At 35.4% G+C, this 72,089-nt stretch overlaps 1 protein-coding gene across 1 annotated transcript; it reads left to right on the forward strand.

Annotated features, from left to right (window-relative positions):
- The first annotated feature begins 4,180 nt into the window (after positions 1 to 4,180).
- On the forward strand, positions 4,181 to 52,050 carry LOC101408585 (ovostatin homolog 2-like). Its single transcript, XM_087442775.1, has 36 exons — positions 4,181 to 4,263; positions 4,586 to 4,769; positions 5,299 to 5,455; positions 6,758 to 6,810; positions 7,260 to 7,280; positions 9,086 to 9,254; positions 9,761 to 9,845; positions 13,416 to 13,533; positions 16,488 to 16,599; positions 18,165 to 18,274; positions 18,610 to 18,768; positions 19,435 to 19,662; positions 21,294 to 21,348; positions 21,781 to 21,926; positions 22,292 to 22,441; positions 30,195 to 30,365; positions 31,184 to 31,328; positions 34,004 to 34,109; positions 34,521 to 34,749; positions 35,127 to 35,256; positions 36,765 to 36,883; positions 37,601 to 37,652; positions 38,455 to 38,538; positions 39,269 to 39,445; positions 40,198 to 40,279; positions 40,904 to 41,060; positions 43,372 to 43,446; positions 44,283 to 44,448; positions 45,253 to 45,464; positions 46,441 to 46,650; positions 47,094 to 47,218; positions 48,341 to 48,431; positions 49,030 to 49,098; positions 49,753 to 49,855; positions 50,557 to 50,632; positions 51,082 to 52,050. Exons 1-35 carry the CDS (start codon positions 4,199 to 4,201, stop codon positions 50,604 to 50,606), a joined length of 4,365 nt encoding a protein of 1,454 aa, XP_087298901.1. The 5' UTR covers positions 4,181 to 4,198; the 3' UTR covers positions 50,607 to 50,632; positions 51,082 to 52,050.
- Positions 52,051 to 72,089: the final 20,039 nt, after the last annotated feature.

Genomic DNA, 72,089 nt, shown 5'->3' on the forward strand with positions numbered 1-72,089 from the left:
ACATCAGGAACTGAATGGTTTTGTTTATTTTAAAACATTAACTGCTTATACGTTATTGGTCTTGGGCAGTACTCTTATTTGTAGTATAAACATTTCATAAAGGTCAACTAGAATTTCAAGATGTTCTCAGGAACTCTGAAATAAATTTTAAATTTCTGACACTTAAAATAAACTATCATTAATTATGCAGCTGGAAATATCAAGAAAATGTTTTCTTATTGCTTAAAGAATTTGCAAAACAAGTAATGTCAAAACAACATTTCAACATTGCCTCAGATTCAACTCAGTGGTGCTAGGGAAATAAAGCAATATTGCCTCATGTCACCCAGCTGGAGTAGCAGAGGAGCCAGATCTTCACCACTCTTTCTCTTACTATAGGCTATCTTCTTTCCCTTTGTAAATGGTTTTCCTGTACAATTTTAGCAATGTCCATGATATTAAATATTAACATGGTGTAATGATTCCCAAATCTATTATCCACATCTTTAACTTTTTTCAGAGCACCAGATTTATTAAACTGTCTACTGGGCATCACTTCTTTGTTGTACTGCAGTCACCTCACATTTAATACATGCCAAACTTTAATTATTACTTCGTTTATTTTGTCTTTCCTGTCTTGCCTAATTGCAACAGCATTCATCATCAGTGTCAGTCTCACCTTCTCTCTCTTCTTCGTCAGCATATCAAAACTGCCTCGAGTTCTAACAATTAGAGTAAAAAAGAAGTGTTTCTTGAAGAGATATTGCCATTGTTCAGCCCTTACCTCTGTAACCTAGGATATCTTTAAGTAGACTCATATACGGTTCTCTTACCCTTATTTTACTCTCACTCCTTTCTGTTTTCCATGGAGTAGAGTTATGATGTTTATTGCTCTTCAAAACAACTTTCAAATTCCTTAGCACAAGAAAAAGACTTTTCAGAAGCCAACCACAACCTTTTTCAATAGGCTTATTGAATGTCATTTCACACCACACTTGTTTCTCAACCAAAACTGAACCTACTGTTATTTTTAAAACACACAATATTTGATTATAATTTTATAAGTTTCTTCAAAAAGCTGTTACTTCAGGAACAGTTTCTTCAGTTTCCACTCTGCCTGGAAATGTCATAACCATGTTAACATTTCCAACTCAAAACCTCCTTATTAAATTCTTTTCCAACTTTTCCATTTATCACTTTAATGTGATTCCATTGAGTGTTGCTCATAGTTTCATTATAGTATGGTCTTTGTATCACATGGCGTTGCAATTTATGTTTACATATCCTGCTGAGTGAGCTATGGTAGGGAAAGAAGTGGTCTTACTCTTCTGTTTATCACCAGGACCTGGTCCAGTACTAAGTCCCCTGCAACATACATTCTCATGGAGCCCTATAGTTCTTTCTCCTCTATAACACTTATCATGAAATTGATGAAATAATTAATTGGGAAAGTAATTATTTAGCCTCTACATTTCCTGAAAGAATGATAACTCCAACAACTGATATTTATCTCTTCATCTCCACAATTTACCATACTTCTAGCAGATAGTAGGTACTTAATAAATATGTACTGAATGAATGAGTGAGTAGAGGTATTTCCATAGCAGTGAACACCAGTAAGCTAGATAGTATTGAATCTGTCTAGTGATGATGATGTAATATCTATTTTCTGTTATATATCCCCTTGCTCAGCAGAAACCTATTGAGAATTTAGAACATAGTACATTAATCCATGTCCTTCTGTATTCATACATATGACTATACCCCTTGATCTTATTTAATTTATGATTGTTAAAAGAAATTCTTCCTAACGACTTACTGCCTGGCTGATCCTATAAAAATTAATGACTTTTTCTGATATTGTGTTTTTCTTGTCTATAAAATGAGAATAAATAATACATTTAAAATTGTATTTTCTGAGGCTTAAATGAGATATTGTCAATATCAGCACCTAGCACACTGCCTGCTACATATTAAGTATTCAGTAAATATCCTCCTTCTTCTGCAGTTCCTCCTTTCCTTCATCTTCACTCTCTTTCTTCCTCCCTTTCTCCCATCTTCCATACCTCCTTTCCTCTCTTCCTTCCTTTCTTCCTTCCTACCTACCTTCCTTCCTTCCTTCATTTCTTTCTTCCTCCCCTCCTTTCTTCCCTGTCTACTAAAAGGTAAACTTCTTTAGAGAATTGTGTCTTATTCATCTTCTTATCTCTAGAACCTAGAACTAATGCCGATACATAGCAAGTACTCAATGGATATTGTTAGATTCATATCTGAATGTTCTGGGATAACAGCCCGTTAATCTGAAGACTATGTAAATCAGATAAAATTATTTGGGGGTATGTTAGTCAACTAAAATATTTAGGGGAAGAGATATCATGAAAACATGCTAGTTTCCGAGATGATTTAAAAGATTAGTGCATAACGTATATTTTTGTTAACAGTAAATTGCCTTGATTAAAGTTAAGGCAAATAGAGTCCTTTATTCAGCATAAAATTTTACATTTGGAAAATGCAAATATTTTAGAGAAGTTTCTTTACTTTAGGTTTATTGGCCTTGGGAATAAAGAATCAATTGCTTTGATTTTATAAACAATCTGCCTTTTGGTGCTGTTTGCCTTGAACGCTGATGAGTGAAAGCTGGTGAGCTTCAGTTGTTTTGGAAGCTAGTGATTTCATTTATCTTATGAGTATAGAAAGTGGAGAGTAGAGAGCGTTTCTAATAATAAGCCTGAGGGGCTATCAGAGGAATGAGTATTAGTCAAAAATAGAGACTACCAACTTGAGATTCCAAAGGAAAGAAATTAAATCATAAAACTGAGTGGGCAGGTCAACAATTGAGGATTAGCTCTGTACCAGAGATTTTAAGAGAATTGGCCTCCAATGCAGGCTTAGAGGAGGTGGAAACAAAAGTCCTAAATATAGGAATGGGGAATGAGCAATGTCTCAATTCTACTGAGAGAACACCATGGTCAGAGTTCTCATGAACACAATTCTGCACTGCAATACAAAATGTGGTCAACAAGGAATCCTTGTTCTCACACTCCCTGGGCCTCATAGCCGCCTGTATTTTCCTACTTCCGTTACACCTCCTCATCTATTATAGTTGGTTTTGTTGTCCTTTCCTTTGTACACGCTGTTGCAATGTTGCAAGCCTATTTCTAGAAGACTGAAACCAATTCCTGTCTTTCATTGCCCAATGTAACATTTTTCAAGCCAGACTTGTTAACTTCATCAATACTTGAAATGGAAAGGAGGTTAAAAAGACCAAAAAAACACAAAAAACAAGACAAATGGGAGAATTAACACACTGGAGACTGCCAAGAGATTACCCATTTCTTAGGTATGGATCATTTTCCTTGTAGAAGTGTTTTGCAATCAAAATGATAGTAAAGCTTTTTTTTTTTTTTTTTGCCAAGAAGTGACTAGTATGAGTATACACTCACACATTTATTACCTTTTCTTTCATTTTTTCTTGTTATATTTAGTGTCAAAAAGGATATTGAACATTGTGAAGAAACCTCACTAAGAATATAATAGTAAACGTTGAACACATACCAACATTTTAAATGTTATATTCTGTATGAAATTATAAAAGAATACCTTAGTTTCAATTATATTTAAAATGAGCTCATGTTGAGATTTTTTTATTTTTGCATCTGAGTTTTAGCAACATCAGATATGCTACTTCTCTCAGAAGCCTGGAAAATTTACCTTGGGAATTGGAATGATAGCTCTTTGGAGAGGTATTTTTCTTCCAACTGCTAATTCCTATGTATTAATGCTTTTGATACTGAGGTCAGCCCTGTGAGTGAGGTAATAAATTAGACTGATAAACTCCTAAGGGTTACACAACTGCTTTCTTTGTTTTTGTCTTTCTTCCTGTCCAACCTGTCATGCTGATTCTAAAAACAGCAGCATCCAGTGAACTTAGGAAGGAAGCTGTATGTAAAGTGGCACCCCAGGGGAAGTAATGGAAGAGATTATCTAAATGTGATTGGTGGCCCCATGATACTTGCTCCAAAAAGTAGTTGATCCTTCATTGTGTGTGACTATAAAAGCAACAATATACAGAGAGAGGCAGAGTGGAAGGAAGCAAAGAAAATGGAGTGTTGAGGCAGCTGATTTTGAATAAGAGAGAGAGAGACCGGGACGGAGACAGAGAGACAGAGAGAGAAAGACTATTTATCTTGAAGTCTTTATTGTTCAGGCATTGGATAAAATGGTGCCCACCATTTTTCTGAGCACCTTTTTGCTTCATTTTACTGTTGCTGTGGCTTCAAAACCGTAAGAGAATATTATACTCTCTATTAATATTAAAGTACTAGCAAAGTGACCTTATTAAATACGTCCTGTGTTAAAATTTGATTATATTTTACCATTTTAACTTCTGAGACTGCTGGCTTGCATTACACATTTTAAACAAGTGTGTGAAGGGAATTGACACCTTTTTCTTAAGATATCTCTCTCCACATACTCGTTTATTGTAATACTGTCTATGAAAAATGTGTATGTTTCAGGAATATCTCAATAAGCTAAAATTGCTTTTTATGCATGCTCTGTATTTCTGCTACACTTGTTTAGAGTGTTGGTTACTTTCTTTGCATAGGCAATATATCCTATGGATCTCCTCTGTGATACAGAGTCATTCTACAGAAAAGGCTTGTCTCCACCTTATAAATCTTAATGAATCTCTATCCTTGAGCGTTGTCTTAGAATATGATGGATTCAATACCACCATTTTTGACCAGTCAGTGGAAGAGGATAACTTCTATGCTTGTGCAAATTTCAAGGTGAGGTAATGAATTTGCCATTTCAGAGCTTAAGATGAGAAGATAAAATTATTACTCAAAAATTATCTTTAGAGAGATAACAAATCTTGATTTTGGATGAATTGTGGAAGCTAGGGAGGAAAATTGGAGAATTCCTCAGAGGCAAGAAATAAAAGGAAATTTTACATATGCAACAAAACTTGTGAAATATTGCCACTTCATTATATGGAGTGATGATAGGACATAGGTACTGTGTTTTAGGTAGTAGAACTGTTTAACAATATGAGGACAGAGAATCTAGGTAAAGGGTTGCAGGATTGGAACTCAGGGCAACCAAAAAAGAAAATAGAAGGCAAGAAGACATAAAAATAAGTTTATTAGAAACGGTCTTCCTGCTAAATAAAGGAATTGTAATAAGTGATCACTAAGTCTCTTGTAAAGAAATAAGGGGATTACAAGGCTCTCAGCCTGAGAAGCCAAATTAAGAGATTATTTACAATCTTAATGCCTAAAAATAATTTTCCCATCCTCTGTTCTTTAACATAAACAGGTTTCTCAGAAGTCCTCGGAACAGTTGGCTTTTGTGACATTGTTGGCTAAGGGAGATACTCTTAAAATTTATGAGAGGAGATCTGTAGCACTTACTTCAGAAGAGACGGTAACCTTTGTGCAGACAGATAAACCCATCTATAAACCTGGAGAGAAAGGTAAGTCAATATTCATGTTTCCTTTGTATCGTTTGTTGACCTTAGGAACACAGTCTTCAAATTTAAAGCAATCCAAACACATCAATTTTAGTCTTAAATATATTCTTACTATTATGGCATCATGGATTTCTAGAATTTTTACTGACTGTCTAGGTCAATTATGAAATAGTGCCCTCTAAGTCCAGTAATTGAATGTGTTGCTTTTTAAAATTTTGCATGCCACTTTCACAGTTTATGAATTTTAGTGACAGGCTTACATTATACAATGGTTATAAGCATGGGATATGGAGCAAAATTATTTGTTTTGAATTGTTGCTCCATAATTTACCAGTTGGGCAAGCTAATAAAACTTCTATTTAGACTCAGTTTCTTCATCCGTAGAATGGAGATAATAAGTGTCTCACTTGAAGAAACATTGTGAGAATAAAATAAGATAGTCAATGTAAAACAGTACCCAGCACACAGTAAGGACTCCAAAAATGATATTTATTATCATTATTATTATTATTAATACCAATAGAAGTAATCATAAATCTGATAACCTAAGCAGAGCCCTTCTATTTTCTTTATTATTGTTGTAAGTAGAAGGTAGCAGAAAGAACACCAAACTAGGATTCAGAAGGGTATGGTTTTTGTCTTGGCTCTGTTAATACATTATCAGCTTTGCCAAGTAAATTATGTTCTTCGAGATCTTTGGGTTTTTCATTTGTAAAATTAGAGAGTTGGAGGGCAGCATCTATACATTTGTTCTAATATTATATATTTGTATGATTTATTGAAAAGAATCAAAACAATTCATATAGTGAGTTTTTGCTGCATTATATCATCTCTTCTAGACTTATTAAAATGCTGTGATGACAAGTATGTATACAAAAGTAGCTAAAATGTTTTTTCTGGAAATCTGCTAAAATTAATTTAATGTTTAAAACATCAATATATTTTTCCAGGAAAATTATTTTTGACTCCTATCATACATGTTCCACATTTGTCTTTCTATGACTAATTCTTTCACCAATTTTTAAGATAGCTCTATGGGCTTGTTAGGGTAAAAGTTTCTGGTGGTGGCATCAGCTAATGTTAGGTTTGGTAACAACAGAGCATCGTCAACAAAGGAAACTACAGATAGGTAATAAGAGATGTTTCCAAATGGAACCCAGATCTCAAAAGGTCAAATCAGAGAGGGGAGAAGGGAGTGCAATATTCTATAAGAGCAAAGCAATTAATTTCTATGTCTTTTTACAAGAAATCATACCTGAGAGAGAAATAAGAAAAAAAATATTGTCCTCTCTTTCTCTTTTTTAGTTCGAGTTCGCATTGTGACACTGGATACCAAGTTCATACCTATTGAGGATCTGGTGAGTTCAATAATTTCTAATGGTACAATGAAATTTAAACAAATTAAACAAATCCATTGCTACATAAAGTGTCATCAGGAAGCTTTCCATAAGTATGGAGATAGGTTCCAACAAGGAATACCATATAAGTATAGTTTCAATGCTAAACATCAAATTTAAACATAAAACTTTCCTTTATAGTGAGTTGATTTATCCATCTTTGGATCTTTTCATCATATAAAGAAAAAATGGGTTGCATGGAACCTGCTTTCCACTTCCCAGAAGAGGTTTGGGATCTCTTTGACATTTGGGGTTTTCTTGGCATCTTTAGCTACAGAAATTTTGTCCTCTGGGAAAGAAAGGGCTAAGTCTCAACACTTAAAAAGTCATATAATTTTGTAATGAAATATCTGCAAAGAATACAAAGAACACATTATTACAAAATTAACCTGCATTTTTTCCCTTTTCAGTTTCCTTTGATCACACTTCAGGTAAGAGATCTGCTTTTTCACACCCATTATTTTAAATATTCAGATAAACAGTGATGTGTGTCTAGTTTTCATTATGCATAGTCAGAAATTAAGATATCTGAAATAAGGGAAAGAGAAATCTTTATATGCACACACAAGGAAAGGCATCAGATGAAAATCTAAATAAAGGGCTGCCACTTGAAGTGTGCTCTGTGGCAAAGGCAGTCACATAGGTTTTTCATGGAAAATAAAGATTGTGCTCTTTCTAAGGAAGGTTTATGTTTAAAATTGCTTATTTTGGGCTGCTGGTCCTTCTCAATGGTAATTTAGCCACATCTTAAGGAAACAGAAAACATAAAACACCTAAAAATTTAGAAAGAAGCTAGAAGGTGATACTATTATAAAATAGACTCTTTGTTTTCAGAAAATAGTTACTAGAGTCTCCTTCTACCAGTTAAAATCTCTAGTGTAGTGTAGGGGCTTTCAAATTTATTTGAAATCTTATGCCTGTCACTAAATAATTTGTATCAGTCAACTCCAACTTATGTATTTTAATCTTTACATACAATATGTACCGTTATTATTAACTAATTCTAAAGGTTAATACACTGAGATATAGGTTCATCATTAATGATTATGTGTGTAAATACATACTTCAAATAGTCTTCATAATTTGAATGTTTTTTACTTTGTTATATGAGTGACAAATAGCTCATCTTTCTAGCGGGATAAATAGCAGGTCAACCATTTTCATATTTTCTGCATTATTAGTAATCCATAAGTAGGGTTATCTTCACTTTGTAATTCAGTTAGTGCTGTGTTTCACTGAAAGCAACAGAAAGCTTAACTAACATTGGTTTAAATGAGTAAAAGGTTTATTGTTTTCACAAACCACTACATGTGAGTGTAAGTACTTCAGAGTTAGGACAATAACAGCATAACGTTACCAAGGACCCAGGCTTCTTCTACTTAACCTCCCTGCTATCTTCAATGTGTTGTTTTGTTTTCAATGCTAGCTAAGTCTGATTCTTTTAGAAAGAATTTCTACCCAGTACTTATGCTTAAATTTAATTGGCCAGAACTTGGTAACATGGGCTATCCTTACTTAAAGGAAATCTAGAAAATTAATTTAGCTTTGTAGACTTTATTGTAGAGGAAAACAAAAAAAATCAAGTCAGTAGTGAATAAAGTTTTTGGTTCTTTGTAGAAAACTTTTTATGAAGATTTCTTTAATCACAACTGGAAGATATCAGTAAATTTATTGATCCAGACTCATATAAGCTGAAATATGCTAAAAGCAAATAAATGAGAAAGGGTGGCATTACCAATCCTTTTTCATTGTAGAACTTCCACTTAACAGCTCTTGCACGCAGTGTGTAACTCACGACTAACTTACTTACAGCCCAAATGTTTATTTTACAGATGTTTATTTACCAAATGTCAGTACCAGTGACAATCTTTATAAGCATGTGTTAGGATAAATATCTCCTTGTGCACCTGTTGCTATGGGTCCACTCTACTTTGGAGAGCACTACTCTGGAGTGTGAACATTGAGTTTAAATTCTATATGCAGCTCTGGTTCAGAAAGATCAAAAGCATTAGTTATAGATTGTTTTTTCTTATCCTTTTTGGGCTTAAGAGAGATACACCTTAAGGTTAAATTTGAACACCTGAGGAAGTTATGTAGTTTTTACAATTTGAAATGTTATTTCGATAAAATGGTAGAGCTTTTTTACCTCCAATAACTACAGAAAGTACCCAAAATAGGGAAGGAAAGGATAATACTCTCATATGACGTCTGTTTTTATTTCTTCTTTATTTTCTAGGATCCTCAAGACAATAGGATTTTTCAATGGCAAAATGTGACTTCTTTTCAAAATATTACCCAACTCTCGTTCCAGTTGATTTCAGAACCAATGTTTGGAGATTACTCTTTTGTTGTGAAAAGAAAATCAGGAAAGATGGTGACACACCAATTTACTGTTGATAGATATGGTAACCAACTGCTACTTATGGCTGTCCTATATAAATGAAGAGTTCAAAGGACTACAAAACAGCCTTATGTTAGAATTAGGCAAAAGTAGGTGAAGCTTGATTTGGTTTTCTGCCAGCTTCCTTTCTCGGCCTTTTCTGCTTTATCGTCTCTCCTTTCTTGCTCCTCACTCCTTACCCTGTATCCTTATTCTGACACCTGCCTTTTCTCCCTAGAAAATATCTTGTTTTCTAGAATCCAGACAATCTTCTAGGAAGAATCTAAAGGATTACAATAAATAAAATATGAAGTTCTGAGAATAGGGAAGAGAAAAGAAAGGGGAATAATTACTCATTAATGAGACATCATCACTCACTGGTGCCCCACAGAATCTGGGGCAATTGAAAAGCAGTCTATACAGAAGCACGCATAGGAAAATGTGCATGGAAGCATATTTAGTTACATGATGGCAAAAAGTTTTGCTTACCGGTCATTGTGGGGCCTGAAATATATTTCTCTTTGTTTCCAGTGTTGCCGAAGTTTGAAGTTAAGGTCAGTGCGCCACAAACAGTAACTATTTCAGATGATGAATTTCAAGTGGATGCATGTGCTGAGTAAGTATTTATTCAGGAGATTTGACTCCACAGGTTAGTACAAGGCTCAGAGACAGAATCAGAAACGAGATTAACCATGTAACTTTAATTATTTATACGCTTACAGTAAAATTATTAGAGAAGTAATGAATTCTCATTGTAGAATATTTGAAAAATATAAAGAAAAACATAAGAAATTACCTATAATTAATTATACCAACTGCCATTAACATTGTGATTTATTTTCCTCTAATCTTTTATGAATATTTTCTACAACTGCAATCATACTTTTCTACCCACTATAATTAAGAAAACACGTCTCCATATTACGCCAATCTGTTCATGAATTCCGATTGCTTGCTGCATAGACATTATCTCTATGAGGTTATACCACATTCACTTAATGATTCTTTTACTATATAACGTGTAGGCTGTTCTACTTTATTTTCCCAGTAATAAATAATATTACAGTCTATGTCTTTGTGTATAAGTGTATAAGAAGTAGATTTTGAATTAAAAATTATTTACGTAAGAAAGATTTCCAAAACTGAAATTACCAAATTAGACAGAATGTGTAACACTCTTTTAGTCTTTTGATTGCCAAATTGCTCACTAAATATGTTGTGCCAATGTACTATTTCAGCAGCTGGTACAAGAGTACCTGCCTCATTGAATCTTCACCATCATTGGGTGTTTTCATTAAAAAAAAAAAATGAAAGAAAGAAAAGAAACTTTTGAGAATGTTGTAGTGGGAAAAAAAGGCATTTTATTAATTTAATTTGAATTAATCTGAATCCTCTTTAATGTAAAAAAATTCCTACATGATTTGAGAAATTTTGATTTTCTTTTTGGGAAATTATTTCTAATGTTTTTTATCTTTTTTTTAAAGTGTGATGCCTTTTCTCAAATCTCTAATAATAAAAAAAAATAGCTAATATTTATTGCGTGCCAATTACTGTGCTAAGCATTACATTTATTATATTCTCACCACAATGCTATGAGATAGGAGCTATTATCATCTCTATTTTACAAAGAAAAATAATAAGACACAGAGTATTGAAATATCTTATCAACATTAATGGAGCTTTCTGATGGCAGAACTAGGATTTAAACCTAGGCTACTTGGCTTCAGAGCTACTCTCCTAACCAAGACCTCTGTTTATATAAACAATTAAAAATATTAATATTGGCATATTTGTTAAACACCGTTTATTTAATTTATGATATGAAAATTACTTGCTTTGAATATTTTCAGCAGGATATTAAAGATACATTGGGTAGAGGGCCGTTAAATAAACATGCGTGGGTAGTGCTTGAGGATGCTACAAAGAATCTTGGAAAACAGTTTTTAGTCTTCTTTTTTTTTGATAGTAGTTAAAATGTTCTTTGGACTCTAGGAAAATAATAGTAATATTTTTCTGAGTTTCAACGAAGAATAGCTGAATGCCACAATTTCGTAAATATAATACAAGAGAGATTGTAAATTGTCTGTGTTAAAAATAATGGGAGAATCAATATAAGCTTGAAGAAATCCAGAATCCTAAACTGGCTTCACTAGAAAAACCCTACACAAAGCCAAAATCGTCTGTGGGATTAACATCTGCCCAATGGTATCCTGCCCAATGGTATGCCAAAAAAGTCCAATACATATATGGGAAAAACAAAATATTTATCAAGTATCACCTTCATAAAAGACTGGCTAAGCTAAATGCTGATATGATATTGGGACTTCTTGAAACATCTTTAACGTTATATTCTACTTAGATTTGACATCAAATAGTATCTCAATATCAGCAATAATAATATTCTGCAACAGGACCATGCGGTTGAGACAGGAGCTATGCTCCCTAGCTGGTTATTTCTGGGCCGGCCATGAGAACACAATGAATGAAATCAGTATGTCTAGAAGTTAACATCGATGAATGAACTGCCTACCTCAAGTTGTATAATACTGTGTCTGTGCATTGTTTCTTTTTTTTTTTTTTAAAGATTTTATTTATTTTATTTTTCCCCCAAAGCCCCAGTACATAGTTGTCTGTCATAGCTGCACATCCTTCTAGTTGCTGCATGTGGGACACGGCCCCAGCATGGCTGGAGGAGTGGTGCCTCGGTGCGCACCCGGGATCCGAACCCGGGGCGCCGGCAGCGGAGCGCACGCACTTAACCGCTAAGCCACGGGGCCGGCCCTGTGCATTGTTTCTTTAATATTCCCTGGGACTTAGCTTGGAACACCTAGAGAAAACAGCAGCAAGTTAGATTATTTTAGCAATCTACCTCAGAGATGAATTAAGCTTTTAAGAGGGAAGAAAACTGGCCTACAGGCAAAGACATTTTAATAAACTGCATTAGTAGCCACAAAAGCTTTTCAAGTCACAAACGAAGGGAGAATGTTTATTCTGACCTGTATGAAAATTTAAGCTACGTATTTCACAAACATATGTTAACCTGCAGATAATACTACGATAAGAGTTTTATTTTGTGAATAAAAGACAGTAAGAAGAAGCAATAAGATAATATGTTCAGTTATAACATTTGTGGCCTTATCTTAGTCTTGCCTCTATTTTACATGTAATTGATTTTTAGAGCTGACCAATGATTTAGTGTTTTGAGTTGAGTCAAAATCTCAGAAGCATTAAGAATTTTCAAATAGAGACACTAGTTGAGTGGAAACAGCATGGACTATGGAGTGAGGAAGATCTGAGTTTGAATTTCAGTTCCATCAGTTAGAAAGTGGAGAAGTGAGTTAATTGATCTCAGTTTACTAATCTGTAAAATGAGATAACATACCTACATCTCATGGTCACTGGGAAAAATAAATGAGATAATGTATGTAAACACTGGATATATACTTATGTCCAACAATTAGAAAAAATGTATTATAATCAATAAATTTAACTATATTCAGTTTTACTATATACTAATTTCACATTTGTTATCTGTCTTTCTAAGTCTTAGTGGAAGGAGTCCTCAAATAACGAAAAAATTCAAATCAACTTTGTTTGCCTTTGATTGAAACTTTTAAAAACTTGTGGTTTTTTTGTGTTTTAGGAGAAAATGAGATATTTATTTAACCCCACCCCATTAGACATTATACTTTTGGTCAAAGCATGTCAGGCTTATGCCAATCTCCATACCTTTTATATTTATTGAGAAGTAAAACAAGATTTTTGTTTAAAACATTAATCTAGAAGTACTTCAAGGTCCTGAATAATCCAAGTTTTATTTATATACCTATATATTTTCTGCTAAAGGAGAAAAGCCCTGCAAATAATTTTTATAATATTTCTATCAGATTACATATAATTTTAAAAACTCAATTTAATCATTAACTCCTATTCACTGAGATTTTAGATTCTACATTACCTTGAATTTGACTTTTAAAAAAGGAGCTGAATCCTTCTAATAGATCAAATGCCTAATTTAACTTAAATTCTGTGGGGAAGACAGCACCAATAGATGATGATTCCTAATTGAATTTGGTCATTGGGATAGTCATAGTTTAGAGATTTCATACATAATTTCTGAAGAAGACCATAAAATATTACCATGATGTTGTTCATCTGTAATTACCAGTACACCTTCTCCCCCTAGGTACACCTATGGCCAACCTGTGCAAGGGAAAGCCCAAATCCGAGTGTGCAGAGAATTTTCTTCCTCTAGGAATTGTGAGAATGACAACAATGAAATATGTGAACAATTTATTGCACAGGTATGGATCACGATCTTTACTCCAAAAAAAAAGTCTTGTTCATTTTCATTATTATTTTCTCTTTGGTTCCATTTATAAAAGGGACTTACTATTTTCATTTTGTGGATAATGGAGATTACAGCTAGATAAGGTGAAGAATGAGGAGAAAATACAACGTTTAACAACAGTCTCTTGTCCTCTAGGCCACGTAAATTGTTTTTTACCTATATGGTCATAGAATTTTTAGAATTTGAAAGATCTTATTGACTTCCTCGTTTCATATACTGTCTAGGTGACCTCCCCGACCTTTCTTTGGAGAATCATTAATCATCCTTTAAATAAATGAATCCCTAATAGTGCTCACCATACAACCTAGAATTGTCCTTATGAAAGAAGTTCATGAAAACATCTGCAATTTACTTTTGTTTAGATTTGAAGTTTATTTTTGAAGCCACCATTTGCTTTCTTGATCTGTAGCATCTTAACCTTAAGTGAACAGCTCTGCCTAACTCTTTGAGGATCGTCTTTGGAATTAAAAGTGAAATTTGTATACACCACACAGTTTATATTTTAAGTCTGATTGTACTGAAGTTATTCACCACCAAATTTGGTGAATATCCTTTAGGTAAATATCAATATTTGGTAAAGATGGGCAAAAACCTGTCTTATAGATAGGAATTGCAGGCTAAGAAAGGTTAAGTGGAATTCTTCCACATCAGCAGTACATTATCCCGTGGTGTGGTTATAATGTAATTTAGTTAACCATTTTACCAAGTGATGGGTGTTCATTCAGCTAATGTTTTATTGATTTCCCCAGTGTAAAAAAATAAACAATCTGCTGAAAGTATCTTTATATAGGTTTTATTTAAACGAAATAGATTCCTTTGAGTGGGTTTTCTGAAGCAAAGTAGACAGATAGATAGATAGATAGATAGATAGATAGATAGAATCATAAATCATTTTAATTTAGAAAATATTAGCATATTGTTGTCCAAAAAAATTTTAAACATTCAAATTTCCGTCAGCAATATATGAGAATACTGTATTTCCCGAATTACTGCCAGCAATATATATAGGAGTTTAAAATTTTTGCCATTTCAATTGATGCAAATTTATTTTGTTTCAATTTGCATTATTAGTGAGTTTCAGCATATTGTCATATTTTAGTTATCAATTTGGGTTTTTTCTTTTGAGAACTCGATTATCGCAGTTTTTCTTGTTCATGTGAAATTGGAACTTTCTTTTATTATAAATATTACCCTCTCTCCTCTAAACAAATTTTTTTTACAAATATGTTACTTAAATATTGACTTTGTGGTATTTTTGGAATAATAAAGTTCCTAATGTATATGGGTTCTTAGCCTTAGAAAAAGCACTCAGCTGGCACTGTGTTGTATATGTAGCTATCTAACTATGCTTTTAAGATTTTTAAAAATTCTCTAATCAACATAAAATGTTTTTGATTATGTTCTAAAATAAGGAATTTTGTTTTCTTCCAGATGGACGTTCAGTTGTGTTAGCACCTAATCTTGTACAATATTGCTTTCTCTCTCTTTATTCTAAATCATGCTCATAAAAGTTTCATCTATTTTATTACCCTTACTCTGACTTTTGTTTTATTGTTTTCTTTCTAATATTACTTTTGTGTTCCTAAAAATTTGTTTTAGTTTTCATCTTATTAATTCTTTTCCCTAAAATTTAGGTAATTTTGTTGGTTTTAAAAAATATGTTAGTTGCTTCTTTTTGTTAAAAACACATTCAGTGTTGTACATTTTCCTTTAACCAGGGCTTAACACCATAGATTTTGATGCAAAGCATTTTTTCATTGACACTAATATTTAGATTCTTATTGACTTACCTCATATTTTCTCGTTGACTCGAGGATTACTGAAAAATGTTTTTCTCTTAATTTCAAAGCAGTTAAGGTTCTTCTGATTACTTTTTATTATCTCACTTTAATTTGATTGTGTTATAATTAGACAAAGTAAAATTACCTTTTTTGTCATTTTCGTTAGTATAGTTGATAATTCAGAGGAGCATATACTCTGGAACCAGAATGCCTAGTTATCTACACCACCTTCTACCTGTGTGACCTTGGGCAGATTATGGAACCTACCTGTGCTTCAGTTTATTCATTCATATAATGGAGATAATGATAATGTCTAGCTCATATGGTAGGTTTTTTTTTTTTGGTGAGGAAGATCTGCCCTGTGCTAACATCTGTTGCCCATCTTCTTCTTTTTGCTTAAGAAAGATTGTCCCTGAGCTAAAATCTGTGCCAATCTTCCTCTACTTTGTATATGGGATGCCGCCACAGCATAGCTTGATGAGCAGAGTGTAGTTCCATGCCCAGGATCCAAACCCGCGAACCCCAGGCTGCCAAAGTGGAGCTCGCAAATTTAACCACTACGCTACTGGGCCGGCCCCTCATATGGTACTTTTGAGGAACAAATGAACGGATATATCCCTCTAACATTTTAAATTTGGAATTAATAAACACTTTTTATTTTAAAATATAACTAAATCTATATATCTCTAATTACTGACATCACCAATGAAACATTATCTATAGACTTTTCCTTATTTTGAATGAACAATTTTCCTTAAAAAGTGTTTCAATGTTACACATTTGAAGAGTGCTTCTGTTCCATCGGTCTTAGTGCCTCTGAAGATAATTTCTTATTCTTAAACTATCATTCAGTTCCATTTTCATCCTTTAGTTTGTTCCCATCTACATTGTTTCCTGGAGAATATCCCTGAAATTTGTAAAGTATGCATTCCCTCCTTACCTTGTTTTAATTGCTGAGGAAAACTCCCCCTCCTTTTCCTTTGTAATTCTTTAGTAATTTCAACAAGTTTGTGAGATGGAGCCATTGGGTGGTGGGGGGAAGTTATATATCTGTGCTAAAACTCCATATTCTTTTAAGACTTGAATCCCTAACTTTTTTTTGTTATACCTTCCCTTTGTTTTTCAGTTGACTAATGGTTGTGTTTCTCAAATTGTAAATACAAAAGTCTTCCAACTCTACCGTTCTGGACTTTTCATGTCATTTTATGTCACTGTAACTGTTACGGAATTCGGGACAGGTAATGATGGTGTTTTATGCACAGCCTGGGGATATATGCAGCTCACTGGGGAGAAGTTAGCAATACTCGCTAACTACATATCAGAAATTGCTCAAGACGATAAAGTGGAGTACATTTGCCAATAGGTCAACATGAGGGTTGCTTTTGAATAAGATTTTCCTAATAATATTTAAAATAAAATTGTTATGTAAATGCTACATGTTTATGCTTTTGTGCTTGCATTAATCAGACAGAGGATCTTCCCTCTGAATTAGTAGACCAAACCAATAAGTTAGGTATTTCTTTTTAACTTTATGTATATCAGTTGATAATCAATTGCCAGGGTCTAGTATTTGATTTAATACAAGAATTCACAAACTATAGCTAGAAGGTCAAATCCCGCTCCCTGCCTATTTGTGTAAATAATGTTTTATTGGAACACAACCACATTCGTTTACCTTGCTTAAGAGCTACAACAACAAGCGTGAGTAATTGGGCCAGAGACCGTGTGGTCCACAAGCTTAGAATAATAGCTATCAGATCCTTTACAGAAGAATTGTGTCAACCTCTGATTTAATACAACCTGGGACATTTACAAGTACAAATATTATTAGTGAGAAATTTACAAGATTGCACACAGTGAGTGCTCAATAAATATTTGTTAAAAGAATGAAAAAGAGGAAAGTGAAATTTAACTTGGGATGGGGAAAACCAGATTCAATTACTAACTATTTCTTGTTACTTAAAAATGATTAGGATAATACTATTTATAAAGTATTTTATATAAATATATTGATCAAGGGCCGGCCCCGTGGCTTAGCGGTTAAGTGCGTGCGCTCCGCTGCCGGCGGCCTGGGTTCAGATCCCGGGTGGGCACCGAGGCACCACTCCTCCAGCCATGCTGAGGCCGCATCCCACATACAGCAACTAGAAGGATGTGCAGCTATGACAGACAACTATGTACTGGGGCTTTGGGGGAAAAATAAATAAATAAAATCTTAAAAAAAAAAAAAAAAGAGTAGCCCCTTTAAATATATTGATCAATATTGTGATGGCATTCATAATAGATAAGTTTGTCACATTTATGTTGGTACTTAGCTAGATGTGTTTGCCTCTGCTTATTACATGCTTTGTTGATATCACAATGCATTTCTATTTGTTTTGATATCAGATATTTTTCAAATCTGGTAAAAGTCTAAAAACATAGGTATCTTGCAGGCTAAAGAAAGGTTTCAGGAAGTGAAAGCCTTCTTCTTGAGATGTCTATCACATTCTTGGTCATAAAGAAAGTTACAAGCCAGAACTGAGTAGAATGGGAAGAGGAAGGAAATTAAGAACGCTTTTTCTTGCTTCTGATGCAAATATTTTCATATTAATTATATTATTCAGTTTGATGTATACTATAACCACATTCATACAGAGTAATCTGGAACATGCTCCAAAGCACCCATATGTCCCTTTCAATGTAGGACAAGAATATAATTCTGTGTATAGAAGTTTGCACATGTACCCTAAGCTGTTTGTTCTTTTGAAATTCTTGATCAAATGATTCATCCTCTCTGACACTGTTTTTTCTTTTCTTACAGGTGTGCAGATCAGTGAAAAGACTTCCATTTCTATCACTCAATTGCTTGGGAGTGTGAACTTTGAGAACATGGACCCTTTCTATAGAAGAGGAATTTCTTATTTTGGAACTGTAGGTTTGGCTAAAAAAATACATGTTCTCATTTCATTTTCTTGGATCATAGATTGCCTTTTGAAAATTTCTGGACACTTTTTTCCGACTTTCATAACACATTTGCAGCATTACTGCATCTCATATACTGGAAAAAGTCCTAGGTTGAAAGAAAGTGATAGATAAAATTATAGCTGTTTCCATATTATATATTTATTTATAGAACATCTTTCTGTCTTCTTGGAATTTAGGAAAATTCCAAATATATGATCACATTTATGAATAGAAAATTCTTTCTCTGTAGAAATGTGACATTTTGTATTTTAAGAATTAATGCTTCTTTTGTTTTTGGACAGCTTAAATTTACTGGTCCTAATAATGTACCGATGGTGAACAAGTTATTGCAATTGGAGCTTGCTGACAAACTTATAGGAAATTACACCACAGACGAGAACGGTGAAGCTCAATTTTCCATTGACACTTCAGATATATTCGATCCACAGCTCAACCTGAAAGTAAGACATCAAAGAGCAGATGTGATTCCACAGAGGATTTGAATGTCAGGAATTTTGAACATTAGCAATCTCTTAAAAGACAACTTGTATTGAGAATATATTTTAACAAAGTTTTAAAGTTGAGAGTATTTTATATGTTTGCTGTTCATTAAATAATACATGAGAATACTTATATGAGAGGATGAGATAATAGCCTATTATAATTGTTATAAATTCTCTAACACAATATTTTCCTCTGAGAAACTAGAAATAGCTCATGAAGATGATTTGGCTTTTTTCCGTTGATAATTGCATGCATAGATAGGGGAGATATGATGATTTCTCTTTCTCTGCATCTTAAACAGAATTTTGCAGTTAATTTGTCAGTGTTCAAATGTAGCTGAAAGACACAAGGCCTAAGGCCTTCTGACTTCAATTACGAAGTAAAAATAAACAATTCATTGTAGGCCTAATGAAATATACATACAATTATGGTCATGTTTTGTATACAAAAAGAGGAGAGTGCTATTATTATTTTACTTCCGATAACTTAATGTTGAAATGTCAGCTACAAGCTAAGATTCCCCTTTACTTTGAAGAGATAAGAAGCCTTCCATTCTGTGATAATTACTGTGCTTGGAAGGTCTTTATAGCTCTAAAATCCTTTGCCTTCTTTTATCATATCAGGCCACATATATTCGACCTCAAACCTGTTATCTTCCCAGCTGGTTGACACCTGAGTATGTGGATGCTTATTTCACAGTTCCACGCTTTTACTCCCGAACCAACAGCTTCCTGAAGATTGTACCTGAACCAAAGCAGCTTGGATGCAATCAACAGAAGATTGTGACTGTGCATTACTTGCTGAACAGTGAAGCATATGGGGATGATTCCAGTATAAATTTCTTTTATTTGGTAGGTCTCAGTTGGTGGATTCTTGGATCTTGTCTAATTGTCTGCTTAGCACAGTCTAGCTTAAAATGTGTACATCAGTCATGCCATGTTAATCTGAGTGAGCCAACCTTCTCACTTTGCTGGTGAATACGATTGGATCCATTGAAAACAAACACAAAAACAAATAAACAAACACATAAAATGATCCAAGGCAATTTCAGTTTCCCTAAGGTTAACAAACTTACTATTCAGAATCTGCCATTTTAAGCATTCAATGGTAACCCATATCAAGTATTTATGACCCTTTGTGGGAGTAAAATATTAGGCAGATGCCAGGAAGTAAAGTGGAAAGCAGATTTTGATAAGCAATAAAAGGATTTAGCCCTTTTGGTTCTGTCCCCATATTTATCCATTTTTTCTCTATTAGGCACATTGTCTGGGGAAGAGAGAGACTCTCCCTCTGCCCTTTTCCTTAAGGTTCTTATGGCTGGCCAAATAATCAACAAGACAGGTTAGCAGGAGAAAATAATACCAAGTTTAATAACATGTATACATGGGAGAAAGCAGGGACACTGCGTTTCTCAACACAATAGCAGAAATTCTCATCTTAAATACCATGTTCAGCCAATGACAAAGGAGGATTTTGGGGGTGGGGGGAGTCAGTTACAGGAGATTACCACTAAAGCACAGTAAACAAGAGTAAGGTTATTATGCAGATTTAAGGCCTCACCTTCCACATTGATAAGCCTCTAGAAATGAGGCCATCCCCCCCTCTTCCCAAAACAGAGAGGGAGATACCTTTACAAATGGAGATTTCCCTTATAAATGTAAATGTTTCTCTGGCAACTCCTTGCAGGGCCATCCAGAGATTGTGGCCAGAGAAACAGAACTTCCGATAAGATGGGCTTTTGGTGCCTTTCCTATTGTAACATTTATCCTACGTTATCTTTACAGCCATCATGATAGAAGATCTGTTCCAGGAAGGAACCACCATGTCAAATTCTTTAGGCAGTTAGTGGGGGAGGTCAAATGTCCCTCAGAGAAAACAATCAAGGTAAAGAGATAGATTTCAGGGTGACCAAAACTTGATCTCCCACAACATTGAAAGATGAAAAGCTACAGACTTGTAACTTAAGACTCCTAATTAGAATCCTCTTCTCTCTCATTTATCATGTAAGCTAGTTTATCTTGGACGTATTGTTTAAATTCTCTAAGCCTTAGCTTCCTCAGCTGTATATTTGTAATTGGAAATAATCAGACTTAGCTCCTAGGGTGAGAAATATGTGTTGACTCATTAATCAGCCCCATGGATATCTCCATTTACAAGTAGAGGGACAGAGGCAAAGAAGTGAAATGACTTGGCTTATTCAAAGCCAAACTGTCTAAACAATTTTAGAGCTTTATGGACCCCCTTGGACAGTGCATTGCATATTATTCAACAAGTTTCTAGTACATAATAGGCTCTCCATCAATTGTAGTCACTTTCTCTGTTCTTTTCCAAGTTGTGCAAAGTCCATTTTTAATATTTGTTTTTTGAAGTTACCTTATCTTATGGAATAGAATTATCGTTAGATCATTCATTATGTAATAATGACATGATATCATGTTAAATAATATAGCATCACTTATTGTGTTTTTTTCGTTCTGCACAGATAATGGTAAAAGGAGCTGTCTTCCTCAGTGGACAAAAAGAAATCAGAAACAAAGGTGTATATAATACATGCACTTTGTAATATGTACTCTCCTTCCATTTTTCTTTCTTTTTAAGGAAATGTTACAGTGATAGAGTCAAGAAGTTAGGAAGAGTGCTTAACATTATGATTTGTGGAGGGCAATAGTTAGCATGGCCCAGGATAACCTAATAAATATTTTGGTGAAGGAGATTTCAACCTGTTTCTATTATTGCCAGGTTATCAATACATTATAGAAAAGTGATGTCCAAAACCCAAATACTGTTATTGCCTAAATTATGCTATCTTCTTTATTTGTACATATAGTTCTCATCATTTAATTTATTTACCTTTAAAGTAAGCCCAATTTGCTCTTTCTATTCATATTATTCTCTTTTATCTAAGTGAACCCAGTGAGCCAGGAAACTTTTGTCACTGTATCTGTTGATGACATCTCCTATTTACACAGCCTGGAATGGAAACTTCTCGTTCCCTATCAACATCAGTGCTGATCTGGCTCCTGTGGCTGTCGTGCTGGTCTACACCATTCACCCCAGCGGGGAAATTGTGGCTGACAGTGTCAGATTCCAGGTTGACAAGTGCTTTAAAAACAAGGTGAGGTTTCTTCTATGTCTTGCCTGTCCTAATTGAGAAGGGTGACCAGTTTTCTCCCTGTTACCTCCTTCTTATCTGACTACTATAACCTTTACACGGTAATCTCACAAGAAATTTCAGTATAATTAAATTATTAGGGAATCAAAGATTCACCAAATGGAATGAATAACTTTTGGCAGCAATGCTAATCCGGGGATGATAGGATGTTGAAGGAGTTGTTCCTGAAGGAGAGTTGAGGGTGAGAGTGGGCAGGAGAAATATAGGCACAGAAATCTATGAAGATTTATTTGGAAAAGTTTGAATACATTCAAATTATTTTCATATAAAATTATCTTACTCTCATTCCTTTTCTTTCTCTACTTCAGGTTAGCATAAAGTTCTCTAAGGAGCAGGGCCTACCTGGCTCTGATATTGGTCTCTGTCTTCAAGCAGCCCCTGACTCATTCTGTGCGCTCCGGGCTGTGGACAAAAGTGTTCTTCTCCTGAAATCGGAAAAGCAGCTGTCAGCTGAAAGTGTAAGCTCTCTGCTGCCCTCATCGTCTTCATTTATATCTGGACTCCTCTAAGTCTTACCTTTCAGATGATGTTTTTCCTTGAGATGGAACATGTTGACAATATCAAATATTTTCTTCCTTTGTTCCTTCACGGGTTATAATACTTTTCTTGGCTGACCCAGTGCTCATAACAATGTATAAAATTCTGTAGATAATTATCAAGTTAGGGATTATATAACAATGTGATTTTAAAAAAAAATCATAGATGTAATCATATATATGGAAACAGAGTTAAAATATCTGTGCTGAAGAATATGCTTCGATACAGTCTAAAGTTATTATCTGCTAATGGATCTTATATTTTCGTAAGCATTTCCAGACCAGCAATTCCAGAATTTCACGTCAAAATTATTTTAGTTAATAACTGTTGGATATTTTCCCTTTATTTTTAACACAAGTATATATAAATATTGAAATGTATGATCTATTTAAAACTAATTTAATAATTTAAAATTTTTCTTATTATTAAAATTATACCTATTGTCTTAATCCGTTTTGGCTGCTATGATAAAATACCACAGACTGGGTAGCCTTTAAACAATAGAAATTTAATTTCTCACAGTTCTGGAGGCTAGAAGTCCGAGATCAGGGTGCCAGCACAATCGGGTGAGGTCCCTCTTCCGGGCTGCAGATTTCTTGTATCCTCACATGGTGGAAGGGACAAGGGAGCCCTCTCAGGCATATTTTATAAGGGCTTTAATCTCATTCTTGAGGGTTCTGCCCTCAGGACCTAATTATCTCCCAAAAGCCCTGCCTCCTAATACCTTCACATTGGGCATTAGGATTTCAGCATACGAATTTTGAGAAGATACAAACAAACATTTAGACCATAGCACAGTGTATTGTAGAAACTGTACGAAATTCACAAAAGCATAAAGAAATAAATCTTTAAAATCATTCATAATCTTAACAATTACACATATGTATTTTTTTCCTTTATTTTTATTTTTTTATTTTTTTGCTGAGGGAGATTAGCCCTGAGCTAACATCTGTTGCCAATCTTCCTAGTTTTTTTTTGCTTGAGGAAGATTCACCCTGAGTTGACGTCCGTGCCAATCTTCCTCTACTTTATATGTGAGTCGCCGCCACAGTGTGGCTGACGAGTGGGGTAGGTCTGTGCCTAGGATCTGAACCTGTGAACCCAGGCCACTGAAGCGGAATGCACCAAACTTAACCACTACACCATGGGGCCTACCCCCATATGTACATTTTTGTTGTAATTTTTTAAATCTCTTTGCTGAAGGCATATATATTTTACAAATGAGATCTCACTGAAAAATGCAATTTTGTATTCTGCTTTTAACATTGCATAGTAAGTCTAGTTTTAAATATAAAATTATAAAAATTAATTAGTACCTTAATACCCATTAATCATGACATAAACTATGTATTTTTTCCAATGTAAAACTTAAATACATTTAAATTTTTTATTGGAGCTAAGAAGCTTCTAACTGATTTCAGAATCTGGAGAAGCATCAATAAAGAAAGAACAAATTTGTCTATAATTGTGGAAAATGTACATATACTTCCTTTTTCTAAGAGTTTCATGGATTCAGAGTAAATAGCTTCTGCTCATTCTTTCTACAACTAGAGGTAGCAAGGTCTTAGAAAAACTGCCTTGAGGAAAAACCATCAAGGGGCCACAAGTAGAAAATTCCAGAGGCATTTTGCCAGACCAGAGTATTCAACTGTCTCAGAATATAAGAGCTAAAAGAGGTTGCCTTAGTTCATTATCAATAGCTGTATTAACAGTATAAATCAAGTGATGTTGTATAAATGAGTATATTCCAATTCATATTAATTATATGTTTAATTTTTAGCTTTAAATAATTTTAAAAGGTGTAAGAATTATACAGAGAACTCTCATGTACACTTGACCCAGATCCACTAATTTCTAACATTCTGCCACATTTGCTTTCTCTTTCTCACTCTTTCTTCCCACCACACACACACCACAAATATGAACACAACATTTAAAGAAATTTTCCGAACCATTTGAGAGTAGGTTGCATACCTCGTTACATTATTCCTTAATATATCAGTGTTCATATTCTAAGAGCAAGGGTATCCTACATAACAGCAATACAGTTATCAAATTTAGGACATTTAACATTGATTCAATTCTTTGGATCTAATCTGCCAACCATGTTCAATTTTTGTCAATTGTCCTCTTTACCACATTTCTTTCATTTAGTACAAGATCCAGGACGAAATCACATACTGCATTTGGTAGTCAGCTCTCTTGAGTTTTCATTACTCTGGGACAGAATCTTTCTTTGTCCTTTATGAAGCTGACATTTTTGAAGAACACAAGCCAGGTATTTCTTTTTGCCTGATGTTTCCCAGCATTAGGTGCAAGTTATGCATCTCTGGCCAGAATACCACCTACGTGTTGTTGCTTAGTTTTCAGGGAATCACATCCAAGGCACACATGATCCATCTGCCCATCATTGGTGATGTTAATTTTGATCACCTGATAAAGATGTTTCCCTCTATCTCCAATGGCTATTTTCTTCCTTAAACCAATAACAATATGTGCTTATGAAGACTATTTGTACATCCTGCTCCTTATCAAAATTTTCTCTTAGATTTAGCATCCGTTGATAATTCTTTCCTAAATCAACATTGGTATGATAGTTGAAATATGGTGAGTTTCCAATTCTACCTCTTTCTCTTTACGTATGGATGCAGGCATTTCTATTTCTCGAAGGCTTATAATTCACTACTATCCTTAATTATTTTTATGCTAAAATTGTTCCAAGCTTTCCCACTGTGAGCATCTTGCAGTTGGTCCCTGTGTCCCTCGGACATGCCCAGATCATGTTTTTAGCGTTTGTCAGTTTTCTGGCACAAGATGTTCTAAGCCCGTCTTGTACCTTTTTTGCACTAGCGTTGAAAACAATTTTTCCAGGGAGGCCTAGTTCCTTAGACTATGGAATAGTATTTATCTAATTTATCATTTTTAAAAAATTTAATGGCTATTCAATTGATCCAACATCATCTTTGCTCTGGTGATTTGAGCTATTACTTTACCATACACTATATTTCTATCTATAGTTATGTTTATTTCTGGACTTTATATTCTATTCCATTGGTCTGTCTATTAATGTGTCAGCACTACACTATTTGAATTGTAGAGGCTTTTAGGGTGTACTAATTTTTGGTAGGAATCGACTCCTCATCCTCATTCCCCCAGCCCTTCTATTTTTGTTTCCCTAGCTATTCTTCCATATTCAATCTTCCATATCAATTTTATTTTCAACTTGTCGAACTTGAGAAAAAAGTTTACTGATGTTTTTCTTGTGATTGCATGGAATTTATAAATTAACAACTGCATCTTGATGATAAGCTGTCCTAATTAAGAACAAGGAATGTCTTTTTATTTGTTCAAGTATACTTTTGTGTCTTTCATGAATTTTAGTTTTAAATAATTCTCTTTATATAGTTTCATGTTAAGCTTATTCATAAGCATTTTAACATTTTTATTGCTATTGCAAATGAGGTTTTTCTCTTCTATTATATATTCTAACTGGTTATTATTTGTGGATATGGGAGCTATTTTTTGCATAATAATTTTATATTTTGCTAACTTGCTGAATTCTTTTATTGATTGAATTAGTTTTATCAATGGTTCTCTAGAATTTCTAGACATACTGCCGTGGAGGTTACTGTAGAGGCAGTTGTCTTTCTTTTTTTTCCTAAGGAGTATTCCTCTATTTTTATTTTTTAATTTTGCCTAATTATAGTACAATGTTAAATTGCAAGGGGAACAGCATCCTTGTCTCGTTCTGGACTTTAGTAGAAATGACTGGTAGAACCCGTGCCTGGTGCTTTTGTGTATGGTAGTTTCTTAACAACTTTCTCTATTTCTTTTATGGAAATTCTCTCTGTACTGGTGTCCGTTTTGGGAATTTATGTTTTCCTAAGAAATTAAGCCTTTTATATAGACTTTCCAATTGATTTTTATTGAAAAGTGCAGAGAAATCTCATGGTATTTTAAAAATATGTTCTCTGTACGAATAGTTACATCTTCTTCGTCTTTACTTTTTATTCCTCTTTATGTAATTTTTATCTTGTATATATGTACTTTCTTTTCTTCCCCTTATTGATTAGTTAGTGATTTCCCTATGTTGTTGATTTTTTTAAAAATTAGGATTTTGATTTGTTAATGCAATGGGGTTTTTTGGTACTCTCCCACGTTAATTTTTTCTTTTATCTTTATTATTTCATTACTGTTGCTTTCTTTTGTTGATGTTATTTTTAGATTTTTGTTTAGAAATTTACGTACTTTTCATTTATTTTTATTGGTTTAGGTGTTAAGGCCTATGAATTCTTCTCTGATATCTATTTTTAAAGTATCCCATAGATTCTGACATGTAGCAATTTCATCATTATTTTTCAGAAATTCTATAATATTTGTGTTTAGCCTTTTACTGAAAATTTACTTAGTGGAACATACTATAATTTATATGTAGACAGGCCTATTTTGGAATTTTCTTTTTAATTTCAAGTTATATTGCCTCATGATCAGCAATATTTCTATTTATGGAGACTAACGATGCTTTTTTTTGGACTCAATATATCAACAGGTTTTGAGAATGCTTCACGTGTTTTCAGAAGAATATGTAGTCTCTTTATAAGTTTGTTTTGTATCCATAAGATCTGATCATTTAGATCTTTTCTATTCTTACTTATTTTTTTAAATACACTTGACCTGTCTTGTACTGAGAGTAGTGTGTTAAACTATCCTATTAAGAGTGTTTCTATCTGTTTCTCCTTGCATCTTTGATGGTTCTGTTTTGTGTGAGTGGCTGCTGTATTATTTGGTGCATAGATATTTGTAACTCTTGTGCCTTTATTATGAAATGAGGGTTTTAGCAGTATAAAGTGTCCTTCTCTATCTTATGTGATGCCTTTCGGCCTTAATTCTACTTTTTCCAATATAGGGAAAATTGCAACCTCTGCTTTCTTATTATTTTCACTTACCTGCCTTTTAGTTTTAATATTTTGAAATGTTGTGCTTCAGTAGTTTTTCCTTTGTATAAAGTAAAGCATTTGGGTTTTGCTTTTTTTTTTTTGCTGAGGAAGATTCACCCTAAGCTAACACCTGTTGCCAGTCTTCCTCTATTTTTCACATGGGTTGCCCGCACAGCGTGGCCACTGACAAGTGGTGTAGGTCTGTGCCTGGGAACCAAACCCAGGCCCCCGAAGCAGAACGTGCCGAAATTAACCACTAGGCTACCAGGCCGGCCCCGGGTTTTGCTTTATTAAAACATCTTTTTCTTTTAAATGAGAATTAAGTCCATTCACTTCTACTAAATGATTAATATGTTAGGTCTCAACCCTATCATATTGTTTTTGATATCATTACTGTGCTTTATTTAAAATTACTTTATTTCTTTAGCTCTGGGTTATTTTTTTTCTTTGTTGTAGATGTTTTAAAATTTCGTCTTGTATTTAGCTCAGGTTTACTTTTTATCTTAGTGGTTATCTTTGTATTTATATCTTTTATAATACCCTAATCTCACTTTTTTTTTTGCCTAATCCTTAAATCTAGCCAGTCATTGTTAAGTAGCATCCTTTGACTCCTTCCTGTTACCTACATAATAGTCAATAATCTTATTCTCCTTTCCCCTTTTCTCTCACTTTAAAGTTGCATCTTTCCTTCATCATCAGAACACATAATGTTTACATTCTATTTTCTTCTTCATATCCACAAAGCTTTGCCAGTTTCCTGTCATCTTTTGGTTGCGTAAAGCTCTTCCATACCAGCCTCCCGCACATGGGTATAGAACTCCCTGAATCTCACATATTCAAAGTTGTTTTACTAGAGCTTTGTTGTGGAAAGGACAGGTTATCTGGATATTAAATCCTTGGTTTTTACTTTCTTTAAGTTTCTTGAAAAGCCTACTCTACTATTGCCTTGCTTTGAATATTGCTTTTAAGAATTCCGACGTAAGTGTAATTCGTTTGCCCTTGTAAATTATTTGATATTTTGCCTGAAGTCCTTGAAGGCTTTTTTTCCCTTTCGTATTTAAAATTTAATGGTTTTAGTAAGATATCTCTCAGAATTTATTGTTTAGAAGAAGTTTTGCCAGGTACTTGGTAGACCCATGCAATGTGTAAACTCAGAACTTTTATCTCCAGAATTTGTCTTGAATTATAATTGTAAATATTAGTCTTTCCATTGTCTTTTTTTACCCCTTCTAGAAAAACTTTATAAATATGTTGCATCTTCTTTGCCTGCTTTCCAATTCAACCACTTTGCCTGTGACCCATTTTAATTCATTCTTTCTCCCATTTTTATTCTTTTTTCTTTTTTTCCTATGCTGCCGTATAATGTTTTCGTTCGGTCTATTTTTTCTTGAGCTCCTCATACTTTAGACTTTACTTCTGATATAATTTTGGCTGCTTGCTCTATTTCTGACTTCAATAAGTTCTCATTTTATTTCTTTCTGGGTTTTGTTCATTTCCATTCTTTTTTTATTGAATTTCTAATTCATGGTGTGTTTCTAAATACACCGAATGAACGTTTAAAAATATTTCATTTGCATGACGTACTTTTGTATGGCTTTTCTCTGTTTATTTATTTATTTAGTTTGTTAGTTAGTGACTTGAGCAGAGAAGTTTCATCAGCTGCAATGTTTTGATTTGCATTTTCTCTTTTATCTTACAGCAGCTTTGCATGGAATTAATTTTTTTCCAGTTCTTGCTATTTTATGGATAGTGCTCATAGGTAAAGAGTGCCCTTTCCTGTTATAATGAAGTGCAATTTCTTTAATAAAAAATGTTGTGATAATGGAAATAAGAGTGGAGATATTGGCACATTTTATTTCTCTTTCGTTTCTGCAGTGTCCTAAATTTTATCCTCTTACACCCTTTCCTCCTTTAAGTGCCTTGTTTCCAAGGGTCTCCACGTCTCCTCTAATGATCTGATTATGTCCCACCAGCCATGCTTTTTGGAAGCTGCCACTTTTGGGCCCATTTATTTCAAGCCCCTTCCCTGTGTCCTATATTGGGAACTATCGAGTCCAAGGACTACGATTCATATTTTGACAATGTCATTCTTTCTTTTATCTGGAGCTTATTTGGTGTGTATTTCCTCTAATTTCTCCATGTCAGTCTCCTCTATTTTCACATAGTCTTTTAAGCTTTCTCTCTTCAGATTTCCATACCCTCAAATTTTCAACAGCAGTGAAAGCTCTGTTGGAATTTTGTGTTTATTTTTCTACTAGCAAGTAATTTGAAGGTCATGAGATTATCTGTACCCTAGTCATGTCAAAGACACAAGTCATCGTGTTCTTTACTTGTTATTACTTGTTCTTTTTGATTTTATGTTTTCTTTGAAGGATATGTAAGAAGATTTAGAATCATTTTCCTCCAGACCTGAGAGTCCTAGCATTATAATTGCAATGAATTGTCTGTACACTAGCCCTTGGATTAATCTATAGATCTTCAGGCATCTCTTTCTTATGTGCTATCCTAAATCCTGCACCAAAGCTGAAAGGTTCTGTGAACATGGCATTGATTGCCTAAAACAAAAATGAAAGTTTCCTCTTCTGGAAGAATAAGTTGACTCAAAAGTGTTGGATTAAATGTAATGGCTATGCTCTTAAAGAACAGAGCAAGAATAAATAGTATGGCACAAAATTCGCCAATGTTGTAAAAACAGAAGTGCCTAAAATCATTGGAAATCATGTGATTTTTCTCACAGGTATACAACCTGCTTCCAAATATAGAACTACATGGTTATTTCTATCATGGTCTCAACCTTGATGATGGCAAGCTAGACCCTTGCATTCCTCAGAAGGATATATTTTACAATGGTTTATATTATATACCTGTAAGCAACAACGGGGATGGAGACATCTATGATATTGTCAAGGTAAGATCACTTAAGATTTTAAAAATTCTTTCACCTCAAGTTTAACTTTAGTATTCATAGTGCATACCTATGTTTTATTAATTACATAGTTTTCTTCCTATTCCTTGAGATTGGTGTCAGTAATCTGCTTAAAGAGCACTCAAAAATTGTCTTATAAAAAGGAGATACTAATTTTTGTTGATTTTGTCTCTTTTGTTGAAAATAAATTAAGTGGCAGCTGAAATTATAAAACCTCAAGTTCAGAGTAATGAGACAGTCTCCAATTTATTGCAATAAATCTTATGCAGAAATCATCAAATCAAGAGACTAAAATATAGGCTGAGCTCCCTCAAAACCTAGGCTATTAATTAGACATGCTGAGGCCTCCACAAAAGGACCTTTATAACTGAAGTCACAGATGTAGAAGAAAAGGGGGATAGAATTAGACACACTGTAGTTTAAATCCCAGGTCTCCAAATTACTGACCATGCCTTATGTGTGTGTGTGTGTGTGTTTGATGTTAATTAGGGTAATGATAGTGCTATCTTGTAAGTATTTTTCCCTTAGAATTAAAAGGAGAATGACGTAAAATATGTAGTAAAATTTTAGCATATGATATGTGCTAGATACATCATAGTGATTATCATTTTTCCTCTAAGTTAGAGATTTTCCATGCATCAAATAGAAATGACTTGACTTCTAAAATACCAGACCCTTACTAGCAGAGGAAACATATATATTTATCATCTATTTATCATTATAATATAGCTGATAGGCCTTTTTTAGGTTTTGTAAGAAAAGAATGCACAACTTTTCTTTTGTTGTTTGTTTCTTTGAAGGATATGAGTCTGAAAGTCTTTACTAATCTCCATTACCGGAAACCAGAAGTATGTTCAGTGGAGAGGATGCCGTTGGTGAGGCCATTATATCTAGGACCAGGAGGCTCTGCACTGATGTACAGTGTCCCATCTAGAATTGCATTGGGTAATCTAGAATTTTGTATCTGGGAGATGGCCAAAGGGATTCATAGAATTGGGTGTATTTGGGATAAAATTATAAAAAATTGAGATTTTACATGTGAATTATGCCATGTTTTTGGTTGCAAATAGACATCCTGCAGTTGAATAAAGCAGAATAAGGTAGGCTGGAAATGGTTTTGGCTAAAAGGAAAAATTGGCTTCAGATATGAGAGGAAGTTTATTTTTATTGGTAGAACACAGTATCAGAAGTGTATAGGAGTAGGCGATGTGTGATGATGCAGGAGGATAGTCATTAAATGTGAGTATCAAGGGCCAGCCCCGTGGCTTAGTGGTTAAGTGAGCATGTTCCGCTACTGGCGGCACGGGTTCGGATCCCGGGCACGCACCGACGTACCGCTTCTCCAGCCATGCTGAGGCCATGTCCCACATACAGCAACTGGAAGAATGTGCAACTATGACATACAGCTATCTAATACTGGGGCTTTGGGGAAAAAAAGGAGGAGGATTGGCAATAGATGTTAGCTCAGAGCCGGTCTTCCTTAGCAAAAAAAGGAGGATTAGCACAGATGTTAGCTCAGGGCTGATCTTCCTCAAAAAAAAAAAAAAAGTGAGTATCAAAAAGGAGAATGAGAAGCCCTTAATACCCGTATTATGTGCCGAGTTCAAGGCCGAGGACATTTTGATTCTCAAATAGCCAGACAGGTGGCATCAGAAAAGTGTGTTCACTAGTCCATTTCCTATTGGAAGGACTGTAAACACAAAACTCCGCTGTAATCTTAGATGAATAAGGTAAAATTAGGCAGATTTCCAATACAGAGATTTAGTCAGGAAAGCAAAATGAAACTAGGCCATCAAAACAGAACCAAAATCAAAGCTGTATTCCAGATCTGAAAATACTTAATAACATTCCTTAAATCCCTCTGGCCTAACATTGAGAGTAGTCCAGTAATTGAAGTGGGGCTGATCCTGAAGTCGGGTATAAGAAACTCCACTTAGGAAAAATGAAAGTCCTGACAGCTTTATATGAGAGTAGACTCCATGAGCATTCAAGAGGCCCCATAGAGTCCAGAAGTTGAAACCATTTTGAAGTCCTAGTCAAGAGGTTGAAGGTATCTAGTTTTCTGCTACTAGATTAAACCATATTTAGTAAACTTTATCAGAAACATCTAAACTTTTTAATATCTTTGAATAAAATGTACTGAAACCCCAATCATTCATGTTAATCTCTCCTTTCTTCAGTTATTCATTTATTAATTCACTCAACAAACATTTATTGAGGCCAGGAACTGAGTTACGTATTATAAATACAGTAGCTTACTGTATACTTTCCTAGAACTTTTAGTCTAACAGCAAAACAAGTAATTCCAAAAACCTGGGAAGCCTGCATTAAATGGAAATAATATGAATAGAAGACTTAAATTTCTCAAGGGCCTATTATCTCCTCCTGGAGGAAGTAGCATTTGTGCTGAGACCTGAAAGACGAATGATAATACATCACAAAAAGAGTTAGAAGGGCATTCCAAGCGAAGAGGAAAGCACTATGAAAGATAAGGTTAGAAACTAAAAGCACTTCAGAATGGCAGAAGGTATGGTTCAAGGATGAGCAGGAGGGATAGACAGACAGATCATGAAGACCTTGTAAGCCATTTAAAGAGTCTGGAACTCATTCTAATGCAGTAATGCATTATTACTACCGGCAAGTTGCAAGCAGATAATCCAATATGTGTTTTTAAAAGCTATTTCTGGCTACTCTGTGGAAAAGGGATTTAGATTTGAGCTAAGACTTTCTGTATGAAATGTTATAAATGCTAGTAATTAAATTGAGAGACACAGGTGTTCGGACTACTATAAAAAGACAGTGGAAACAGAGAAACATGGATGGATATGAGAGTTATTTTTAAGCTGTTTTCATTTGGTCAGTTATGGGAAATGCAGGAAAAGGGGTGGTGCCAAGGACAATTCTTAAGTTTCTGACCTGGGTAAGTGGGTGGATTTGCAACCTTTCATGGAAATAGGAAATACTGGAGAGAAGCAGGGGCAGGATATACAGTAGTCCCCCCTTATCTAAGGGGATACGTTCCAAGACCCCCAGTGGACGCCTGAAACCACAGTTAGTACCGAACCCTACATTTAGTGTGTTTTTTCCTACACATCCATACCCATGATAAAATTTAATTTATAAATTAGGCACAGTAAGAGATTAACAACAATAGCTAATAATAAAATAGAACAATTATAACGTTATACTGTAATAAAAGTTACTATAGATCTTAGCAACCTCAGCGTACAATTTTTTTTCTTTCTTTATTAAGTTGAGAACTTTCACCTTTTCACTTACAGGAACACTTTGTGGCTTCTCTTTGGCGTATCTGAACTGCCAGCGTCACTACTCTTGTGCTTTGGGGCCATTATTAAGTAGAATAAGGGTGACTTGAACACTAGCACTGTGATACCCTGACAGTTGATCTGATAACCTGACAGTCGATCTGATAACCAAAATGCTGATGCTCAGATCTCTCCCAATATTAGGGTGAGATGTACATCTATTGGCAACGAGCCCCAGGAGCAAATCCCTATATCGCTTCACACTAAGCATGTGTGGTTAAAGACATAGATTAGAGGTGTGTGTCATTCAAACACATATTTTTATTCTTCCTAAATAAGACATTTTTCTTTTAGCTAGTGGAGTCATGGAGGAGAATTTTAACCCCGTAGAACAGGCTATAACGGAAACAGTAAGAACAAACTTTCCAGAGACATGGATATGGGACCTCATCAGTGTCAAGTGAGTTTTTAACAGTTTTCTCTCCTATGTGACTTTATTTCTATTTCCTTTTTGTTTTTATTTCTTAAACTTTATTTCTGGGTATATAGAGCAGTACCATATTTGTAAAACATATAATACAATTTATTTGTATGTACTGACCACATATTTTATTTTCTTATCTATTAACTTCACACAGATGGATGTGAGTTGCCTCAATTTTTTTGAAAATAACGTGATGTTTAAAGAAATGTGACCTTTTTAAGGTTAAATTTTGTAGAAATCCAGCTCTCAAGATTTTTATTTAATTCCCTGTACAAACGCTATAACTCATTTTTAGCCTTCAGTTAACGCCCTTTTGCTTCCTCTGGACTACATTTAGCTTCCTTGTTTAGACAAAGAATGCATTTTGCCAATAATATTTCCTTGTAGTTCCTCAGGTTCAGCAAATCTTTCATTCCTCGTCCCTGACACCATAACCCAATGGGAGGCAAATGGCTTCTGTGTGAATGGTGATGCTGGATTTGGCATTTCGTCAACAACTACTCTGGAAGTCTTCCAGTCTTTCTTTGTTGAAATGACCTTGCCCTTTTCAGTTGTTCGAAATGAACAATCTGATTTGATTGTCAATGTCTTCAGCTACCTGAATTCATGTGTAGAGGTAAGTTGTTCCCTTTGATCTGGAGACAAAATCTAACAAGGCCAAAAGATTACTTGATATTTTTGTTGAATATTGCCATATTCTTTTTATTCTCAAATGCAAAATGGTACTATAAAGTGATAAGACTTGTTTCTATATTCCTTAAACAAAAACAATTGCTTTAAATCACAGCAATGATTTAAATACTGCTTTGAGAATGTCATTTCGTAATCATGTGTGTTCTACCAATTTATCTTCTTGTGAGAGGAATCATTTGGTATTTTTTATTTTCACTAACTTCAAATAAATACAACAGAATTTTCTCAAGATGGGAAGAGAAATAGTAACAGCAAAGTATTTAGAGTGCCACTCTCATTTCCATGACTGTTTTTTTTCAGATATCTGTTCAACTGGAAGCGTCTCCGAATTTCGAGGCAAATATCAGCACCCCCAAAAACAATGGCAGTGAAATTATCCAAGCTGGAGAAAGGAAAACATATGTCTGGACTCTTAAACCTAAGAAACTAGGTAAGCAGCTATATGTCTATGCCAATCTTTCCTGGAAAACCAGCCTATTTTTACTGCCTCCATTTATTTTCCTTAAATCTTCTATACAAACATAATTTTCTCCTTCACATTTTTAATTCTCCTTTTTTTGAATTCTCAATTAAAAATTCTATTTTTATAATCTAATTTCTGGTTGCTAATGTTTGTGTAGAGAAAAACCACCCTTCATAATGTGATTGAAATATAATTGCTAATTTATATAACCTGTCAAATACATACATCATATCTCAAATGAAGGCAATATTTTCATTAATGCTGCCTAATTCCTTCACTTCTCACCTGCTCCTTCACCTGTCATCAAGAACCTGTGTGACCTATACAAAAATTGCTTCTCAATCGCAATGATTGCCAGGATTTGCAAATTTACTAAATATATTATGAGACACCAAAAACTTGGGTGGAGATCACACACTGAGAAGAGTATTGTTTCAGTGCATATATTGCCTGCAATATAGAAAAGTAAATTTGAAAGTATCTTGTTGAAAATATAAGGGAAGGGAAAAGTTAAAAAGAGTCTAGTAAACAGAGAGTGCTAGAATGGCACAAAATTATCACTAATTTTAAAAATTGTCCTTAAAATTTCTTTTACTTCATGTCCCATAGTCAGTATTATTTTAGCAGCAAAGAGTATATTGACGAGATCATGTTAGTTCACCTGTTATGTTGGTCTGCCTAAGACTAGTTTTTCTATTAGATTTTAAGTTTCTCAATTTTTCTAACTACACAAGGTCTTCAAAAATCTTACCCTGTCAATTGAGATAGAACACTGCACTGATTTGCATAGTTTTACGGCATTAAGTGGAGGACACAGTTCTAAGAGTGCAGCACCAAGATTTTCTAAAAAAGAAACAAAGGAAACAAAACACACCAACAAACATAAAACAAGAAGAGTATATTGGTTATATATATTGGTATATAAGCATACAGGTAATACTAAACAAAAGAATTATCTTTTTCAATCCTCTAATTTTACAAATAAGGAAACGAGATCAGTTTTATGTGACCTGTGATATCACAGAGAATTAAAAACAATGGATTCCTTGCTAGCACTTGATTTAAATCCAGTGTCCTTTCCACTATGTCGTATTTTACTATTTTTATTTGTTTGATCTTGGGAAAAGTTAGGAGCCCTGGTTATCTGATGTTACATCTCTATATTGTCATATGTAACCTTTACAAACAATCAATATCAAGGAGTTGGCTCAGTTGGCTTTGCAGAATATTATTTTTCCTTAAAATTTCTTAAGTTCTAAATAAGTAAGTGAACCACTTATTTAATATAAGGACTCTTGAAATAGGTAAAAGAGATTATCTTCAGGCAGGAGAAAGAGCAAGTTATTTTGGTCTAAGCATAAATATGATGATAGAATTCAGTTAATCTAATGCAAGATATTGCTCAGAGACTTATCATTTCCCATTACAGATGGGGCCACTGCTCAATTTAACTTATATTGGGGAGTTTTTTCCAGGTGAAATCAACATCACTGTAGTTGCTGAGTCCAAACAAAGTAGTTCTTGCCCAAGTGACGCAACTGAGCAGCAAAATCTACACTGGAAAGACACTGTGATCAAAAGTTTGTTGGTAGAGGTACGTACATGCAAAACTATCAAGCTCTTCCAGATACGAAATAGACAGTGTCTAATAGGTTAAATATTAAAAGACATTCTCCTTGAAGAGACTTAATTAATTGACCATAGTTACTTTTGACACAAGACATGTCATTTTAAATGAATTAAAATAGCAATAAAATTCATCCTTTAGTTAATACTTGACCCGGGATAGAACAACCTAACAGTTGAAATAGGCTTCATGATTTTTTGTTTGCTCCTGACCGTGATGTTTCCTGTACACCTATTCCTCTTCCCTCCCTTTTTTTTAACTGAGTCTCAGATCCAAGAGACAAATCTACTTGTCCTACATACCTGCGTAGTTCCCATCATCCTCAGAAAGAATCAATGCTTGTCAGTGGAGCATTCTCACCTTGCCTCTTGGCATATTTCTACTCTGCAAAACACTTTGATTAATCTACTGGAGACTCTAGACAGGATCAGAGGAGTTGAGAGTGTCTCTTGATGATGTTGAAGTTATCTCTGTCTGAATTATGGGAACACAGGGCCTAAAATGAGAATTGGTAACGTACAGTGACATCCAGATGTAAATAGAAGGGGACCCTAGATGGATCTTCTCCCAGGGACAAACATGTGCAAGCCATGCCTATGTGAGCTGATGCTGGGTTACTTTCCCTTCATGAAAAGATGACCCAGACTCATTATTTTGTGCTTGTTTTTGTTTACTTTTTGACAGCCTGAAGGTATTGAAAAAGAAATGACTCAAAGTTTCCTTATCTGTACAAACGGTAAGAAGATCTTTGAGGTGGTCAAATCAGTCATAAAGAAAATTTCTCCAAAAGATCAATTTATTTCCTCTCCTTCCACATTAGTCCACTTGCCATACTGAGTACCTCAGTGATTTCATTCTAAATACCTAATGGAGGATTTTATTTCATGCCCTCTCTTCATTGTATAATTTTAGCAAACAAAAAGTATATTCAGGAGATTATTTTTTAGTTCACCTATGACACTTGTCTGCCTCGACCTATTTTTCTCATCTTGTATATTTTTGGCTCCTCTTGTCATATGATTGTGGCACAATAGTGGACAGTGGGAAATCAGGATTATGCTCAAAGAGCACATAATGTAACCCTTGCTTTTGTATACTTGGGATGAAAGAACCCATAGATAAATCACTGCCCCTCAATCGTCTCTGTATAGCCATCACGAGTATTGTTTTATCTGGTTGATGATAATTTGATTTTAATGCGTAGTAGGAGTCTGCAAGCTTTACCTTTTGTGTGTGCTGTTTTATACATCATAGTCAGTAGTTTCTTACATTTTTTTTTTAATACACAAATAGTTTAGGCACTAAACTAATGGAGAATAGGGGCCATTCTCTAACACATAGATTATATACCATTTTCTGAATGTATTGTTATTCTAAACTAGATCAAAACTTCAATTTCATCTCTTCTAACAAGCAATTTGTAAAGTAAAAATAAATAATGGAATTTATTTCCTAATATTTTTGTCTCACAAATCTGCTGGTATTGTTTATAAAATGAAATCATCACATTATTTATTTTATTGATATTTTATTTCCAGGTACCAAAGCCTCCAGGCAGATAGTTTTGAACTTGCCAAACAGTGTAGTAGAAGGATCAGCCAGGGCCTTTTTCACTGTTGTGGGTAAGTTGGTAAAATTTGTGTTTCCCAATGATTTGAAAATCTTGATTGAAGTAATCTCAAAAAAAAATCCTTAAAATAACAGAATGGCAAGATTTTCTTAAGCTATCAATTGGAGAGAATTGTTGTTGAGGATTATCCTCTATGCTTATCTCCGTATGGGATCTCAGGGGATTATAAGACCATTTTCAAATCTATGTCCCTAGGAAACACTTGTTCTGGTAGATGATAACTGGTGTTTAGAACACAAGCGTTTTATTGTATCCCATTAATCTGAATTGTTAAATTCCCCTTTGGAGAATCAGAATAAACTTTGCTTGTTAAAGACGCTGGAAATTTCCTCAGTAATAGGAGAAATTTGTTTTACAACAAACTTCTTTGTCTATCATTAAAATGAACACTTTTGGGGAGAGGATGGATTACAGTTTATGGTTCAGTTATAGGTCAGTTTCTCAGAAAACAAACAAGCAAGCAAACACACACACTTTCCTAACTTCCCCCTTTCTCTGGTCATGAGATTTTCAGAAATATTTTTCATACCAAAAACCCCTTTAACTTCACCCATTGTTCCTATCCCTTCTTTAGAATTACTTCATGAAAATTGTCCTTGTTTCTACCTTTTAAATTCAATTTTAAATATTTCCTACTTCCACTATGCCTCTTTTATCTAGAGTTATTAATGCTGAGATACCAACTATAAGCAATAGTAACTTTCTATTTTCCCAATTTTTAGGGGATATTCTAGGACTTGCAATGCAGAACCTGGAGAATCTTCTCCAAATGCCCTATGGATGTGGAGAGCAGAATATTGCCCTACTGGCATCTGATACCTATATCCTTGACTATCTGAAAGCTACTAAGCAATTGACAGAGGAAGTTAAATCTAAGGCTATCTTTTTCTTATCCAACGGTGAGAAGATTTAAGTCATTTTCTGCCTATAATAGATGAAATCAATTATTACTAATACCAAGATGTCATACAGCTGTTACTATGAGGTAGTCTCATGGGGAAAAAGTGGATCTGAACTGAGGTACTCTGAGTCCTAGCTATGTTTTTGGTTTTTGTTTTTTTTGACTTCAGTATCCATGTGGTCATTCAGTTTCACAATTTAGAACTGTAACATTGCAAGTTATGAGCTGTTTTTTTTTAATGCCCAACATTTTGCCAAGCTACCTTGTTTGTTGTTGTTATTACTAATAGCAGCTATAAATGGTTTATTTATCAACTTCTGTATTTGTTTACTCAGTTGCATTCCATCTCAATGAAGTGATTGGATTTATATGTTAAAAAAAAGGGTGTATAAACCTTGTAAAAGGTGATATTAAGGAAAAGTCCAAGGGTATAATTTCTTTGGCTTTTCTTTTCAGAAAGATAACAGTGAAGTAAAATAACCTTAAAGAAAAGGTATTAAACAATTAGTACTTACCAATTATTGAGCTAGGCACAGTCACATGTAATATCTTATTTGTCATTAAAACCCTATAAGGTAGGAGTTATTTTTTTCTCACTATGGATAGAGAACCTGAGTTTCAGAAATTAAAATTGAAATGGTCATCCTAGTAATTTGTCTGTCTAACACCAAAACATAGGGCTTGCACTATACCATTCTTTTGCTTCTGTCTTACATTAAAAAAATAATTTCCTACAATTTTGTATTTTAGGTTATCAAAAGCAGTTGTCTTTCAAAAACTTTGATGGTTCATATAGTGTGTTTTGGCACAGGAATCAAGAAGGAAGCATATGGTGAGAGATGAAAATTTTACTTTAAATAATATAGGAATGATCTGAGGAGGACTTGTGAAGGAGTGAAGGGAGTTGAGTTCAGTGGGGATTTGGAAGCACAGTGGGTTTCAGAGTGAATTTACTGAAGTAAATCAGATAAAACTAAAATATTTGATTATTCCAATTCTAATACAACAGTCTTATGGCAACTTGCTTAGGAATCTTGTCATTTAATGAGATCCTCCTATGCTTTCACAGATTCTTCACTCCATGGAAAATGGCGTTTTCTAACAAGTCAACACTTGTTAGAGTCCCACGTAGACTCAGGAGAGTAAAACTGGAAGTCCCCAAAGCATTTAGTTACACCCGTTCTTTCTACACGTATGGATAACTGATGAACTATATAGCAAGATCTTTGTGTGTAAACATGCTGAAAATTACATGCTGTTATTTTCACATATTGCTATTCATGATATTTTACTGGTCCAAAGGAAAGAGTCACTATCCATGAAGACATTGCAGTCAACATTAGTCAAATTAGGTGTATCCATTATCCAAAGGGAACAATGGTGATGAACTGTTAAGTAGATGACATCATCATTTCTTTCTTCTCTAACTTTTGTGTAACTGGAATTTGCATTACAGGCTCAGTGCTCTTACTTTTAAGACATTAGAGGGAATGAAGAAATATGTTTTCATTGATGAACAAGTTCAAAAACAGACCTTGATCTGGCTTGCAAGCCAACAGAAAGGAAATGGCTGCTTTAAAAGCGATGGCAAGTTTTTCAACAATGCCTGGGAGGTGAGAGATTAACAGAACTAGGCTTTCCTTGCCTTTTTGCATTGTCTACCTTCCTCCCTCTAGCCTATCTGGAATATGAATATTTTTCTTGTGACTCTTACCCCTTCTGAGTCTGCTGTAGTCATAGGCCTGTGGTGTATTGGTCAACAGCATCATTCCTGCTGCATGCATATCAACCACAGCTTAGATATAACTCCTCATGAGTCTATTGTTTGCCTTACTGTCTTTAGTCCTTCCATAGATCTAGTCTTCTTCAGTAGGATAAACCGGAAATAGAAGAGAGGAGAGAGAAAGAGATGAAGCATTCATAAATTTAGAGCCAGACAATTTAAGGGAAGGAGGCCTTGATTAGATAATTGACTCCTATTTATGGATGGCAAGAAAGTTCAGGGAGATCATCTACCAATTTACATCATTTCAATGCAGCACTCTTCCAATACCCCTCAAGTTAAGACACGAAGGCCTAGCTTGCCCTACGTCAAAATCCAGTGAGACGAAATATGTCCTTGACAGTACCCACTCCTTCCCTTTCCCTGTCCATATTTAAGTAAATCACCATGCATTCTCCCTTCATTTTGATTTCCCTTCTTTGCAGATAGCTGCTCACCTCCATCCCATCCTCTGTGTCCTTTATTCCCCCAACCTTTGTGTTTCCCACTGGAAACACAATCCCAGATCAAATACTTGAGCATGCCCTGATAGCCCCTCAAATATTCTGGGCCTTTCCTCTGTATCCTTCTTAATCACCGCTCCTATTCTTGGATTTTGGAATGTAAAGGTAATCCACTTCAAAATATGTATGAATAGCAACTCTGTTAATTGTCATGTGAATTGTTTTCAAATTGCTTTACTATTATGTAGTGTGGAAAAATATCTTTAAATTATTCCAAACCTAATCTTCACAATGACAGGAGCGTAATGGAGAAGAGCTCTTGCTCCTATGTAGAAAAATGAGAAATTTTTCATGTTCTCTTCTAAAGCATCTTCTCCACATTTTTCTTCTTATTGGATCCATTACTGATCATTACTTCAGTTTCTTTGATCTTACCCAATTCTTTTCCAATTCTTTTCCCATAATTAAATGTGTATGTGTGTCTGTGTTTTGAGTTGAGAGGGAGTAAGAAGCAAGGAAAAAAAATAAAAACTTACACTGCAGAGGAATAGTGATACAACTTGTTATAATTGAAATGTGCTCTGGATCCTCACATCTTATTTTAGTGTCCACCATCCACAGTTACTTGCACCTTGAAAACTGAGCTCCTCAAAAATACTTGTTTTCTAAAAAAGACAGAGGTCACTTTTTGCTTAAATAGATAAAATGAGAGGTTTACGTTAGATTAGGGGATCCCAGATGCCACCTGAATGCTATTTGCATCAGTATTACTAGAGCACCCATTAAAGTTCATTTCTCGGGGCCAGCCGGTGGCACAAGTGGTTAAGTGAATGCGCTCTGCTGCTGCGGCCAGAGGTTCACTGGTTCGGATCCTGGGCGCGCACTGACACACCACTTGGCAAGCCATGCTGTGGTGGCGTCCCATATAAAGTGGAGGAAGATGGGCACAGATGTTAGCCCAGGGCCAGTCTTCCTCAGCAAAGAAAAAAAAGAGGAGAATTGGCAGATGTTAGCACAGGGCTGATCTTCCTTGCAAAAAAAAAAAAAAAAGAAATTCATTTCAGTGTATCTTATTTCCTGACTTTTTAAGTCCAGATCTCTTATGGATACTGATTTATTTTATGCTTAAGTTCCCTATGGAATTTTTATGCACAGTTTGCAAACTGCATAACTTAATAAATGTTTTTCTAATTTTACACTGTAAGAATCTACGATACCTGACTATTGTAACCTCTTAGGATATTTTTCCAGAGATGTTCAGGAAGCTTCATAGCAACTTTCTGCTTGACTCCATCAGAAATTCTTTGCTTGCTTTTCAAATTATTACTAAATAGAATAAAATAGGGTCATATGAATTGCTTAGAATTCATCCTTAATACCAGGCCACGTAAGTATGATTATATATGTCGTTAAGTATACTTGAGATTAATTGTAACATTATCGTAACATATAACATATATAGTAACATATAACATAAGATTATAGTAACATTTTATTTCATTACTATATTGGGTCTTGATGGATTCTTGCTCAGATAGCACAGTTATTAACAATTTAATTTTAAAATTACACATTTTAGGTGTTTTTATGAATAATGGTATTTGTTCCAGTGTTTCTTTCATACCTAGTTTCACTTCAGAAGCATAGCTGTTCTTGTGCTCTACTATCCTAAATGACTCATTGTTCCTTTGTGCTTAGAGTGGAGATGAAGAGGACATTTTACTCACTGCGTATATTGTTGGAGCGTTCCTGGAAGCTGGGCTCGATTTAACTGTATGGCTTCTCATCATCTTTTAGTTTCCATCAGCTGAATGTATATTGAATAAACTATGGATTCAGAGTGATTTGAAATTCTTAGACTGAATGAAACATCAAGAGAACATTTAATTCATTACCACTCTTTAACCTGATGCTAATCTGACTTTTTTGATTCATAGAATCCTTTGATGAACACTATTGGCATTTTCCTTAGGGAGAATATACATATGTAGACATACACAAGATATTCATACCATTTCAGGTATTTACATATCTCCGGAAGTTCAGCCATGAATTTCAGATTAAGATCTAAGTATAGCCATAACCTAGTATTCTGTTTGTCTAATCCATTCAGTGTGTAAACATTTTCAACTTAAGTGTGATTCGTTTCGGCTACCTCCCAATCCAAAATTCAGATTATCTGATTGCAAGATCTATTCCTGAACTAAGATACCAGGAATTTTCAAGGTCATTAGTATATCTCTAAAATCATCAATATAAGTCTCTATTTAAGGCATTAGAGTAAAATCTTAGGTCTAAAAATAAATTTGTATACTTTGCCACAGAGAAGAAATTTATATTGTTAACTAAAATATGACTTATCACATATAGAGACTGCCATTTTCATCCTACTTAAATTTTATTTCTCAAATACTAAAAATTCATTAAAAATTAATTTTGACAATATTTATAAAATATAGTGCATATGTAAGTATATGAACGGTTTGTATGTAAAGTATACTTCAAGGTTATATAATATACATTATAAAGAGTGATTAGTTTAAATATTCAACAAGCTTGGAAAATATTCAGGTATTATTTTAAAATATATTCCTCTTCTTCATGACTAGTTTCCTGCTCTACGAAATGGGCTCTTTTGCCTAGAGGAGGCGTTGGAAAATGGCGTCACTAACGGCTATAATCAGGCAGTTCTAGCTTATGCTTTTGCATTAGCTGGAAAAGAGGAGCAAGTGGAATCCTTACTCCAGATCCTGGATCAATCTGCTACAAAAATAAGTAAGTATCATTATTCGCTTTGCTAATGGAGGTGACCTTAAGAATAAAGTGATGAAACTTACTTAGCAATTGTATAGGAACCTTCTCTTCACTAGTAGGTTTCTATTTCTCTTATCAAACTCCTGAGTGGCCCTTTATCTTTAAAGAGCATTATATATTTTCTATTTCCTTCTTTCTCTTTTCTGCTAGTTTCTTCTCAAATGAGTGAACTAAAGGAAATCAAGCATGGTAACCATGCCATAGATAATAAAAACTGCTTGTGAAATTTAATCACATACCACTTTTGACCTTAGGAAGTTGCTATTTGAAGCTGTGTTAGTTTGCCAGGGCTGCCATAACAAAATACCATGAACTCGGTGGCTTAAACAACAGAGATTTATTTTTTTATGGTTCTGGAGGCTGGAAGTCCAAGATCAAGGCATTGGCAGGTGCAGTTTCTTCGGAGACCTCTCTCCATGGTTTGTAGATAGCCGTCTTCTCCCTCCATATTCACGCAGGTTTTTTCTGTGTGTGTGATTCCCTGGTGTCCCTTTCATGAGTCCAAATTTCCTCTGCTGATTAGGACACCAGTTGTATTGGATTAGGGCCTGCCCTAACAGCTTCATTTTACCTTAATCCACCTCCTTAAAGACCCAGCTCCAAATATAGTCACATTCTGAGGTTCTGGGGAGTAGGGCTTGAATATGTGAATTTTGAGGGACAGAATTCAGCCCATGACAGAGGCCAAGAATGGAATTTACATTATTCTTATGTCTAATCAGTTCTCTTTATAGGAACTGTGTGAAAATTCTTCCTTTTTCTCAGATAATGTGATATATTGGGAAAGAGCAAAGAAACCCGAGACGGAAGCATCCTCATCCTTTATTCCTCGAGCACCTTCTGCTGAGACTGAGAAGACTTGCTATGTGCTGTTGGCTGTCGTTTCCCAGAAAACTCCTGACCTGACCTATGCTAGTAAGATTGTGCAGTGGCTTGCCCAACAGATGAATTCCCATGGAGGATTCTCTTCCACTCAGGTGATTGCTATGGGTCTGACATTAATAACAATATGTTTAATGCAAAAGATGCTGTTCTACAATAATCAAGACAGCAAAGATAATCACAGAAAACACCTTCTGAGATGAAGAATAGTAGCTATTATAAATCCAGTTTTATTTGGTCAACAATTATTTTTGGGCAGTTCTTGTGTATCAGGCACTGTACTATGAATTCTCTATATACAAATGAATAAAATAAGGCCCTTTTTCAAGAAATCTATGCCTGATTTATATCTCCATTTACACAGTAGAATAGAATGTAAGTCTAGAAGAGACTGTTGTCATAAGCCCCAGTGTCTTGGCGATAAGTTAGATATCTGATGATACTATGGTCAAACTACATATCAACCAGGAAGAAATATTTCTGTCTATTTTTGTGGTCTACACACTGGGAAGAGCAAATGAAATGAATAAATAACAGAGGAAATGTATATGAAAGACAATGATTTATGACTTTCCTTAAAAATTTTAAATGCAAAGAAATGCAGTTTTATTCCCACAAGGAAAATCTTCACTTCCCTCCTTACTTTCCTTTTTTCAATCTTAGTTTCTGAGTAAAACCATGTGTCGGTGACTCTTGCAACATCCTTTCCTGAATCTGACTTCCCTTCTTTGAAGATAATTGGGCATAAGCATTGTCCAAGGCAGCGAGAGACCAAAAATTTCTAAATTTTTTAGAAAAGATTTGGCACTATTTTCAACAGCAGAGATTATACTTTATGAAATCCTTTAGAAAACTAAAATCTAATTAATGTTTATTGGAGAAAATTAATTTAAATGGCAACAACTAGCACAAGCAAAGATATGTTCCTATTGTTTAGGATATTGCTTCTTGGTGTTGCTGTTGATCTGTCTTAGGAATATTTCTAAGGACTGATTTAAAGTTCACGGTCAAATGATGACTGATACCGCGTCATAACTGAGCTTGGATTGTTGCTTGTATTGTTCTGTGCAGGACACTGCCGTCTGTCTCCTTGCCGTAACCCGCTACATGAAGCTCACATTCTCTAATGGTCAAAACACCGTCACCTTTAGCGGTGAAGAATCCAGTGAGACTTTCCAGGTTAACAGTGACAACCGCTTGCTAGTCCAACGTTCAGAACTAAGAAAAGTGCGTGGACAATACGCAGTAGTCGTGGAAGGACAAGGTTGTACATTTATCCAGGTAATAGAAATCTACCTGGGACAGAGATGAACGTTTGCCGGTAAAAGAATCAGCCTATCTCTTCAGTTATAGATGACGTGTGGTTTTACCATTTTGCGTATTTCCATGATTATCTCTACTCTTTCTCTCATTGATATTTTCTAATCAATAGCTGAAAATGCAAGTGATTTTACGAAGAGGTACTTACCTTTAAGTATAGCTGGGTGACTGAGAAGTGTCTTGAGGAATGTCACCGTCAGAGAGCATTCCGATATTTTCATTAAATTATGTTAGAGATTCTTGTGTACTCTGAAAACTAAACAATTATATTTAACCTTATTCGCTGATGGTAAAGATGTAAAATAAAGTGTGAAGTAATAATGGAAATAGAGAAACAATGAGTCGTTCAGTTTTTACTACAGGATAAATGAATGGATTTTCTTATAATCTGTTCTGCTTTTTAGGCCAGCCTAAGGTACAATGTGCTTCTACCTAAGACGGCATCTGGATTTTTCCTTTCCTTGGAAATGGTAAAGAACAACTCTTCAGATACGTTCCAGAGTAATTTCGACCTGACAGTAACCCTCAGGTAAGTGTCCCATTTTGATATCAACTCCCAGGTAGAGAAAGGGTAACATATCAAAAAAGTATTATTTTAAACAGTAGCAAAACAACAAAATATTAAGGATGGTAACCATAATGAGTTCATATGTTAATGGTGATATTTCTGTAGCATAGTCACTTTATAGCTCTCTGTGTCCATACCACAATTAGTATATTTTAAACTAAATCAGAGCTAGAATTATGCAAGTATAATTTGTACTATATGCAAGTATAATTTGAGAGCTTCTGCCACACTGATATTCCAGCAATGCTTCCATTTTTTTGCATGGAAGTACTGTCAGTTTTGGACAATGGAGTTACAATTTTTCCTCCTAAAGATATGCACAGGGGGGCCTATAGGAGAAAAACCTACAAATGTTTATTTTATAACTGTAAAGAGCAAAATTTTAGATTTTTGTTATTCAGAGTAGAAAACCAAAATAATCCTCTTGAATTAAAATATAATTTATAGATGCCAAAGAGTTTTAGCCTTGGTTAATATGTGGAGAAATACTGAGTATAGTTAGTTTGGGGGATTTTATTTAGGATTTCCAAATGAAAATCTCTTGAGCACTAGAGCTAGGATTAGAACTAAATACATTGTTGAACTCTTCAACTTCAGGTCCCAGCAATTCTATACAGAGTCAGGGACATAGCCTAGAAGATCTCTTGGGGACGTATCTACTGTACGATTCTGCCAACATCTTGCTTTCTAAACAAAGATCTCCTTTAAGTGTTGTGCAATCTAAGGTCAACATAAGTATATGTACTATAAATTTATAAGTTTGTCTATAAGTTCTGACTTTGAGGCCTCAGGTAAGATTAAAAGCAGTGTTTGGGGAGATTCAAGGTCCAGATAATTTATTCTTTACTCCAACTTCCATTGCTTTGTATTATCTCCTCCATTATCACTCTAGGTGTGCCTATTCTTGGATGTGCCTATTCTTGGATGTCTGAGAATTGACTTTCTTCAGGTGTTCCCTCTTCAGCTTTTTCCTTTCCTCCGCACTCATAGCCAATTGGTATCTATGTACGCACCACGCTTGCCATAAGATAAGTCATTTTCCCAAACTGATGTCTAAACTAATGTTTTGTTTTTAAATTTCAGATATACTGGAATTCGCAATAACTCCAATATGGTTGTTGTTGATGTAAAAATGCTATCAGGATTTACTCCAGTCATGGCATCCACTGAGGAGGTAAATAAGAGAAGCTTAATTTTGCAGCACAGAAAAAGAAATAGTGTATAGATGAAATAATTCACTGGCAAACCAAGCCATGTAATTCTTTTTTTTTTTTTTTTTTTTTAAAGATTTTATTTATTTATTTTTTCCCCCCAAAGCCCCAGTAGATCGTTGTATGTCATAGTTGCACATCCTTCTAGTTGCTGTATGTGGGACGCGGCCTCAGCATGGCCGGAGAAGCGGTGCGTCGGTGCGCGCCCGGGATCCGAACCCAGGCCGCCAGCAGCAGAGCGCGCGCACTTAACCGCTAAGCCACGGGGCCGGCCCTGTAATTCTTTAAACAAACGTATGCAGAGTTCACATCTTTATTTGCTGTAACACTGGAGGGATGGAGTTCTTAATTTATAGCAATTATTAGTCATTATTTCCCATAGTTCATAATCTATTTCTTTATTTAGTTTCTACTTGTGTTTATGAAAACATCATGGCACAAGAGAACATTCCATAAAATAGATTCCTGACAACTGATTAAATAAAAAGCATGAAGCATTCAATTCTGGAATGGTACCCTTTAATATCTATCCCCCATCCCTCCCTGCCAATTTCTTCAAAGCTTGAAAACAATGGCCAAGTGATGAAGACTGAAGTCAAGAATGACCATGTTCTGTTCTACTTGGAAAATGTAAGTTGAGCATTTTTTTTTCTTCCATGGCTTTCTTTTTTTCTTCTGAGGATAATCAGATACTTCTATTTTGAACGATATATATATATCTATTATATTATTATATATGTATTATTATATATATATAACAGGGTTTGTCAAAAAATATGGGAAATTAAAGATGATCAGTGTTCTTCAGTCCCACTGATAATCTATCTTCTCCCTGTTACCTCTAATGTTATTTCACATACACCTTGGCTACCTTACTAGATGATTCTCAAGTTTAACAACATCATTTCCCTGTTTTTCATTTCTCACGGCATCTAACATAGTCTGGTCACAGAATAGATGTATAATTCTTCTATAGTTTGACTTGAACTCCAACAAAGGCTGGCATGAGTTTCAGAGTCATCCTTTCTGTGTGTACACCACTATCATTCACGTAAATGCCTACATTAATTCTTTCAACTAGACTCCTTGCACCTCAATATAAACAGTGGAACTTAAAATTTTGTATAATTTAATGTTACCTAACTCATTATTTTGTCATTATGTAAGATATTGATACCCTAGTTCAATTTAACTGGGTAAATTGTGAACTTCTGGAGGTAATTTGCTCAGTGATTTTATTTTTGCAGACCTGCTCTGATATATTTATAATTTGTGTCTTTATAGGTTTCTGGTACAGCAAAGAGTTTCACTTTCTCTGTTGAGCAAACCAACCGTGTGTCCAACATTCAGCCAGCCCTAGTCATAGTCTACGATTATTATGAAAAAGGTAGGCAAGCAGCAACCATGTCCTAAAGCTACTGAACATGCTATTATATCTAAGATTCCCTGAGCTACTAAATTTTCCAAAATCATCCTTCAAAGACTAAACAATGACTCATTTTACTTTATATATTGATGTTTTTTTTACTCCATGGTATGTCTTCTGACTGGGCCATTTTCCAGTTACCAGACTTTTTCGACACAGAATCCTTGGGCTATAATGTGAAAGAGCTCCCCTTTAACTTGCAATACAAACTATGCTAAGCTTCAGGTTATTTTATTATTATTGTTAATGCCAAGACTTACCATTTCATGCTACCTCTAAGGACTTTGATTTGAGATGGGGAGTGGGCAATATTCTGAAATGTTATAGGAAAATCTTGATAGATTAGGTTCCAAAAGAACTACTAAGACGTAAAGACCCTAAAAATTTTCCCTGGAAGGTTGGTGCTATTAGTTTCTTGTTGAATGTCATACAAAGTTGTCAAGACGTGTTTGAATTCTGATTCTGTCATCTACTAATTGAATGTATGTCATCAAGTGCCTTAAACTTTAATAGGATATTTCTGGATTTAGAAAATGGAAAAGTGATTGACTCTCTTGCAAAATTATTAGAAAGATTCAACCTATGTATCTATATCGTCTGACATAATCTTGTTATAGAAAGTTGGAGATTTAATAAAGATGAACTTTTCCCTTATTTTCTAGATGAATATGCTTTTGTTTCTTACAATATCAACAATGTTTCAGTTTCCTAGTGAGACAAAACAACGCACAGGACAAGGTAAGGAAATTACATACATTGAAAACACTGAAACCATTGAAAAGACATCTGATAAGAAAATGAAAACTGAAAGAAGATAAAACAAGGGACGCAGCAAAGAGGTCTCTGGGACTTCACAAGGTTTAAATAGCTATGTGCACGAGATGAGTGGTCTGATAGTCATTAAGATTTTATCAATTTCTTTAAAATAGCTTTAAAAAATTTATAGCTTATATGTGGCTTTTATAAGTGTCTCATTAAAAAAATCTCTCATCTTTGTTTTATAAATTGATAGGTCATTAAATATGTAGATACATATGTTTATACACATTCATATATGTGTTATATGTGTATGTGTATGTATTTGTGTATGTACATGTATATGTATGTTTGTTTACCTATATCTATATATTTACTTTATATACTTATACACATTTATTTATCGTGTAAACTATGTTTTTAAATTCCAGGTGGAATGCTATTTACTTTGAACAAACTCACTCTTCTGTATCAAACCTGGAAGAAAATCATGAACCACCTCACATCCTGAATAGTCTGCAATATGCTATGACTTCTTATCAGATTTTATTTCTCTATTACTCCATTAAATACTATGATTTTGCATCTTACACTATGATTTTCTTTTCTTTCAGTACATTATTCATAATTTTTATCCCAGAAAACTCATGGCTTTCTTTGATAGCAACTCTAATAATTTGCTTTATTGTTGTCAATTCTGAATTCAAGTTTTTAGATAGTATGGTGTACAGAATATGGAATCTTCCAACATCCAGACAAAGAGAGAGAGAAAAGCATGGTCAGTGGAAGGGGAGGGAAAGAGACAAAGTTCAAAGGGACTCCATATGAGCTCAAGATAGTAAAAGAAACACACAAACACGAAACACATGGACTCTTCTCAGAGAAAGATCATCAAAGAATAGGGGGAAAAAGTACTTAGAAAGTCACAAATTAACTGATGGATTTATAGAGGTCATGTACATGATAGAGAAGATAATCAAAGACATTTTATCTTTTTAAAAATTATTTTATTGTTCTGAGCTTATCACTTATTACTGAAAAGCAATAATCAATGTTACCCTTTGCTTAACGTAACACTACTGTTATAGCAATGAATTAATATTGAAAAGATGGAGGCAGGAAGAAACTGGAAAAAATAAGGATGGAAATGAAGACAATTTCTCTACTGACTGTAATACAGGCTTCTGACTCTGCTGAGACACCGCTACAGACAAGAAAAAGCTATAGCTAAAGCTAACTCCAGTTGTGGAGTTAAAAATTTGGAAACAGAGTGTCCTAGACTCTACTAGTGTTCAACAAATTAAAAATATAGTGTTTTAACAGAAAATGATTAGACTTATTTTTTCTTGTAGTCTCCCTGCCTGATGTATACTGCTAATAGTGCCTAAACTACAACTGGACCCCTAATAAATGTTTCTTAATTGATTTATCATAGATAAACTGCTGGTGTCAGTCCATGTCTGGTGCTACAAAAGTTTATTTCACTGTGTTAACAATTCCTTTATACCTTCTCAGTTCTCTTATTTTAACAAAACATGGCACATCATATGTAGATAAGACATCAATACTCATATTTTTAAAAAACACCCCAGGATCTCTAGATATTCAAGGATTCTGCTCAAGGAAAACGTGACTCTTCTAGTTCATTTTGTGCTAAAGTTTCAAGAAAAATGGAGGGAATTTACTTTTTTTTTGTGAGGAAGATCAGCCCTGTGCTAACATCTGCCAATCCTCCTCTTTTTTTGCTGAGGAAGACTGGCCCTGGGCTAACCTCCGTGCCCATCTTCCTCCACTTCTTTATATGGGATGCCACCACAGCATGGCTTGACAAGCGGTGTGTCAGTGCGCACCCGGATCCAAACCGGTTCATCGGGCGGAGCGCGTGCACTTAACCGCTTGCACCACAGGGCAGGCCCTGGAGGGAATTTACTTTGTGGTAAATAATGTCTCCTTGTGGGAAATGGCTTTTTTTTTTTCACCTAAGTGAATAATCAATTCTCAGTCCTCATTGTATTTGGCATGTATTCAATAGCCTGCTCACGTAATGAAATTGTTTCTCAAATTATAAGCAGGCAAGAGGGCATAGCGAAGTCGGCTACTTGCTGTACCTCAAGGCACAGAGAAAGTCTGTGACTTAATGTTTGCATTTGCAGAATTTCTTGGTGTCACAATGAGTGTGGGAGGTAAGAGGGAACTGAGATTAAAATATTTTCTAAGGAATGAAAGACCGTAGACGAACAATACAGCTCCTTCGCATGCCCTTTTCATCGACAGCTGTCTCCAGTTTATTTTGGACAGAAAGCCACAGTCATTTCCATGGTCCAAATTTTAATAGAAAATGGGGCATAAAGGGACATTCCAGTTTAGGAATATTGAATGGGAAATGTCAAGCTTGGTGTGATTGCTGTGTGTGTGTGTGTTTGTGTGTATGTGTTTAAGAAAAGGTCTTTAGTAAACTAGACCACCATGGACTATTTCATGGAGGATGCATAGCTTTGGTTTGGGTGAGGCTTGTGTTATCAAAGCATCTATGGCACTCGCCCCTCTTCCCCCTCCACACTAAAGCACTTGGACAATGGGGATAATTCATTCCATCTATCATGTTCTTATATAGTATTTACACATTTTTTGCATTTTGAAATAAATTACTTCTACATTTAACTAGTAACTGAAATACTTAACACTTTTCCTGTCTTCTAGAAAGCTTACCGTCTTTGGCCTCTTCTTCATTTCATCAGCTTTGTCTTAGTTCTCTTTTCTTTAGTCTCAGCCTCTTTCCCTTTATTGGTTTTTCTTCCATCATCACGTAAAGATTTTATTTTTCTCTCATAATGCACGCATTTTCCTTCTCACTTTCTGGATATTTATTAATCTTTTTTGGCTCCATTTTCTTTTCCCAAACATTAAATAGTATTTTTCTTCACAATTCTAGCAAGCTCTCTTGTCTTCTCACTATACATACTAAAAATCCTGTGATTTAAATTACCATCTGTATTTTTATGATTCTCAAATATATGCCTCTTTATCTACATTTCAGCCCCATATATCCCACTGCCTACTGTACTTCTTTAACTGAATTCCCACAGGCAGCTCAATAGGATCCATCTTCTACCCCCAAACCAGCTTCTGTTACTGAGATCCCTATCCTATTGTGTGACGATGTCATCACCTAACAATTATCTAAGTATCAACCTTAACTCCTTCCCTTTCTCATCTCTCATATTGTATTAATTACACTTGATAATTGACCATTGTTGATCGACCTACTGAATGATTCATTGATCTACTTGCTTTTGTCTACTACTGCCACACTGCCTTAGTTCAGACCACCAGTCTTGAGTGCCTATATGTGCCCCCAAACTCTTCTGGATGATTGGGCTCTGTCAATGAATGCAAATAATAAAAATGCTGCCCTGTGGAGCTTACATTCTAATGCGGGAGAAAAACACTACATGTAATATAATCAAACAATATACACAGACATAAAATCAACATAATAGATAAGCAAAAGATAGGAAATTAGAAAGTGATAAGTGTTATGGAAAATACAGACTGTAGAGATGGATAGGAGGTTCTAGAATGCCCAGGAGATGGGAACAGGGGAAAGACTGAAATACTAAGTGGGAGATTTAGGGTCAACTTCACCGAGGCAGTGAGATTTGAGCAAAAGCTTGAAGGAGGTGAGGGAGTTACCTACATAGATATCTGAAGGAAGAATATTCCAGGCAGTGGGAGCAGCTAGACAAAAAAGTAGGGGGTGCAAATGGTGGAAGCACGTCTTCTGTGTTCAAGGAGCAGCAACTAAGTCAGTGTGCCTAGAATAGAGAGAGCAAAGAGGAGCGTACAATGGTAGGTAAGGAGATGGGAATCCTAACAGGGAGCCAGATCAGGCAAGGGGTTGAGGGTCACACTTTGGACTTTAGCTTTCACTCCAAGCAAAACTGAGAACCAATGCAGCATTCTGGACAGAGGAGTGACCTGATCTGGTTATGTTTAAAAATGATCATGTGGCTGCTGTGTTGCGAATAGGCTGCAGGAACACAAGAGTCGAAGTCAGGAGACCTGGTAGAGGCTATTGCAGTGATCCAGGCAAAAGATGATGGTGGCTTAGACCAGGGTTGTGGTAAGAAGTGATCAGATTGTAGGTATATTTTGAAGGTAAAATGAGTAGGATTTCCTGATGGATTGGATATAAGGAATGAGAAAAAGAGTAATCAGAGATTATTCCTGTGCTTTTGGTCTGAGCTATTGGAAGACAGAATTGCCTTCACCTCAGCTGGCTGTGATTGAAGTAAATTTGAGACGGAAGATTAGGAATTCATCTTTGGATAGTGAGTTCGTGATTTTACATACTCAAGTGGAAATGCCAAGATGGAAGTTGGACAATCAGTACAGGACTTTGGAAGAGAGCTTTGGTTAAAAAAAAAAAATTGGGAGAGATTAGCACACAGACCATGGATGGGAAGAGATCACTCAGTTAATGAGTCTGTTTGAAGGGGAGAATCAAAGACTTCTCTGTGAGGCACTTGAAGGTTAAGAGGTGTGGTAGGGGTGAGTTGAAGAAGAATCAGTAAAGAAGACTGTGAAGAAGAAACCAGTGATGTAAAATGAAAACAAAAACAGTGTGGTATCCTGGAAGCCAAGGGAAAATATGTATCAAGGAAAAATGGGTGATCAATAGTGTCCAGTGCTACCGATTAATCAAATAAAATAAGAACTGAGAATTAATCATTTACTTACTTGGAAAAGATATTACCCACAAAGGAACATCATCTACCAAAGTAAATTGCATTCATTCTTCTTGAACCTTTAGCACAAGTGTATTGGAAGAGTCATTTTTTGGGGGAGGAGTGGATTTTCTTGAACCTCCCAGGTGCCTGGGGTGTTAATAAAATTTATGGATGAGGATGTCTTACCTAGACCAATTTAATCAAAATCTCTAAGGCAGTGGTTCTCAAACTTAGCATGCATCAGAGTCACCCAGATGATGAGATTACTGAAGCCCACTCCCAGGATTCTGATTCAACAGCTCTAGGTGGAGCATAAGAACTCATATTTCTAACAAATTCCCAGGTGATGCTGGCACTGCTGGGCCCAGGACCACTGGCTTGGGCATCAAGGTTATTAAAAGCTCCCCAAGCATTTCTAATGTGGAAATGCAGTTGAAAGCTCTGCTCCAGAACCTTGCTACTCTGAGTGTGGTCAGAAGAGTAGCAGCATCGGCATTGCTGGGAGCCTGTTGGAAATGCAAAATGTCAGGTCTTACCCAAACATACTGAATCAGAATCCACATGTTAATCAGACCCTCAGAGGACACAAGTGCATATTAAAGTTTAAGAAGCCCTGCTTAGACCATCTCTGAATTCTTCTCTTAAACACAACACATGTTGGTATGATAATCGTTCATGCTGGTCACTGATCTTGGAGAACCCTTGCTTTCTCCTTACTGTACCAAAGAATATTTCAGCATTTCATCTTGCTCACGACTTTCTGTATCTTTCTTCCTTCCCATCCCTCTGATACAATGCAATATTCAAAATAAAATAAGTTGAAAAATGCACCTTTCTGTGTTTGTAGTTGCTCACCTAAGAGCCTTCCCATTTCTGGTTACATTTAGAGAATTTATGTTTCGCTCTGGCCTCAGGGTGCTTTTGGATGAATCATATTTTTTTTAAGCCAATCACGTTATCACAGTCCCGACTGACAGCTATTGGTGTCCACGGGTCAGATTCCCTGGAACACAGACTCTGAGAGGGAGGTTTGTGTCTAGGGGGTTCATTGCGGAGGACTTGAAAGATCAAAACCAGTGGAGGGTAAAGGAATTAGGATTGTGCAGACTGAAGAGTTGAACTGCAATGGGTCCAATGAAAGTTTCAGCCCGTAGGGAGTTTTGGTGCTGGAACAGTCTTTTAGAGTTCTCTGACATTAAGGCAGGAGAGCCAGGTCTTTACCACCACAGCACCCTTTATTGGATATCGAGCTTCCCCTAAGGAGGAAGGGGGAACTTGCGTGAAAACTCTTTCTGATGCTGAGGGAAATTCTCAGAGCTGAATTCATCTGAAAGCCAACAGCCACTCACATTCCTAGCAGTGGAGTTACGAGTATTTCTGCCATGGAGGGGAGTATCTAAAGGACACACCGCAGATCACTACTTTGATCTAACAATGAGAAATACAAACCAAATCTGACTGAGGATTTATACAGAGGTATTCCCTGGTACAGGATCTGGAATATTTTGCTCCTTGGTAGAAAAAGAGAGAGAGAGAGAGATTCAGGAGAAAAAAGTTCTTTTTCTTCTGACTCTTTTTGTCCAGATTGAGATATTATTGGGAAGAATTAATCTGTGGTACTTCAGGAGCCAAACTGTGACCAAAAAGGAAATAATACTCATACACCAAGGAATAGAGCAGAAAGAATGGAAGAAACTCCTTGATGCTTTGGTGAGCTGCTGAATCGATGCCAGAACACCTTCCTCAGAGTTTGTGCCAAATGAGATAATAAATGTTTGATATTTTAAAGTCTCTATTAGTTAGGCATTCTGTTATTTGCTGTTGATAAAGGTTTTATTATTCTTTTTCTTTTTTCCTTGCCTCTTTTTTCCTATCTTATCTTTATATAGAACATGTGATATCTCCTTTTTCAACTTCTTTCCAGATTACCAATCCCAGGGCAATCATTTTGGACAGAGGCCAGTACAAGTGCCTGGCTGACATGACTCATCTATTGTTCACAGTAATGTTCTTCATGACTAGAACTTTCGGGGTGGGGGGGTGGTGTGTGTGTGTAATATTTAGTTTCAATAGGGATTTATCCACTTACCCAGTGTTTTCTTTGTGTCAGGTACTGTGCTAATCACTTTAAATATGTTAATTTATTTAATACTGACAACAAGCTTATAAAGTATTGTTATTATTATTATTCCCATTTACAGACAAGGAAAGAGAAGCATAGGGAATTTAAGTAATTTAAGTTTCCTTTGGGATACAACACCAGTGTAACTTTTTTATGTAAAGGTGTGGCATTTACTGCAAACTTTTCCCAGCAGGGTGCATTCATTCCCAACCGCACTCTGCCTGAAAGACTAAATCTGCCTCTGCTGGTAAAAAGATTCTGGAAATTTTTATAACTTGCTGTGGCAATTTTGATGCCAAAATCAAAACAAGTTTACAGACACCTTACTATTCTCAATAACGTAACTCAGAAGAGAACACTGGGAGCTTGCTACCCCTGACACAGTCCCACCACAGGGACACGCTCCTGTGGGCCTTCACACAAAGAGAGGTCTGAAAGGAGAAGACAGACGAGCATGGCTTTACCACCTACTGCTGAGGTTGTGGGGAGAATGCTCGACAGGAACAGGCTCTGCAGCGGGAAGAACCAGTTCTCATTTTTGTCGTGACTCCGGGTAAGTTCCTGGCAGATTCTCCTGGGCCCTTTAGCCTCTATCTAAAAAGAAACATTGCCTGACACTGAATGTTACACAAAGTAATGATAGCCAAAGGTTGCAAAACGGTTAAAGTTCTTTCCAGAAGTTTTATATTTCCTTAATTTTAAAAATTATAAATACCACCTGAGGAACTATACTTTAAAGAAAATGAAGCAGGAGCAGCGAGAAGGACAGAGGACAGAACAGAAGTCATACTCAGAATCGGCTGTGAAACCGAGAATACATTTGCACTAAGACCAGAAACATAATTCACTCTTTTTCTTTTGTATTTTTACTTTTCACAAGTACATATTACCTACTTACTTTTTTTTTTTTTTTTTTTTTTTTAAGATTTTATTTATTTTTTTATTTTTTCCCCCCAAAGCCCCAGTGGATAGTTGTATGTCGTAGCTGCACATCCTTCTAGTTGCTGTATGCGGGACTCGGCCTCAGGATGAACGGAGAAGTGGTGCCTCGATGCGCACCCGGGATCCGAACCCGGGCCACCAGCATCGCAGCGCGCGCACTTAACCACCAAGCCACAGGGCCGGCCCCCTACTTACTTTTTAAGAGTATATATTGCCTATATACTCTGCAGTTATTTTTCATTGTAGACAAAGGTGTGTGGATATAAAATGTCTTTGTATGTTACATATATGAACATTCATTGGAAATAAAATGACAGTATCTATTAATAATGTTATTGCAATATATTCACAAGATACACAGACTTGGACTCATGTCTTATTTATACTTTGTCTTGACAATTACTGGACTCACTTTTTTGATTTCATAAAGGAGACTGTTGCTCTTTTGAAAACATTTTCCATAAAAGGCATCCCAAAATCCATTCTTGACTAAAGCAAAGATTTTGAAATTAGGAGCATTGATTTAGCTTTTGTATGGACCTGTTTCTAGTAGTAACTGTAAGGAGGCCATATCCCAACACTACACTTTCCTAGTTCTTGATGAAATGTATCTCTGCTTTATAGGATGAGGAAATGTACACTGGGAAGTATGTGAATTCAAAAAAGGGGGATTTCCCACATGCTGGAAATGTTACACTAATTTTGCCTGACGGAAAACACAATCCATCATTTTCTCCACACCCTTGACTTTACTAATGATATCCTTCCTTTCTAATAAATGGTGAATTCTTTTCCCACCATAGAAGGGGATTTTCCACGCAATGGACTGAAAATCAAAAACAACTGTTCTGCATTCTCTGTGGAAATAATATTCTTATTCACTGGCTTTATCCTAAAAAGTTTGTGTATGTCTGTGTTCTTGTGTACATATCTATTTCTGTTGTTATTACTATTTCACATTTAAACAGTTAGATGACTTTTACCAAATTTAGAGGATGTGTTAGGGAGATACACACACACACACACACACAAACACACACACACAAAAGGTCTACTGTTCAAAATTCACTTTGGATGTCCTGGGAGGACATCTCAAAGCAATAAGCAATCATATTCTCAATCAGATGTAACTGAATCAGAGGCAAGTATAAATAATATTAAAAGAATCATGCTGTAAGAGAAAATAAACCATAATTCCAAACATGAGCCCCAGATAGAAAATTATAAGGATAGATACTACAAATTTTAGTTACTATTTGGCAATCTAGAGCATTCTCATATGGGTGAGTCAATTTAGTGAGCTCAAGGGTGGACATATATTTATCAGAGGGTTATGTATTCAAATATTTAATAATTATGATTGTCTCCACCAAATCAGATAGATCAGATTGCATGTGTGTGTGTAAATATACTCAATTTGCCCTACAAAGGAAGAAGCGTTATGCGTTTTCCCTCTCACTCAGCAAATGTAAACGTTTATAGTAATTAAATTGTGTTTTTGAAATTTCACGTGTTAAATTTCCTATTATTGATGTTAAATTTAGACTTTCAAATTGTAGTGTGTTAATAAAGTCTTAGAAAGCATTTGACTTCCAGATATGCCCCACTGATGGTATGACTTATGTTCTGCATTTTAATTAATAAAGATATTCTAGGGGCCGGCCTGGTGGCATAGCGGTTAAGTGCGTGCGCTCCGCTGCTGGCAGCCCGGGTTCGGATCCCAGGTGCGCACCGATGCGCTGCTTGTCAGGCCATGCTGTGGCGGCGTCCCACATAACGTGGAGGAAGATGGGCACAGATGTTAGCTCAGGGCCAGTCTTCCTCAGCAAAAAGAGGAGGATTGGCATGGATGTTACCTCAGGGCTGATCTTCCTCACAAAAAAAAAAAAAAGATGTTCTAAATGTAAGCACATGCCTGACTATTTGAATGTTCTTCAAATATCAAGTGTCTATTTTAGAGTCATACCTTCAAGTGACTGTTATGACAAGGGGCAGAGAAATGCCAAGGAATCAGAAATGGACAAATAGGAAAAGAAATAGATTTTGTTGTTGTTTTTCATAAGGGTTAACATAAATGATCACCAATCTGAAATTATTTCCCATCTGTGATATAAAGAAGTATTGGATTAAAGGTATAAAGTTCATAATCTTAGTTAAATGAGTGGGACCAATTTTCTTTAGGTTTGGCCAAAACCTTCGAGATAAAGAAGAACACAATACCAGGCTGTCTTTTTGGAAAGAGATAGGTGAAACTACAGTAAGAAGCAAAGGCAAACCAGTGCTTCATTGAGTTAACCATACCCTGAACACCAAATGATGATTGGCTTTAATTTTTTTAATTCTGTGGAATGTGCAACAGTGGGAACCCAGCAGAAGACATTATTAGTAGGAAGAATGCATCTTTCTGCATCAAAAGAACTATCTGATCCTTATATGGAAAGAGATACTTCAATAAATCAGTTTTTGCTTTAAAAGTTTGAGGATCAAGAGTGCTTACTTCAAACACATCAGAAGATGATTTCAGAGAATAGTCCTCTTTCTTGCTAGAAGAATTAAATTCTCCTACTTTTCACTCTAAGAATATAGTTAGTTGCACATAGAGACAAGATTCTATGGAAAGTCTGAAACTGACTAAAAGCCACAGGTAATTCAAAGGGTGCTTGCATTTACCAAGTATTTAAAATAGTATTAGTATAGTATAGTGAAATAGTATTATTCCTCAAAGGCCTATAATATTCCAGCCATTGGAAAATAAACCATGAATAACTACACAGGAAGTGCCGTTAAGAGTCTCATAGCCAAGTGCAGACAACATAAAAATAAACATTTGTGGTATAACATGACATTCTGTAATAGAGTTGTGTACCTGAGTTATGGGAGTTTAAAGTAGCACCAACTAATTTTATCTGGAGATTCATGAAAGTTTGAAGTGAATCATGAAGAACAAGGAGGAGATACATACCTGGCAGAAAGGAAGTCATGGAGGAAGACATTCTAAACAGAGGATTTAGCACATGTATAATCATGGAGAGATAAAGTTGTGTGGCTCGTGTAAGAAATTGCTAGTGTTTTTAGGGAAAAATCAAAGAGTGTTTGTGGGGAAGTGGTAGGTGCTAAAATTGAAAAGGTAGGTAAGAACCTTCTTAAGAAGAAATTTGCTAAGGAGTTTGGGATTTATCCTGTAGGTAATTATGGGCCATTAAAGAGCTTTTAAAGAGGACATGATATAATTAACTTGTATTTTAAGGAAGAAAAGAGTTGGTCTATTGGCAAATAAAGAGTTGGTAAAATGGATTTCTTGCTGTTTTCAGTAAAAGGGTAATATTAGAGGCAAAGCCCAGCAGAAGACTCCTTTGTGATACATGATGACATCACAGCAATCATGAGATTATCGTCTAAGAGTTTTTTATAGCATAGAGACAAAGTCACACAAAATACTTGGCAATATTCTTGGAAAGGAAAAGAAGAAAATGTAATGCAAAAAAAAAGTAATGCTTCAATGTCCTGCCAGGATACCTTTATTTTATAAACCACTAGGTCTTGATAAGGCTTACCTCACTCCACTCAGATTCATCTTTACAAGTTTCCCTAACTGTGAATAATAGACAATTTCTTTACCTCTCAGAAGTCCTCTTAAGTTTCTGAAGCAAATTTCTCCACTACTTCCCTGAGCTATGTTTATCAAGGAATTATAAGAGGTGCAACCTTGGAAAAGTAATGGAGGGAGGGCAAGAAGTAAGAAACAAATGACTAAAGAACATCCTGTTGCATTCTTTCCAAGGAGTAGAGGGTGCCAGCTTACCTTATGTTTACATAGGTGACTGTCTATCTCCATTTCAAGGTAACAATCTAGGTATAGCTTTAAGATGGCAGCTTCTCTTGCTAAAAATTAATAAAAAGTGCCACTATATTATGTCCCTTGATATATTTGTGAACTATTTGAAGTAATATAAGGTAATTCTTATAATAATAAATGTTATTAGTTATTATTTTTCTTATCTTCATTTTATAAATGTTTGAGGTCTGGAGTTAATTATTTTCTCTTCATTTAGAATATTGTCAGAGTACACTTGGCATGCAAAAATACATTGCATAGAAAACACAACATCAATAATTACCAATAAAAAAAATACATGATAATAGTTGAATTTTTTTCAATCAGAGTTTCCCTAGGTCACCACCATTATTTTTGAACTACTTTCATTGTAACAACTCTATGAAACTATTACTAACCAGAAATGGGCACTGAGTTTTCAATACAGATTTAGCTCACAATCAGGAAATTAGTGTAGTAAGAGACAAAATCATTTGCAGTAATTGAACTTACTGAAATGAGGTTTAATTTGTGCTTGAAAGGTTCACTCACAGGTGTCATATTTTAAATTCAGGAACTGCTGATGCAAATTTCTTTTATAAATGAGATGGTGATAATTCAAATTTCACATCTATTGACATGTAATAGACATGTACTGGGAGATGACTAAAATTCAAAAAAGGTATCCAATTAGGTTACAAGTGTTACACTTTAAGAATGACGAAAGGGAAAGACATCATCATCACGGTGGTGCAAGAGGATTCCTTCATCTCTCCCCTTCAATTACAGAAAGCAAAACATCCGTAACCCAACAAAGGCTATATTGCCCGACCCACCAGGACCACAGAGAGATCCACACATCGGTACATACAAAGGTAGATGGATTGCAGCACATAGAGGAAGCAGAGGCAGAGCCCAGGATCCTGGACCCTGGCTGTGGTGGCTGAGCCAGCTATCTCCAGCCCCAGAGAACTCAGTGGGCAGCAGCAGAGGCACATGTGTGACTCCAGCCAGCCAGCGTCTGTGGCCATGGGAAGCAGAGCAACAGTAGAGGTGGATCCCTGTGATCACAGGCCCTCAGTTGTGGCTCAGAGCCTGGTAGCAGTGGTGGAGGTACACCTAAGACTCAATCTCCCAACTGCAGCAGCACCCGTCACCACAAGGTAACAGGGAACAGCTGAGGCAGTTCCAAGTGAACTCAACACCCTTCCAACCCTCCCCTTCCTCAGCCACAGTGATGGAGCTTCCAATCCAGGCGATCCCATACATGGTGGAGGCATCAGTCATCCCTGCGTCCCCAGAGGTGAAGCCAAAAATTGCAGCAATGGCAAGGCATCAGTGACTCCCAGAAGTGCAGGCAGCAATGACTTGAGAGTACTGGCAACAGCCCGAAAAGAGGTGGTGGAGTATGGAACATGCAGATCCTCAAATACAGCCAGAGGCAGCACTGGTAAGAGAAACCAAAAACTAGCACTATAGTGACATCTACTGAAAAACAAAAGAAATGCGTCTAATCTCCAAGCAGTTGAAAAGCTTGAATCAAAACAAACAAAGCTTGATTTCAAAATATACTACAAAGCTATAGTAACCAAAAGAGCCTGGTACTGGTACAAAAACAGACACACAGATCAATGGAACAGAATCAAAAGCGCAGAAATAAACCCACACAACTATGGACAGCTAATTTTCAACAAGGGAACCAAGAACATACAATGGAGAAAGGAAAGTCACTTCACTGAATGGTATTGGGAAAACTGGACAGCCACATGCAAAAAAATGAAAGTAGAACATTATCTTACACCATACACAAAAATTAACTCAAAATGGATTAAAGACTTGAATGTAAGACCTGAAACCAACTGGAAGCCAGAAGGCAAGGGTGCCTGTTGATGAAGTCCATATAAAGATTAGTCCCCATTGGATTGGTGGTTACCAGAGGGGAAAGGGGGAGGGAGGAGAGCGAAACAGATAATTCGGCACATGTGTGTGGTGATGGGTTGTAATTAGTATTTGGGTGGTGAACATGATGTAATCTATGCAGAAATAGAAGTATAATGATGTACAACTGAAATTTATACAATGTTATAAACCACGAAACTTCTAGAAGAAAACATAGGCAGTATGCTCATCGACATCGGTCTTAGCAACATATCATCAAGTACAATGTCTGACCGGGCAAGGGAAACAATAGAAAAAATAAACAAATGGGACTACACCAAACTAAAAAGCTTCTGCACAGCAAACGAAACCATCAACAAAACGAAAAGACAACCTAACAATTGGGAGAAGATATTTGAAAACCATATATTTGATAAGGGGTTAATATTCAAAATATATAAAGAACTCATACATCTCAACAACAACAAAAAAACTAACAACAGAATTAAAAACTGAGCAAAAGACATGAACAGACATTTCTCCAAAGAAGATATACAGGTGGCCAACAGACACATGAAAAGTTGTTCAACATCACTAACTATCAGGGAAATGCAAACCAAAACTACAATGAGATATCACCTCACTCCCGTCAGAATGGCTATAATGAAGAAGACAGGAAACAACAAGTGCTGGAGAGGATGTAGAGAGAAGGAAACTCTCATACACTGCTGGTGGGAGTGCAAACTGGTGTAGCCACTATGGAAACCAGTATGGAGATGCCTCAAAAAATTAAGGAGAGTACTACCATATGATCCAGCTATTCCACTGCTGGGTGTTTATCCAAAGAACATGAAAACATGAATGCCTAAAGATACATGCACCCCTGTGTTCACTGCAGCGTTATTCACAATAGCCAAGCTTGGAAGAAACCCAAGTGCCCATCAAGGGACAAATGGATAAAGAAGATGTGGTATATATACACAATGGAATACTACTCAGCCACAAGAAATGATGAAATCCAGCCATTTGTGACAACATGGATGGACCTTGAGGGTATTATGCAAAGTGAAATAAGTCAGAGGGAGAAAGTCAAATACTGTATGATCTCACTCAAAAATAGAAGATAAAAACAACAACAACAAAAACACATATAGAGACAGAGATTGGATTGGTGGTTACCAGAGGGGAAAGGGAGAGGAAGGGGGGCAAAAGGGATGATTAGGCACATGTGTGTGGTGATGGATTGTAATTAGTCTTTGGGCAGTGAACATGATGTAATCTACACAGAAATCGAAATATAATGATGTACACCTGAAATTTATATAATGCTATAAACCACTATTACTGCAATAAAAAAAGAATTTAAGTAAAAACGTGTAATTAAATTTATAACTTAAGATGAATGAACAGCCAACAACAACAAAAGAAGAATCTGGGAAGACATCATAGAGGAGGTAACCCTTTATCTAGGACATGAGTGATGAATGGGAGGAAGTAAAGGAGGCACATAAACCAAGTGGGTGGAGATTTAAAAGGGACAGGTGAGTTGACACATTAGGCTAGAATTTGGAGAAGAAATTTTCAGGATGTGAAAAACAAAAATCCAATTACGGCAAATCACACATTTTAATGAGAATTCCTCTACTTCTCAGTGTTTGTTATAATTATGCATGGTGTATTACTTTTACCAGGCTCACCAAATTTGTTTACAAGTCATTTGCACAAGCTAAACCTTACATTTATATTGATAACAAGTCCCAAACCCTTATTTGGCTCTTAAATATTCAGAAATCACATGGCTGCTTCCTAAATTTTGGCAGTCTTCAACAGTGCTTTGAAGGTTCTGATGAAATTCTATCTTACACTTTTCTATTCTTACATCATGATAATTTAGTGAATCCAAAACACCACTGAGATATTTGATAGAAATCAGGAAACTGGCATTTCTACTAATATAAATTATCTTGAAAACCGTAAACTCTTTTTTTCATAGCAAATGGAACATTTTCTTTCCTTCAGTAAGATTAAGAACTCTAAAAGATTCTAACAGTAGTTGTGGTGATGGGGGTGGGGGCAGGACTATTAGTAAAAATACGAATAGGAGTAGGAATAATAATAGAATCAGTATAATTACTAATAGTTTAATGCTTTATCATTTAAGAAATTGCTTATTAATATTGCTTCATTATTAGAATTCAATTTTTTTGGCACTTGTTAATATCACTAATGTAGGGGTTATTGCATGAATTTGCCTTTTATTTCTGACTTTTTCCTAAACCTACATTTTCTTCATAATTGTTAAGGCAATACTTATTTATTGAAAGTAGCTCAGACAATTTAATATAAAGAATCAACCAAAATATTATTCATATGTCGACAGCTCAGAGATAACCATGATTAATCTTTGGCATATTTTCCTTCAGTCTTTTTCCTATGATATATAAAGATAATTGGGATTATCCTGTACTGGGATTTTAGTCTGCCTTTTTTGAAATCTATCATTATATATAATGACTTTGCCATATCATTAGAATAATTTAAAACGTCAATTAATAGCTTTATAATATACCATCATCTGGATAAACCATAACTTGTTTATTACTCTTTTGCAGAGCTTTCAATAAGGTTGAATAAAGTCAAAATAATGTTATATAAACATTCCTACACATAGATATGTGCCCGTTTGTCATTATTGACTTAGGATAGATATCTATAAGTGAAATTTTTAAAATTCTGAAATAATGTCACCAGATTGATTTTTAGTCAATTTGTGCCAATTTACACTCCCATTACATGTAGAATATCTATCTGACTTATAACACTATCACTAGCGTTGAGTGAGCATTGTAAGTATAAAAACAAAAATCTTCTCAAATATAAGAGCAAAAAGATGGTGCTTCATGACTGTTTTGGTTTCCAGGACAATGAGTTCAGAAGACAAATATTTTTTATGTGATTATTTTCCATTTGTATTTTCTCCTTTGTAATTCCCCTTTAATCTTTTGGGGCTGCTTTGATTTTATTTACAACTAATATTATTGACCTAGAATTTATTTCAGTGTATTTATAATCAATACATAATTTATTTCTATGTTCTAAATAGGTCACCATTTATTGTAAACCTCTTTTTAATTAATGCTGTCTGTCCCAACTGATTTTTGAGGTCAACTTTATTATATTGCTTGCTATACTTGCTAGGATTTCTTTCTTCTCTACCTGTTCTGTTGAATGACCTGCCTTTCTATATTATACTATACTCTTTTAATTATTGTAATATTATAGCATGCATTTTTCTTGCTACTTTCTATATTATTTCTAGGTTGAGGATGAAGATGAGAATTGAGTTAGAACTTTGCAGAGCATTCTGTGCCTCCTTTGATTCTAAACACCTCCTTAAGCCCATAGCTATTTTTCAAATTATGTTCCTATTCCTATAAATTCCCTGTATTTTCATTTTTAGTAAATAAAAAAAATAAATTTTAAATTATGATTTTATTTATTGAAATCATATTTATCATATTTATTTATTAGTTTAAATAATCATGTGATTTATATCATTATAACACATAGTTATATAATTTATATAATCATATTTGTTTTTTAAAGTCATATGTCCTGATTTTATAAACAGTATCTTTGAGGATATGAAAAACCCCACCCAAAAAATGTGGAAAGAAAGCAACCAGTCTGAGTTTTCACAATATAAAACATTTATTAAAAAGAAATGTATTCTTTCCTCTGAATTCCATGGGACTGACATGTTACCTTTATGCTTTATTCAGGGAGAAGAAGATAATCAAATCTCTCTCACTGCATATGTTATTAAGGCATTGCTTGTAGCTGATCATTCAATCTCAGTATGTGGCCTACCGGCGACACCCATAACATGTTTCTTGCAAACTCAAAACATTTTACAACATCAAACAGTAATAGGAACTAGAACTATATGTTTTTAGCTACCTCAAAATAATGCTGAATCAATATCCTTCTTTCTTTCTTTCTTCTTTTTTTTTTCTGAGGAAGATTAACCCTGAGCTAACATCTGCTGCCAATCCTCCTATTTTTGCTGAGGAAGATTGGCCCTGGGCTAACATCTGTGCCCATCTTCCTCTACTTTATATGCTAACATCCGTGCCCATCTTCCTCTACTTCATACGGCACACCGCCACAGCATGGCTTGATAAACAGTGCCTACGTCTGTGCCCGGGAACCAAACCTGTGAACCCCCTGCTGCTGAAGCGGACCATTTGAACTTAACCAATACGCCACCCGGCGGCCGCTCAATATCCTTCTTAATAGTCAAATCAAACCTTGCGGATGGAACTATGGGGAAATTAAAACATACACACTGCACTTGTCCTCTGAACATTTCAGCACAGCAAGATTCATTGCTGATTATTCTTCAGTGACGAGAACATCACTGCGTGTTTGCACATTTGTGTTTGTGTGCACAAATGATTTTTTCTTTTCTTTCTTTTGCAGTTTGTAGCAATTCAAAAGTCTCTGGTGCATAGAGACTGCTTCTAGGGAGAAAGCTACAACTACTTATGACAGGGTCCCCTGGTCTACGCTTTCAGTGTAGTAGGCTATGAATACAAAGGGAACTCTTCTTCAACAAGCTGAGCAAAAAGCAAAGAAAGTAGATGAGTGCCTTTGACCTTTCCAGGAGTCACATGTTGAATAAGTAGAATGGTTAGCAGTGGTATAATTATCATCCCTTCATGTTTCTTAATTTTTCATTCTCAGATGTGCACTCCCTCAAATATCCACCATCTGACCACACACGTATATCCCACGCTTTGACTGCAGACACTACTGAATTCCTTTTGCGTTTTTGTCAGGTTGCTCAGTGTACCAGGAATTGGAATAGGGGTCTTCTATGGAAGGATCATCCTCTTTCCACCATCCTCAAGGGTCCTCTGCAGAGATAGAGATAGCCAGCTATGACTGCTGGCTCTTCTCTCCAAGCCATAGCTGACTTCAGAAAAGCTGTCTTATGATTCTCAGATGGTACAGTGAGTGGCAAAGCAGCCAAATTCCCATGGGGGTTTATACTTCACTAACGAAACTCTGCGTCCTTTTAAAATCTCTGAGTAGAAGAAAATTGAGCACTTGCTTCATATTCATGGTGTTGGTGCTTGAATTTATATATTACATTTATCCAATTAGATGGGGTTTTTGTCACTATTAAACTTATCATTTTTTAATTTGATATCTTTTAGGATTTTTGAAGATTGCAGTATTTTAACCTAGTAACAATCTCAAAGTACTTATTCAAAAGATAATTTTGTTTTAATTTTTAAAATGAGAATTTATATACTAACCTGCTAAAATTGCTATGTAAAATTAAAGGCTGTGATTTTATCAGAAAAAAGTTATATCAGTTTGCATTATCATCAACAATGTGGGTTTTTTTCTCTATATAACTTCAAAATCATTTGTAAAGTCTTTTCTGACCTGATAAATAAAAGTAGTAACTCATTCTGTAAAAAACAAATCTCCATGGTTTGTACTTAGATAGAATATGCTTTCATTTTTAAAAGTCCTCTTTTATTTAACATGTTATGAATTGCCTGGTCCTATCATTTGCACATTTCCTAGGGGTATTGATCTTTTTCTGAATTATTTATAAGACTCCTGAATACAGTAAAGATATTAGCCTTACTAGTGCATGCAACATACTCTTGCCAATTTTCATTTCCCTTTCACTTTTTATCGTACTTTAAATATACAGATTATTTTATGTTCATTTTCACTTACTATAATTACTCTGTAAGGTTTCTCACTTTAATACTATGCTAAGAAAGGACTAAACACAAAAAATACTATATAAATATATAGTCATCCTTTTCTGTAATTTTATGAATTAATTCATTACATTTCAATTATTAATCCATCTAGGATGTATTTTGATATAGATGTGTGACAGAGTCCTAATTCAGTATTTTTAAATAGCCAGCCAGTTGCCCTGATGTCATTTACTTAGTAATTAATTTCCCCAATGATTTGAAATGCTGCTTTTATTTGATAAAGTTATATATATATTGTTATCTTCTTAGCCTTGCTATTCTTTTCCACTGACTTTTGGGCTTGGTTATATGTTTTAATATCTAGTAGAACAAAGCCCGTCACTCATGATTCCTAACGGCCCCCTGCAAATATATAAACACAATCAACCTCAGTCCATATCTAGTCATGCAGATCTCAGTACTGGTACTAACATTTACCTAGATGTTTTGATGCAGGTCCAAGAACTGTGTATTATAACTTATTTCTTCCTTACTCATACCCTTGACATCCACCAGTAAGACTTGTCATTTATGCCTCCAAAATCTTTATGATAAAGTGATAGCACATTTTAAATATTTTTTTTCATTTGCTTAGATCTGTTCAGTAGTTTCCCATTACACTTCAAATAGTAAATGAATGCTTTATCCCGGTGTATGAGATTTTGCATCAATACGTCCCTGCTGCTCATTCAAATATCATCTTATTTCACATTCCTACTCTAAACCCATTAACCTCTTTCAGCTCTGACAATACTCAAGTGGAGAGAAGTAAACTAAGAAAATACATTGACTATTGCCAAGAAGTATACAAAAATAAGTTCCAATAGTAAGGATAAATATGCTCAGAGAGAAAGAATAAGGTAAATTTTCTTTATCAAATGAACTTAAATAATAATAATAATAACAGTGGTTTCAAAGGTAGAATAATAATAACAATCACCTAAGAATTTGCAGATATTTCAATATACATAGATGTGCAGAGAATGAACTAGTTCTTCTCAAACACATTTGTTAAATGTTTGAAGAAGAAATTATCGTCATTTTTTTCTCTTTATCTCAGTAAAAAACATATATAAAAATATTAAGGGATGAACAAAATCAGAGACAAACCAAATAAAAGTAGAGATAATCCATGTTCATGGATAGGAAGATTCAGTATTGTCAAGATGTCAGGAAGAATGATGTTATCAAGATGATAACATAGGTCTCTTCTGATTTCCTCCTCACAGGAAGACCAAGAAGCAACTATCCATAGACAAGACTCCACTGTGAAAATCCCAGAACCCCGTGGTGACAATGAAACACCCCTCTGGACAACAGAGACCGAAAAGACTACGTTAGAAGGGTAAAAGTAGCAGTTTCACTTTGACTGCATCACCCCTCCCCCAGGCCAGCACAGAGCTGCACCAAGAAGTTCCTCCTGGGCCTACGGATTTTCCAGTGGGACAAAGAGAGCCCAAGGTAGACATCCATTTTTCCCAGCATTGTGAGATGATTCCCAGGAGGACCACTGTGTCTTGCCTCACAGAGATCAATGGAGGAATCTGTGGGGCTTGACCACTAAAGATCAGATAGAGATGGCGAAGAGGGGAGAGGCTTACAACACCAGAGTTCATATCTTGACAGACTGCATTGCTGCTTGCAGCAGCACCTGACCAGAGATCCCACTGAGAGGCTCTGCCTATTTGCAGAGCCAAGCCAGTGCCCCATCTGGCCAGGGAACTTGGCTGGCAGGTCTACCGGATTTGAGTCCTCCAGCCAATGGGCCATACCATTACTGTAGTCCATTCTATACCTTTGCCTAGGAAGGGAAGCAAATTTGCAGCTGCACCCAGCTAGTGAGCATAGCCTCCAGTCTTGCCCCATCAAATAGCATGGCTACAGATGCCTGGTAGCTGCAGAACACGTCATATGATCCATCTAGGCAGGGAAGCAAGTTTGAAGTGCTACCCAACAGCCTGTAGTCTCACCCCACTGGGAAGCCTGGCTACAGACACTTGGCTGCTACAAAGCACATTCTATGGCCCATCCAGGTGGGGAGCAAATTTGCAGCCCTGCCCAGCTGTCGAGCATACCCTCCAGTCCCACTGTATCAGGAAACATGGCCACAGACACCTAGCGGCAGCAACGCAAGTCCTATGGTCCATCCAAGCAGGGCAGCAAG

This window comes from Ceratotherium simum, chromosome 17 (genome assembly GCF_057802395.1).
Source record: "Ceratotherium simum simum isolate JZ-2026a chromosome 17, ASM5780239v1, whole genome shotgun sequence".
NCBI lineage: Eukaryota > Metazoa > Chordata > Mammalia > Perissodactyla > Rhinocerotidae > Ceratotherium > Ceratotherium simum.

Bases quoted from the DNA above. Each gene is read 5' to 3' on its own strand.
- LOC101408585 (XM_087442775.1), top strand. From the start codon at position 4,199: ATGGTGCCCACCATTTTTCTGAGCACCTTTTTGCTTCATTTTACTGTT. The intron at 19,663-21,293 runs GTAGGTCTCAGT...CGTTCTGCACAG, and splicing joins GTATAAATTTCTTTTATTTG to ATAATGGTAAAAGGAGCTGT. The intron at 40,280-40,903 runs GTGAGAGATGAA...TTTGCATTACAG, and splicing joins AATCAAGAAGGAAGCATATG to GCTCAGTGCTCTTACTTTTA.